At 31.8% G+C, this 58,047-nt stretch overlaps 5 protein-coding genes and 1 non-coding gene across 11 annotated transcripts in view; 4 read left to right on the top strand and 2 right to left on the bottom strand.

Moving 5' to 3' along the window:
* The window catches only part of LOC11422118 (uncharacterized), a 3,646-nt gene extending 1,370 nt beyond the window's left edge, over positions 1–2,276 (top strand). Inside the window, exons 2-7 of one of the 6 annotated variants that reach the window (XR_005644199.1) lie at positions 177–411; positions 499–1,111; positions 1,238–1,446; positions 1,523–1,630; positions 1,728–1,816; positions 1,904–2,276. This is a non-coding gene — a transcript (uncharacterized protein). Of the gene's footprint in view, positions 1–176; positions 412–498; positions 1,112–1,237; positions 1,631–1,727; positions 1,817–1,903 lie in introns of all 6 variants that reach the window. The other 5 variants (XR_005644201.1, XR_005644198.1, XR_005644200.1 and 2 more) reach the window with 5 other exon arrangements.
* Positions 2,277–9,278: 7,002 nt separating this feature from the next.
* On the top strand, positions 9,279–18,558 carry LOC11416041 (aconitate hydratase, cytoplasmic). The gene is made up of 20 exons (XM_003596940.4): positions 9,279–9,699; positions 10,801–10,905; positions 11,084–11,244; positions 11,346–11,438; positions 12,037–12,222; positions 12,325–12,486; positions 12,681–12,825; positions 12,908–13,050; positions 13,132–13,188; positions 13,283–13,362; positions 13,456–13,531; positions 14,147–14,332; positions 14,496–14,563; positions 14,704–14,822; positions 14,973–15,094; positions 16,430–16,528; positions 16,626–17,105; positions 17,542–17,640; positions 17,755–17,997; positions 18,175–18,558. The coding sequence occupies exons 1-20, from the start codon at positions 9,453–9,455 to the stop codon at positions 18,241–18,243; spliced, it is 2,940 nt and encodes a 979-aa protein (XP_003596988.1). The 5' UTR covers positions 9,279–9,452; the 3' UTR covers positions 18,244–18,558.
* Positions 18,559–22,747: 4,189 nt separating this feature from the next.
* On the bottom strand, positions 22,748–23,526 carry LOC11413961 (uncharacterized). The gene has a single exon (XM_003596941.4). The coding sequence runs from the start codon at positions 23,433–23,435 to the stop codon at positions 23,028–23,030; it is 408 nt and encodes a 135-aa protein (XP_003596989.1). The 5' UTR covers positions 23,436–23,526; the 3' UTR covers positions 22,748–23,027.
* A 3,936-nt stretch (positions 23,527–27,462) lies between these two features.
* On the bottom strand, positions 27,463–32,686 carry LOC11408865 (APO protein 2, chloroplastic). Its single transcript, XM_003596943.4, has 3 exons — positions 31,870–32,686; positions 28,936–29,228; positions 27,463–28,647 (listed from the first exon to the last, which is right to left on the bottom strand). The coding sequence occupies exons 1-3, from the start codon at positions 32,086–32,088 to the stop codon at positions 27,816–27,818; spliced, it is 1,344 nt and encodes a 447-aa protein (XP_003596991.1). The 5' UTR covers positions 32,089–32,686; the 3' UTR covers positions 27,463–27,815.
* Positions 32,687–41,293: 8,607 nt separating this feature from the next.
* Positions 41,294–45,884, top strand: LOC11411417 (protein DETOXIFICATION 40). Its single transcript, XM_003596944.4, has 7 exons — positions 41,294–41,744; positions 42,609–43,240; positions 44,345–44,401; positions 44,620–44,858; positions 44,946–45,064; positions 45,405–45,491; positions 45,600–45,884. Exons 1-7 carry the CDS (start codon positions 41,421–41,423, stop codon positions 45,663–45,665), a joined length of 1,524 nt encoding a protein of 507 aa, XP_003596992.1. The 5' UTR covers positions 41,294–41,420; the 3' UTR covers positions 45,666–45,884.
* A 5,968-nt stretch (positions 45,885–51,852) lies between these two features.
* Positions 51,853–57,211, top strand: LOC11413223 (glutamate receptor 3.7). The gene is made up of 6 exons (XM_003596947.4): positions 51,853–52,343; positions 52,951–54,299; positions 54,424–54,701; positions 54,801–54,832; positions 55,352–55,755; positions 56,630–57,211. The coding sequence occupies exons 1-6, from the start codon at positions 52,082–52,084 to the stop codon at positions 57,047–57,049; spliced, it is 2,745 nt and encodes a 914-aa protein (XP_003596995.1). The 5' UTR covers positions 51,853–52,081; the 3' UTR covers positions 57,050–57,211.
* The last annotated feature ends 836 nt before the right edge of the window (positions 57,212–58,047 follow it).

Genomic DNA, 58,047 nt, shown 5'->3' on the forward strand with positions numbered 1-58,047 from the left:
TTCAAGTCATGACTTCATTATAAGATGTGGAATATCTTGAAATTTGAATATAAATCTACTTATAGATTATCCATTTTTTTGCAATGTGTATATGAATTTCTCTGTTGTTTCAATTAAATGATCTCAAAGTCAGTTAGAAGAGTTTATTTGAGTACACATTTTTGGGTTATAACCAGATTGTGCAATTTAATGAGCTCAAAGTCAGTTGGTTAGAAGGAAGGCTTCCAAAACAAACTTATTTTCAGATCATTTATAATCCAAAGGGTTGATTTCACAATGGTTCCATCTTCTGTGTAAAAATCTTCTTCTGCCATTTTTCATTTTATTTTGTTCTTTTTCCATTGAAAGATCAAGATTTTTCACTATAATGGGTCATTGTACTTCAAGCAGATGTTTGACAAGTTATACCAGGTCAGTAGTATCTCGAACTCTTGCTGATAATTGTTTTTGTATATCCTTTTCGCAGATGTCATTGAATTGTGTGTAAACTATTTGCAGGCTGATTGGAAACCAGAGTCACCAAGTAAGTTTGGTGACATGACTGAACTAATCAAGTCTCTAGACTCGATAAAACTTGAAGATAAAAAACCATCAGGTTCTTTACCATGCTTATTCTAATATTTCTTTTATGCCAGATTTCCAGTAGCAAAATTGATTCTTTGTTAGATTAAAAAATGTCCTGCTGAAGTTAATTTAGGAAAAAAAAAAGGAAGATATGCTTTTCCTACAAATATCAAACAACCCCTTTCATAAAACTACCCATCTCTTAATTCTGTTACTTCCCTATATCAGTTTGGTTCTGTAATTTTTATAATGCGTTCTCTCATCTGATCCTTTTTGTGAAAGGATGAATTTCATGAAGGATTGGTTTTCAGGCCGCAAATATAGCAGTATGCTGCTAACTCTGTTATCCTTTTTGGTCGGGAAGAGCATTGCAGAATAAGGAGATATTTTCTCTGATATTTGTATTGTCATCTTGAATTTTACAATGAAAGTGTTGGATTGGGGTGAGGATGGTGCTGCCACCGCTGCGGAAACTGCCGCTTTACGTGCATCCTTTAGGCAGGAGGTTGCCGTCTGGTACAAACTCGACCATCCAAATGCCACGAAAGTAATTACTCACTCTTTCAAATCTCATTTATTGAAATTAATGACTGCTACTGGATACAATTTTGTATTGATGAATCAGGAATAACTTTGTATATTTGTGATTGTTTTGTATTTATTTTTGCAACAGTTTGTTGGAGCTTCAATGGGAACTTCAAATCTTAAGATTCCTACAAAAAACTCTTCAACCAACAATCAAGGGAGCCTTCCTTCTAGGGCATGTTGCGTCATTGTCAAATTTCTTCCTGGTGGAACACTAAAGCAATACTTTATAAGAAATAGGTGGAAGAAACTTGCGTATAGGATTGTGGTTCAGTTCGCTTTGGACCTTTCCAGAGGGTAAGTCTCCGTTTTTACTATCCCTACAATTTAGAAACTGCAAATCTTATACTGATATGATGAATACTAATAACAGTCATTTTTTGCTACCATCTTGATTCATAAATATAAGAGACTGCTACCCAATTATATCCCTACAAGATGATATAATGAGAGAACGTAAAGTGACTGCTATTTATTTTTCGTAAGTGGCTTGGAACGATATTTAACCTACAATATAGATATATTGTCCTAATAATTCATCGTTTTCATTTCTCTTCCTTTATGTGAAACATTTACAGATCTTTTTACTAGAGGAATAAACATCCAAGCAGTTAATGTTGTTATTAACTTTGATTTTCCAAAGAACTCAGAAACTTATTTGCACAGGGTATGTTTGATTTCTGCTCATTTTGAATCCATTTTGCTTTGTACCAATTCCGTGTACATATTCTGATGGATGTTCTGCTTTTCGTAGGTTGGTTGGTCAGGGAGGTTTGATGATGTGTCTTAATTTCATTATTATAATTAACTTCCTGGTGTTTACAGATAACACCAATTCCATTCTATCATTTGAACTATGTCACCATTTGATATTTGAGAATCAAAATCCACAATTGGTTACCTTTAAAATCTTTATTGTTGTTGCTTCATAAATAAGCAACTTATGTATTTGATTTGGAGTATTATTGTGCAGTCTTGCTCTTCATTGACATTGTTTTGTTATGGCCAATAAAGAAAAAGTAACAAAGGATCAGCAGTATATTTAGTCTTGACACTGTATTCATATCATAGTCTCTTATTGTTTGAGATAACTTAATATAAACCAAAGGCATACATCAGTTAAATTATATTTACTTACAGTTTCATTAATTCAATGGAATGTAATATTGTGGTGTGTATTATATTGTTATATCATCGAGCGAATTTTTTATCAAACGCATTACTGAACCCGTGCGAAGCACGGGTTTGTAACTAGTTTACAATAGAGTTTTCCACTTTTATTGTTTAAATTAATCACGTATGTATGCATAACCTATTTTGCAATTTATTTAGGGTTATTATTTGAATAAACATTTGATTACTCAAACTAACACTTAAAAGAATTACGAAATTGGTCCTATGAATAATTTTATATCATTATATTTTAAGAAATTTAATTTATTTTAATAGATTTAAGGGTTCAAATTGAACATGTAATATACGCGAAGTCTGACAAAATTACCTTGTATAAAAAACACAAATTCTAACTTTGTAATTTGATATTCATCGTATTAAGTGACATAAAAATTGAATTTTATGTTTTACATGCATGTTTAGAACATAGTTTTTCACATTAAATTAGAATTTTCCGACAAGAGAATGAATAATTGTGAATTGAGTAAATAGTCAATTTTTCCTCTGAAATTGTAAGTTTTATCAATTACCCCCTTGAAATTAACAAAACTTCAATTACCCCTCTGGAATTTCACAACGTTAGTCAATTTATCTCTCCGTCAAATTTTTCTGTTAGTGAACATGACGTTTTGCAAATACCCCCCTGAAGTTTTGCACTTATGTGCAAAATGCCCCCCAAACTTAAAAATTTATATTATTTTTTTCTTAAAAACAAACAATTAATAGTTAAATATTAAAACTAACTATTAATTTTGGAATTTGGTAAAACTACATGCATATATACATCAAAATAGGCTCCAAAATGGGGAAAAATATGTATTTTTTAAAGTGACAATAATGGGATGATTTGTGGATTAATATTGGGGGTTGTGTAGTTTAAATAGTTTGAGCAAATTGTTGAAGGAGTTAAAAGACTAAGATGGTGAAGGAGAAAATATAAATTTAAATCTGATTATTAATTTGTTTATAAACCTCTAAAAATAATAATTTGTCTATTAGAAATAACCATTATTGTCACTTTAAAAATACACATTTTTCCCTATTTTGATGTATATATGTATGTAGTATTTCCAAACTCCAAAATTAATAGTTAGCTTTAATATTTAACTATTAATTGTTTGTTTTTAAGAAAAAAGTAATATAAGTTTTTAAGTTTGGGGGGCATTTTGCACATAAGTGCAAAACTTCATGGGGAAAGTATTTGCAAAACGTCATGTTCTCTAACAGAAAAATTTGACGGAGGGGGTAAATTGACTAACGTTGTGAAATTTCAGGGGGGTAATTGAAGTTTTGTTAATTTCAGGGGAGTAATTGATGAAACTTACAATTTCAGGGGAAATTGACTATTTACTCATTGTGAATTTTTAAAACATAAAAACTCAAAAAATAAAGCAACGAAACATCTCAACCTAATTTTTTTTTTTGAGCTGGTTCTTTTTGCAGAGATATCTATAAAAAATACATATGAAAATGATTAGAAAATTTTCTTAGCATGCCTACATTTTTTTTTATTTTTTTTTATCTAAATGTGAAAAATCGCAATTTTGTTCTTAGCGGGGGGCTTTAGAGGTCATGGTCCCCCATATTTTTAATAATTTTTTTTATATGCCAAAAATACCTTTATTAAAATGTTTAGTAAAATATATATTAGGACATGACCCCTACTTAAAAAATGTAAAGTTTTTTTTAGTGTTATTAGATCAATTGACAACTAATATCATTAGTTTTATACTTAATACAATTTTAAATTATCTTGTATTTCATAAAATATATTGATATGGTTATCTCTATAACACATTTTAAATGGAATGAACCACAATGATATAACTTTGTGGAATAAAAGACTATTTTAAAACCAAAACAGAAGAGCAAATTAAAGCCTAAAATAAAAATAATAGATAAAAATACAATTTAGTGCTTAATGTATTATCTCTAACATTCTCTTGTGACTAAAATCTCATGTGATTCACACTCGTAAACAATATTTTCTATTTAGTCAATTGCCATTTTTTTTTTTGTAAAACCTTCAGTTCTTAGAGTAATGGGATCTTTGTGATCCGAAGTTCGGCCGAGAGGTAAGTAACGTCAAAGCTGCGTAAATAATATAGGGTTAAATATGATTTTAGTCTCTACAAAACCACGAATCCTAGCCCATTTGGCAAAAATGGTTGAAATTGTTTGGTTGGATGTTTGAACCCCGACACCTCCACTTGTGTGTCTGAGAGTTTATAATGAATTTGGCATTTCGTCTATCTAAAAAAAAAATAAAGTTAAAAATTTCCTTAACAAACAAAAAAAATATTACACCTTTTGTATTTGAACATTATTTTTAGTTAAATTATATTCCTTATACTCGGTCCCACTAACTTTAAGTTTCTGACTCCGCCCCTGATTCTTAGTAAGCACATACTAACAGGTCAAATTTAGTTACCTAATTTAATAGCTTATTTATAACATGATAAGAACTTCCACCACAAAATTTTGAATTTTAAAATGAGAGACGAATTAATTATAAGTTTTCGTTCCTCATAATTATGAATTTATTAAACAATTCATATTTATTCGTCCCTTGTTTAAAATCTTCTAAATTTCATGGTAAAGTTTCTTATTATGTTATAAGTAAGCTAGTAAAATTAGGGAAAGAAATTTGACCCATGAGTATTTGCTTACTCCGAACAAAACAACAATTTTACAGATTTAGGTCAAAAAATAAAAATAAATCAAAGCTTATTTAGAATGCTATGAAACTTCGCATATACTTTCTATATATTTTCATAGATATCTCTACAAACAAAAAAAAAAACAGCTTAAAATTCGATTTCTAGGTCAAGATTTTGTTTCTTTTGTTTTTTGAGTTTTTGCACTTTAAAACTCTATAATTAATTTATCTTTTGTTGGAAAATTTTAATTTCATGTGGAAAGTTGTATTATAACTTCTTAAATATGCATATAAAAAATATGAAAAAATTTAACCTCTAATTCACTCTTATGGAGTTTACAAATGGAAAAATATGAGGTCAAAAAGAGGAAGAATGTCAAATATAAGGCTATAATGTGTTTTTTTTTTTATTAGTGTTATTTTTCATGCTTCTCGTATATTATAGGTTCAATATGAACAATTTTTAATATAATTACTAGTTAAAAATGTGTATTAGTACGAGTCAAAAAATTTAAATAATAAAGGGCATGATATTAATTTAATTTTGATATTTATATGTGGGTGTAGTGATGTGATATATTTCTACAACTTTTACATTATGTTGTTAAAAAGAAACCAAACAACAAATATTTGCAAATAGATCTGTATGACATGGTTCGTAAACAAAATTCAATATAAGTATTTTTTTTGTTAGTGGCCGGGGTTTGAACCCCTGACCTTACATAATTTTTTTAAAGTATAAGTTGTCAACAAACGATCATATATTTCTCTAAGTATTTCCAACCACAATTCAATAATGCTTACAACAAGTTTTTTTATCACATATATGCCACATCCCGATTGGGTTGGAGAAACCATCACCACTGGACTCGTATGATAGGATCACATATCCAAATGAGCATGTTGATAATATCAAAACTATCCTTGACTACGAAGGTGCAGAGGGGTTGTAAAATGCAAAATCTTAGCCATGACACTAAGGAAATGCATTATGACTTGGCACAAGAGTCTTTACTGAGAATCCAATAACTTGTGGGAGGTGTTATGTCACCAATTTATTGCATACTTCACGACATCCCGACGCCAACCAAAGATAGTAGCAACCCTGGAGGCCATTGTCCAACGAAAGAATGAACCACTAAGGAATATATTGAATGCTTTAACAAAGAAGTTGTCAAAGTTTGAGGAATCAGTGAAAGAATGAAGATGTACCACTCGAAAGAGGTCTCTGAAAAGGAAGCGACTTCGACAGGGCAATCAAAGTCGAATAGCCACGAAATCTCTATGATTTCTTGAATAATGCTAAAACCTACATAAGGTACGCAAAAAAACTTGGAGCCGCGGAAGTTACAAAATCTTGACAATTGGAGAAGAAGCAAGATGAGTTATGTTATGTTATCGTTCGGGGTATAAAATCTAGTTACAAAAATGTAAATATCATTCATATGACATGACATAACATTCAAAACACGTGAAACTGTCAGGTGAACAATCAAAGATCACATCATACCTTCAAACGACGAAAACTATCAGAGAGAAACTAAAATGTCACATGCTTAACATATTTTGGAGATTTTTTGCTATTTCACAAATATGAGAGATATTTTAGCGAAGTTATAGAACTCCAGAGGGGTGATTGTTATTCACTCGATTTGAAGAGTTCAAATTAATTTTTTGAAGTTAAATTAGCTCACTCAAATTGAGAATCAAAATTAAAACAAAAAACACTCTTTACTCTCAAACTAATACCACTAAACCAACCTAAGTTGGTTGAGCTCAAATTAGTTAATTGCTTCTCGTCGTTACTATTGGAATTTCTACTTCTGGTTTAATTTTCTCTAATGGCTCTTAGTTTAGACTATGAGAAATGCTAGCAACACTCTCTTTTGAGCACTCTCTCTAGCACTCACTCTTTTATTGGGTGAAAATTAATGTATGTCCCACCACTTTATGTGGGTTCCGTTTTCAAAGTGCAGGTCCTACATTGATTTCACCCAATAAAAAAGTGAGTGCTAGAAAGAGTGCTCAAAAGAGAGTGTTGGTAGCCTTCCTCTTAGACTATTTTAACCAAAAATAATGTAATCTTTTGAAGAAAAAAAAGGCTAAAATATGGTTTTGGTCCCTGCAAATATGTATCGTTTTGGTTTTAGTCTCTGTAATTTTTTTGGTCCCTGCAAATGTGTCTCGTTTTGGTTTTGGTCCCTGACCCCACTTTTGTGATGATTTGCACATGACAAAATTTTTTGATTTTTAAAAAGGTCCCTGCAAAATATTTTACTTTTGAAAATAGTCCCTGGATGGACTATTTTAAAAAACAAAATATTTTGCAGGGACAAAAAACAAACAAAAAATTACAAAAACTAAAACCAAAACGAAATATATTTGCAGGGACCAAAACCATATTTTACAAAAAAATAAATATATATATATATATATCCAAAATGCAAGGAATCATCCATGTGTAAGGTGGGCCTCCTATGGAATATTTTTATCGGTCTAACTTCGGTGGCAGAATATTATTTGGCTTTTCAAAAACCCTTTCACATGAAGAAAGGGAAACCAAAATATTATACAATGCAGCGCAGGTACTTGACTCCCACACAACCCTAGTCCCATGCCATTATGAATATTCCACTTTCAATGGTTAGCTTTGGATGCATAGTTTGCGGGCCAAGTGAGGTGGGTGACACTGCCACACGACATGAACCACATCTAGCTGCGATCCTTAACTCTCATTATCATTAACTGAATATGGACACGAATAATGAGCTAGTACTTTTTAAACGGAAACAATAAGTACTAGTTACTACTCCTTCCGTCCCTAATTATAAGACCATTTTGAGAATTTCTTTTGTCCCTTTTTATAAGACCCCTTTGTTATTTCCAACTACATTAATTATTTCTTTACATACATGCCCCTATTTATTATATATTTTTTTCTTCAATCAACAATAAATAACATGTTGAAAACATAAACTAACCTTCTTTCTTAAAGGATAAAATTGTAAAAACAATAGTGATTACAAACAACTTTAATACAAATATCCACTATCTTAATTCCCGTAATTTTGACAAAAGAGTCTTATATATAGGGACGGAGAGAGTACTATAAAGAGAATGATTCGTTACGTTGATTTATGATAGGCGTAAAATCAATGTGGTTGAAGACACATGGATTGGAATGGAGCCATGAGAAGTTTCTTCGTGAAGAGATGGAAAATAAAATAATTGAACTATGTATACAACTTGAACACACACACCAGTTGCAGATAACATTCTTTTTTGTTAGTTGTCAAAAGACTTAAAGTCAAAACTATATTCTCTTTTAAGTTAATAATAAATTCATTGTTCTATTATTTTGTAAAGAATATTATCATAATTTTTATTTACTTTTTAGTTGTCTATTCTTTATAATTCATATTTGTCTACAACTTTATATAATTTAAAAAGGTTTTTTACAAAAATTACCCAACGACAACCCTCACTCAAAGATTCTCTTCACTTATTTTTTACACCTCAAAAATAGTTTTCATGAAAGAAAAAAAACTATTTTTCAAAAATAATTGGCATCCCATTCATGTATGGTAAATCATTAATGGGTTATGCTAACAAGTTTTAACTTTAAAAAGTTAAGTTTATCACTTTTCACCATTTTTCAATACAATATTTCTATTCTTATGCTATTAACCAATGCCTTAATGACACTCTTTAACATTTTTCATCATTAATTTAAATCAATATAATACCGAGAGAGTTGACAACATAACTCTTCTTTAGGAATTTTTTTTTTGTCTCCTAGCCGACTCATGAATCGGTTCAATAGCAAACCAAGACCGAGTTCATGAAGATACATTTTTTAAAGGACTAAACTCGTGGAGATACATTTTTCTAAAGGATCGAACTCGTGGAGGTACATTTTCTAAGGCAAATGCTAACTTGTGCCTTCAAGGACACATGTAAAGGAAATCATTATATAAATATATGTATCAAAAGTCATGCATTCAATTTCTTAAAAGTTGACCTATTTTTCCACTGTAAAGTTGCTCTTTTTAGATTGCTTAATATGTGTCATATTGACACAAGTTAAGAAGACCCTTGAATTAAATAAAATGATCATTTAAATATGACTGATACAATTATTTTTCATACAATTATACTAATCAATTTTTTTACCCACTAATCATTGTTTGAAATTGTAATGATATGATTTTTTATTTATTTTTTACTTGGTTAGTGTCGTAATGATTGGGTCATATTTTTGTTAATTAAGTGGTCAGAAAAATAGAAACATCCATTCCACGGTAGAGCGTTCCGCTCTCAATTGTCCTAACGCAGCCACTCAAACACAAACACAATTCTCCCTTTCTTCTAGAACAAGAAGAAAATATAAAGCACGCTACCCTAGTTCACTTTCGTTCGTAAACCACACGCCACTTCCATTTTCATTTTCACATGCGCGATTTTCATAACCATGGCTTCTCTCAGAGCAACACGTTCCAAACTCTTCCCTCTCTCTAGAACCTTCTCTTCACCTCTCTCTCGTCCTTCTCCGGTTCGATCTCCTGCTTTCACCTCATCCGCCGTCGCTAACGCCGCCCGTTCCACCGTTAACCGATGGAGTCACGGCGTCCTTTGGAGATCTCCTTTCTCTCTCCGTCCTCAGATCAGAGCTGTCGCTCCTTTCATCGAACAGTATCACCGCAAGATCGCCACTTCTGGTATAATCTCCGATCAATTTTCTACTTCTTTTTTCTGATTTTATTGATCTTATTGAATTGATTCATCTCATAATCGTTCATTTCAGCTTTTTTTTTTTCCGGTCAAATGTTATTTTGATTTTTTGATTTTTTTTTAATTTCATTTTGTAATCTTACATTTCAGTATCGGTGAGTTAAATAAGAGTAGATAATTTTGGAATCTTAAATTCGGCTTTGCTTATTTAATATTTGGAATTAAGAAGAATGATTAGGAAGTTAATGTTATGATTATGTATAAAATTTTGTTTTCTATTTGTTATTGAAAATTGTGTTTCGTTGATACTAAGGATCGTGAAGTTTGATTTGTATTGTATCCTAGTTGTATTTATGTAATTTGTAGTTTGATTTATAATTACTAATATTTGGTCCTGAATTCCGTGTTTTGAGCTCTGTAGCACCTACATCGCTTTTCAAAGGCGTGTCCAATCCCACACGACACCACACATGTGATTAGGTTCAAATAATTCATTTGCTCATCAAATTGTTAACATGTCAGCATATTAGTGTAACAGTGCTTTGTAGGTTTTGAGTGGTTAGTTGATACATTTGACTTCTCTCAATGGCATGTCTGGTGTTGTGTCCGACACAGACACAGACACATGTGTTTACGTTCAAATAATTCGTTTCCTCAAATTATTAACGAGTCAGCTTATTAGTGTCAGTGTGCGGCTGGTGTCACTGTCTATGTCAATGCTATGAGCTCTGTAGCACCAACATCTCTGATCAAAGGTGTGTCCGGCGATGGACACGCGCCGTGTCTGAAACAACACCGACACATGTGATTATGTTCAAATAATTCATTTTATCAAGTTATTAACGTGTCAGCATATTAGTGTCACTGTCTATGTCAGTGCTTCATAGGTTTCGAGTGGTTATTTGATACAGTTGCCACTGCAGCTGGTGAAAATCCAAAAGTATCTTGAGTGGTTATTTGATATGAAAGGATCGCGAAGTTTGATTTATATTGTATTTGTATTTATATAATTTTGTAATTTGTAGTTTGATTTCTAATTCCTATGACATTTGGTGCTGAGTAGCTAATTGATATATTTGTTATTGTAGCTGGTGAAAATCCTTTCAAGGGAAACTTGACAAGTCTTCCCAAGCCTGGTGGTGGTGAATTTGGAAAGTTCTACAGCCTTCCTTCTCTCAATGATCCAAGAATTGGTAATTTTTAGTTTAATTTGGCTTTTGTTTCGTTTTTGAATTGTGTTGTTGTTTTTTGGTTACTAGAGTTTTGGTTGAAATGTGTGGTATTGGTCATTTTGTTCAATTATCATCTTTCTTGATGAAGGACCAGTCTATTCTTGTTGCTGACGTTGTCAACTTTTTGGGTATATGACAGATAGGTTACCATATTCTATCAGAATTCTCCTGGAATCTGCCATTCGTAATTGTGACAATTTCCAAGTTACTAAAGCAGATGTTGAAAAGATTATTGACTGGGAAAGCACTTCTGCAAAGCAAGTTGAGATCCCTTTCAAGCCTGCTCGTGTTCTTCTCCAGGTACCTTGTTCAATTCTGGATGCAGTGTATTGTGATCCATGAATGGGTCTTATTAAATGATATGCATTGTTCCTTAAACCATTTCTTATTTCTTTTCCCAGGATTTTACTGGAGTCCCAGCTGTTGTTGATTTGGCTTGCATGCGTGATGCTATGAATAGGCTTGGCAGTGATTCTAATAAGATCAATCCTCTGGTATAAATCATTTTATTTCCTTTTTGTGATTTCCTTATATTGGATTTCATTTTATGGTAATCACCGTGTGTTTGTTTCAAGTTTACCAAATTTATTCCTAGGAATAACATTCCTTGGAATATAAAGATGGGAATTTTATTCCAAGGTATTTAGGAAAAATATGTTTGGTTAACTTTATAATATTCCTAGGAACCATGAAAATAAGGATTATAATAGGTAACTATTTATGAATTTATTCCCATCTCCATGGGAACTTTATTCCCACCCTTTTCCTTGGGAACGATTTTCTATTCCCAGGAACATTTTATACCCGGGAATAAAATTTAGTAAACTTGTAACAAACATAGGCATATATGTTCCTATCATTTTATTCCCGGGAATCAACAAATATAACTTGAAACAAACACTGGTGATTTCAAAACTTTAGTTCTGTACCTGTAGAGCGACTCGTTCCTTTAACTGATAGGAATGCTCTTATGAATCAGATTGAAAATATCTGTATAGTCTTTCTTTCTTTTTGATGAAGTTGTGTAGTATATTTTCTAAGTTTGCTTCTTTAGTATAAGTGGCTATGAGACTGACCAATACTTATTGCCAGGTTCCTGTTGATCTAGTTGTTGATCATTCAGTTCAAGTTGATGTAGCAAGGTCAGAGAATGCAGTGCAGGCTAATATGGAGCTTGAGTTCCAGAGAAACAAGGAGAGGTTTTCTTTTCTTAAATGGGGGTCCACTGCTTTCCGTAATATGCTCGTTGTTCCTCCTGGTTCTGGTATAGTACACCAGGTATGTTCAGAGTCGAGCATATAGACATGTCATGGAGTATATTTTTCATCACCATAATTATTCGTTTATCGATACTGGGACTTATAATGTCTTGGATGCCAGGTCAATCTTGAATATCTTGGACGAGTTGTTTTCAACAACGAGGGATTACTCTATCCTGACAGTGTGGTTGGGACTGATTCCCATACAACTATGATTGATGGGCTTGGAGTCGCTGGATGGGGTGTTGGGGGTATTGAAGCAGAGGCAGCAATGCTTGGCCAGGTACATTTACTTCTGAATTTTGATTTATCTGTAATAATTAACGAATGACTGTTGATTATGTCCAAAGTAATGTAATGAATGCTGACAGTTCATTAATTAGAATTACATGTTTGTATCCTATGTGTAAAACAGGCATGTGCCGTAGTTTAGTTACAGCGATGATACTAACGTTGCGTGTTATGTGATAATGACAGCCTATGAGCATGGTGTTACCCGGTGTTGTTGGATTCAAGTTGTCTGGAAAATTGCGCAATGGTGTTACTGCAACTGACTTGGTTCTAACTGTCACACAAATTCTTAGGAAACATGGTGTTGTAGGGAAATTCGTTGAATTTTATGGTAATCAAGATCTATTGCATTTCCTCCTTATTATCAGATTGTGTCGGTCTATTTACCTGGTTTCATGGTTTCTTTGCTCCAGGCAATGGTATGGGTGAATTATCGCTGGCTGACAGGGCCACTATTGCCAATATGTCTCCTGAATATGGAGCAACCATGGGTTTCTTCCCTGTAGATCATGTAACATTACAATACCTCAAGCTAACTGGAAGAAGTGACGAGACTGTGAGTACCCGATCATTATTGTTTCCGAATGGTGTGAAATGCTTGAATGACTACTTGACCTTTATTTTTGGCCAAATGTAGGTGGCAATGATAGAGGCCTATCTCAGGGCAAACAAATTGTTTGTCGACTATAATGAGGTAATACCAGATGAATACACACTCCATTTGAACAAAACAAATGTGTGCATATGTTAAGGTTATAGAATGCTGATTTGTTTTTGTATTAATTCAGCCTCAACAAGACAGAGCTTATTCATCATATCTTGAATTGAATCTTGACGAAGTCGAACCATGTATCTCAGGACCAAAGAGGTAAGATACTGCCCTTTTAAACACTTCCTAATAGTTTAATGTGACTATTGTATCATCTATATAATAATTCATGCTAAATGTTACTAATGCCAGACCTCATGATCGGGTGCCTTTGAAAGAAATGAAGTCCGATTGGCATTCTTGTCTTGATAACAAAGTGGGATTCAAGGTCAGTAATGATGTGTTAATCAAACATTTTTTCTCATGTCTCTCAAGAAATGATGTTTTGATAGTTGGTTATTATATCTTGTATTAGTTCTCAGTAAGAAAAAACACTATTGTCTGCTCATTTGGTTGTTTTTGCTTTGCGAGAATATGCTAAACAGGATAACTTTGGTGTCACTTTCTAATTGTGTTTGTCTGCATTGACTAGCATACTAGTATGTCCAAGTTGATATAATCACAAAGCCAAGTTAAAGTTGTTGTATCTTATGCAAATTGGTTCACTGTTTAGAAAAGTAAATAACTTTTGGCTAACTTGAATAATTCAAAAGGAAAACATTATGTTAAGGGAAAAGAAATCACCTATTTTTTAAAACAGAATATAAAGCGTTTGATATTTACTGGAAGTCAGTCCAATTTCCTGACCATTCTTCTGTCTCGTCATCTTTCTCACTTCCTATGATTGTTGTAATAATTAGAATGCAATGAACAAATTCTTTTTCTAATACTAGTACTTCTGATTGTTTCAACTCGTTGACCTTCAACATGAAGACACATCACTCATTTGGAAACGCAAAACATGCATTAATGTAGTCATCCTTAATGTTTGCTTTGAATACAGGGGTTTGCTATACCAAAAGAAGCACAAGGCAAAGTTGCAAAATTCGATTTCCATGGGCAGCCAGCTGAGCTAAAACATGGCAGTGTTGTGATTGCTGCAATCACAAGTTGTACAAATACATCAAACCCAAGTGTTATGCTTGGAGCTGGTCTTGTTGCAAAGAAGGCGCATGACTTAGGTTTGAAGGTTAGCCACTGATTATATTACGTAATAAAGCTATTGCTGTTTTTCAACACAACATCCTTACTCTGATGTGCTCCACTTTCCTGCCACTAATAAAAAGACATTGTCCTCCGTGTATGCTGTCCTCATCTTGATTTTAACTGTAGATGTTTTCATTGTTTGTCAGGTTAAGCCTTGGGTAAAAACAAGTCTTGCTCCTGGTTCTGGAGTTGTTACCAAGTATCTACTTCAGAGGTATTTCACGCTTATTAATATTAGATCATTAATTCTGTCATTTGTAGCATAGATTTATAATGTACTTTTCCCTCTGTAGTCTTCACAAGTTTGCAAAGATGTATACTGAATTTTAATTTGTTTGTTTAATTTTTGCACAGTGGTCTACAAAAATATCTGAATGAGCAAGGTTTCAATATTGTTGGATTCGGCTGTACTACATGTATTGGCAATTCAGGGGATCTTGACGAATCAGTTGCTTCTGCTATCTCAGAAAATGGTATCTGATAGATCATATGAAATACAATGTCTATATCTAAAGCTGATTTTTATGCATTCTTTACTCTTTTTTTCTTTCTTGTTTATATTTTGTAGATCATATTCTGCTTTAAAATGTTGTGTTGATTTAGTCTTGTATGGTTTGGTGCAGACATAGTAGCATCTGCTGTGCTGTCCGGGAACCGTAATTTTGAGGGCCGAGTGCATCCCTTGACACGCGCTAACTATCTTGCCTCGCCTCCATTGGTTGTTGCTTATGCTCTTGCTGGCACGGTATGTATGCCTAATTCATTTACAATGTCTATTATGTAATATATGAATGGTTTCCAGTTTTTGTTTTTTCCATATTCTCTTGTTGTCTTATTTTTGTTATTGCATCAAAGATTATTAATGCCAAGGAGTAAAGGACTTGGTCAGACAAAACAAAACTGACAAGTGTTAAAATTATTGGAGGCTAATCACAAGAATTGATAGTCTTTTTTTTTCTTTTTCGAATGGCAAATGTTAAGCATGTTAGTTGTTCATGTTAGTTTTTTGTTGTGGCTAGGGGTTGAACCCACAACAACCTTATTCCTCCACTCCTTAACACCCCCACCTCAACCACCTTATATCTCCGGAACTAAAGTAACAACTAAACAGGGCCACCCAGTCATGACCATGTATTGATACTGTCTGCTAGTTGTTTCATGTCCAACCTTTTCTTTTATATGTGTTCAGCTCCATGCTGTCTGTAATGTACCGGACTCGAGCTCAATCCAATGCTTTCTACCACATCTACTTTTATTTTTGTATTAAATAAATTTTAGTCCCTATAAAATTTCCAAATTTTGCTCCCTCTAAAAAATTTCTTAAATTTTAGCTCTAAATATTTCCTATCACCACTTTTGCTCCCTGCTTTTAAGCCATGTCATGTGTATCCTTCATATTTCTGAATGATTTTTTTTTCTTCTAGGAATGTTTAGAATACTATAAGAATCTCTTCCAGAAAGTTTTAGACTTTTTAAGAAAACATGAATTAAATATGAATTTTTAACCGCAAGAAACATCAAAATTCATATTTAAATTCATCCTTGTTAAAAATTTCTACTTTTGAAAGAGAGAATTCTATAATGTACTACTAAACATGACCGTAAAAAAAAAAAAAATCATAATTTAGAATGATACACATGATTTGACTTAAAGCAGGGACCAAAAGTGGCGACGTAAAATATTTGGAGGACCAAAAATAGATTAAATATTTTAGAGGCACTAGAAGCGAAATTTGAAAATTCATAGAGACCAAAAACTTCTTTAACCCCTTTCTTTTTTAATTTTTAAGGTTCTCTCCTTTCAAATATTGCCTTAATCCCAGTTGCTTTGACATTCACCTTTTTTTTCCTAAAAAAATTGCTTGCTTTAATATTCTCCTTTTTTTAAAAAATAAAAATAAAAATATTGCTTGAATATTCTCCTGACTTGAAGCTTTATTATATTGAACCTTGTCGACGTTGGTCGGATGAATATTCTCCATTTAATGTTGATGAGATAGAGTTGAGAATATATGAAGATAATTTTTTCTTCAAGTGTTTTTAATTTTAACCTTCATTGGCCTTCTGGTCAAATTTCCAGGTTGACATTGACTTTGAGAAGGAACCGTTAGGGACAGGAAAGGATGGCAAGAATGTTTACTTGAGGGATATTTGGCCATCCACTGAAGAAATTGCACAGGTGAATGATGCCTGGTATTTATCATTATGTTAAATTACTTATTGAGATATGATGACGTGTACAGAAAAATTAACTTTGGTTTTTGCTTGATTCCTAGACCGTCCAATCCAGCGTGTTACCTGACATGTTCAGAAGTACATATGAAGCTATTACTAAGGGTAACCCTATGTGGAACGAACTACAAGTTCCTGCTGAGAAGCTGTATTCATGGGACCCCAACTCAACATACATTCACGAGCCTCCATACTTCAAGGACATGACCATGGATCCTCCTGGACCTCATGGTGTGAAGGATGCCTATTGTCTGTTGAATTTTGGCGACAGTATAACAACTGATCACATTTCTCCAGCTGGAAACATTAACAAGGACAGTCCTGCTGCACAATACCTTATGCAGCGTGGGGTGGAAAAGAAGGACTTCAACTCTTATGGAAGCCGTCGTGGCAATGATGAAGTTATGTCTAGGGGAACTTTTGCCAACATAAGAATTGTAAACAAGCTATTGAACGGCGAAGTTGGCCCCAAGACGGTGCACATTCCAACAGGGGAGAAGCTTTATGTTTTTGATGCAGCAGAGGTGAGTTATCCACTAACCAAGAGGGACATGCTTTTTATTACTGATTTTTAGTTCTCCAAGTGTCGTACATAGTTTTTTCCATATGATGCTTTGCAATGGCCTTACATAATCTGCTTTCCTAAATTTAATCTGATAATGCAACTATTAGGTCTTGCTTACTCAAGTAGTTGACCATCAATTCATAAAATATAGCAATTGTAGCAAGGCTTGATATTTTGCTATGGGGTTTGTGAACTTTATTTTTTGGTTTAGTGCGACCTCCTCCTTTGAGGACGTTAGGGTATGATCATCATATATTCCAATCCACCAGGTTCTCCAATGCATACACCGCAATTTCTGTTCCTTTTTCTCATATAAAAAAGAATTGGTGGGATAGATGCCTTTGATTTTAGCGCTGTTAAGTTTCTGATCCCTTGGATTTGTTCTCATCTGACAGAGATACAAGGCTTCAGGGCATGCCACCATTGTGCTGGCTGGAGCTGAATACGGCAGTGGAAGTTCCAGGGATTGGGCCGCCAAGGGTCCCATGCTATTGGTAAGTCCCTCCATTTGTTATAGCATGTTATTTGATTTTCCATGACTATATGGTTTTCTTAATACATCCAGGATACTAATATTCCTGACATATCTGATGTCATTTTTTTGACAGGGAGTCAAAGCTGTGATATCCAAAAGTTTTGAGAGAATTCATCGCAGTAATTTGGTAGGAATGGGTATTATTCCCCTTTGCTTCAAATCCGGTGAGGATGCTGACACCTTGGGATTGACTGGTCACGAACGATATACCATTGACCTTCCAAACAAAATCAGCGAGATAAAGCCTGGCCAAGATGTCACCGTCACAACTGATACCGGAAAATCTTTCACATGCACAGCTCGCTTTGACACTGAGGTAATTGAAGCATGTCATTGATTAATGTGTATGTGTTTTGCTGATGCAACTTATATCCTAATGTGATCCATCATTGGGATTTCTCAGGATAGAGCATTTATTCAGCATTTTGAAAAACTTGTCTCAGAAATTTATATCTTTCCTTGCACCCGTTTGTTAACCTGCCCATATTTTCAGGTGGAATTGGAGTACTTTAACCATGGAGGCATTCTTCCCTATGTGATCAGGAACCTCATTAAGAAGTGAAGTCATCGTTGATTAGAAATATTAAATGCAATTGCCACTGACGTGTTCACCTTTCAAGTGGTAATAAAATGTGAGAAATGCGAATAATTTCCTATAAGTAGGAAATAATCCCTTCTTAAGGAGGGCAATTTTTTTGACGCTTCCAGGTGTTTATATTAGGCCTGTAAACTTCGAGTGCATTGATTTAGTTTTCTTATTCATTATGATAACAGCATGCCCATTGAACAATGGGATCAAATGTATTTTACACAAGCTGATTTGATCCCTGCTTGAGGCAGTGAATATTCTTTTTATATGCATCACCAATCCTCCCTACTCCCCGACTCAAAGCACATGCACACTTCTGGAGCTTGTTTTTTAATAAACAATTCCACTTAATTTTCTTGCTACCATGGATGAGTGGACCCAATAGGATATGATTAGTTGCTAAACAGTATGATTAGAACAGAACAAGTAGACCTATTTTGTTTGCAACTTAAATCATCTTCAATACACATTCAGAATCAAATTTGTGTGGATACGTAGCACTTGAGATTTGATCGTTAGCAACTTAAATCATCTTCAATACACATTCATAATCAAATTTGTGTGGATATACGGACATGAGATTTGATCGCACTTACTCATTACTTTCAAATGTACGAATCGTGCTTTTATTCTTTCTTAATTTACTTTATGGTGCTCTACGATTGTGTTGAGAATTGTCGTACTGTAGGAATTGTTCTTACGGAGCTGTGATAAAATTAATATTATTCTTGGTAGTTTTAAAAGAGAGAGATATTTGTACAACCATTTTGTAATAACTTCATTCATACCTACATTATGTTTTTACTTTATCTTCTTATTACTTTGGTTTTTGTGTCAATATTTACTTTTTTCTTTGTAAAACTATGGTTGTTAAATTAGTTAACTAAATGGTTGTTGAAATAACACATCTCAATTTTAATTCATTATGCTGCCATGGCTCAGACAATATTCATGTTAATAACTATGATTTATCATTAAGCATTATAACTTTCTGCAATTCCGAATTAGTTGAAAGATTATTATGGCTGTGTTCGGTAATACAAATAAGCTAGCTTATAACTTGTTAGACTAGCTTATAAGTTTGTTTTGATAGAATAAGATGTGTTTGCTAAAAAGCTTTTTCCACTAGCTTATAGCGTTTTTTGAAAAGCTATTTCAAGTAGCTTTTGAGCTTTTAACTTGTAGCTTTTTATATTTTCTTCTAATTTTGACCTTGTTTGTTTGGCTCCTTTCAAGTCAGAAAAACACGACTCCATTATAAACCCTAATTCGATCGATTTTCAATCACAATCAAACAGTACTTCGATGCTTTTAACTTGGGATTAACGTTTACCCATATTGCCATGCATCCTCATGCCCTGGACAAAGGATCAGAATAATAGCGCCTAATAGTTTTAAAACATGTTCCTTAAAAATCAACTATAGATATATGGTCTCTTATTTTAATTTTTTTTTTAAAGAACATGATCTCTAATTTTATAAAACAGACATTTTTTTTTTGACAAAAAAGACATTTTTTTTAAAGAACATAAAACAAAGACATGTTACTAATAGTTCATATAATAATCCCTAAAAAAAAATAGTTCATATAATAAATAAACAATTTTATATAAAATTTACAATAAATAGTAAAGCAAATTTAGTTAAATAAAATTCATAAAAAAAAGTTTTGTTACATAAAAAATATCGATTGAATTCATATATACATTTATCATTTTAGAGATAAAAATAATTTGAAATAGATTTAAATCTTTAAAAAGAAATACATTAAGTAATAAAAATTATATATATGATTTATATTAAAAATTAAACAAGTATGCTCTTTTACGTCATTTTATATTTATCAGTCACTTCAACAGCTAATTTTACCAAACACTTTTAATTTTAATAAGCTAGCTTTTCAACTATAAGCCACTAGCTATCAGTCATCAGCTATAAGCTAACTTTTCAGCTATCAGTTAGCTTATAGCTTATTTTTATCAAACACACCCTATATATACCATTGTTTATATTGTGGTAATGTGTAAAATTACTAACAATATTTTTTATGAAATTTTCATTAAAATTATTTGATTTTAATTATAAGTATAAACGATAAATATTTTGCATTTTTAATTGCTATAAACTATATATATTTTTCAATAACATCAACAATATAAAAAATATAACATAAATTCTTATCTTTTTGAATAACACAAAAATAAAAACATTTTTTATAGTCAAACTATTGTAAAAGTATAATTGAATGTGAAAAAGGCAACCAAAACCGTGTAGGGAGTATATATTTTCTCGTCAAAATGAGTTTAGTTGAAATTTTTAAATGAACAAAGATACTTTTATATCTATTTAATGATAATTTTGGTGACATTTATGTTTTTGTCTCTTCTTATTAGTCAAAAACAATGAAGAAAGAAAAATGAAAAGATAGGATAAAAACATGCGAGTATGAGAGAAAAATTTATCAAAAAGTTATCATAAAATAATTGTATAAATATTGTTTGTCGTTTTAAATCAACAGATCAGGAAGCTTAGACCTTTTTAGCTATTTTTTAATGACTTTTACTGCAACTTAGGCTACTTGCAGTGCTGAGATGTCATCATCTTTGAGATAAATTCCACCTTAGTCGCATTTTTATGTCCTTCATGTTCATGTTTGTAATACGAAGAATCTCTTTGAGATAGATTCCACCTTAGTCGCATCTTGGATATGCTATTGCTAGCTAAGAAGAGCCATTTGGCACCCTTTTATTTGGTTATTTATTTCCCCGTCCTTTTATTTGGTGTCCCTTTCCCAATTTATTTCGTTGATAAAATGCCTGTCTTATAGAATACATCAAAATAATACAAGTCAAACATGAGACATACGTCAGTATAATAGTATATATTTTGGTTTCAAATATCACATGCAAGTAGTATATTGTTATACGACCTGTATTTTTTTATGCATAGGTCATATTCTCATATATATTTTGCAAATTCTGTTTTTCTAAACACAGTAAAATTTGCTCAAAAAAAAAAAAAACACAATAAATTAATACATGGTTTACATATAATTTAGTAGATGTGCAACTGTTTTATTTGTACCAATGCGGTAATAAAAAAAAACCGTAAAGATCATACATATATATATATATATATATATATTATGTTGGAAGATTCAATGACTATTAAGTTTTTGCGAAAAGATCATAAGTATATATTATGTTGGATGATTCAATGGCTATTAAGTTTTTGTGAATAAATATTGTGTATTTTAAAAAATACCTCAAGACACTTATTAAAGAATTAAAAATAAAAAAAAGTTAAATACTGCATTGAAAAGAACGCTTTTCTAATTTTTATAAAGTAAAATATATAATTTTTAAGGTAATGTTTTCGTTTTTAATTCGTTAACAAGTGTTATGGACAATCGTTAAGATTTTCCTTAGATATTTAATAAGAAACATCTAATGATTCATTTCCTCTAAAAAAAATTATAATGACACATTTATGAGTTGATAGGTCTTTATCCCCTTGTAATATAGATCATTTCTGGTTTTTTTTCCTCTGTAAATTTTTTATTTTGATTCATCCACTGTAAAATATTTTTGTTTTGATTTATCCACCTAATAGGTCAAACAAAAACCAATCTAATGGCCTTGTGGCTGATTTATATGGCAGACAAATGTTTGGATTTCAATCTTACTCCTTGGTCTCTAACCGTAAGACCATTTACAAAAAATTGTTTATCTTTAAATATAAGAACCTCTACAAATTTCTAACTATATGTGTTACTCTTATTTTAAATCTATCTTTTATTAATACTATTAATTTGTATTTGAATATGAAAAGCAACACAAGATTTATTTATATATAAAGATAATTTAATAATAGTCACGTACATTTCAAACAAATACTATTCTTCTAACAATTTTCCTAAATCCGTTAGATATTCTTTATAAAAAGGGGAAGGGATGGAGTGTTTGAAGGAATTTGATTTTGAAGACAAAATTCTGATTTTTTTAATTAAAAATAGTTTAAATATACCGAACTAAAAGTGTATATTCTTTTCCTACCCAACTAAATCCAATCCAAGCAATGATGTTCTGTAGCCTGAATCTCAAAGTTAAGGTTGGACGAACAGTAGCACTTGTGGAACCATTCAATAAAACATCACCCATGCTTAAAATAAATAAAAATAAATAGAGCATACATTACCTATGGAAAAGAAAATATAATTGAATCTGAGATAAGAAGTGTTGCTTCACAAATTCATAAGGTTGAAGAAGGAGCTTTGAACGTTGTTCTTTTAATTTATCAACCTTTTTAACCTTTAGTTTAAACTTTAAAGTAGTTGAGTTGCGCAACTTTAAAATTAAAAGAATAAAAAACTTACTTGATTGATTCTTTACTGTAAAATACCTAAATGTACCACAAGAACAATTTGCCTAAAATTAATAATATGAACTAGTTAACGTTACAAAAGCTAAATGATCTATTTAGAGAAAAAAGACTAATTCATATCAATAAAATAACAAAGAGTCTTAAGTTCATATCTTGGAGATCATAGAAGCATTTCATAAGATCTCACTACCAATAATAACAAGCTTTTTTGACTCAACGAATCATCAGAAGCTCAAGCTTCATTTTTACATTTCCATTACACTAGTCAAATAGAATCTACTTAATTCATATAGAATTCAATGCACTATCAAATAAATAAAAACATATATTGTCTTTATTTACATAATATAGGATTGTTCATGACAATTTACTACCTATAGCTTCATGGAGTGATCCTCAGGAATACTATCTAAAGCTGGCTTCCAAGAATCTAATCCCCCATCATCAATTTCTTCAACCCTAGACACACTTTTTTCTTTCAACTTCATATCTTTTAGCAATTCCTCCAAAGAAGTATTCTTAACACCATTTTCAATATTCTTATTACTCAACACCCTTTTCAACTCTTCCTTGCTCACAACTAGCTTAATCCTCATAATCCCACTTGTAGAAGAATTACCATCATTTCCTTTATTACCATCTTGAATTTTGAACCTTACCTTCTTCTTCAAGCTATCTTCTCTCCTTGATGATTTAGGTGCCTTCATCTTCTCAACTTTCTTTATTTCTTCATTCTCATATTGTGCTGATGATATTTGGTTTTTTCTAATGCAGTTTCCCATGTTACTAATCAAGAATTTAATTCAATAGGATCAATAATGAGAGTGTAATGTATGCAAAGTGAAGTATAAATACAAAGGAAAGTAGAAAAAGCACATGGATATCCGGTTGTTACGCCGGTTACCTCAAATAAAAAATAGAAGAGAATTATGATTTGATTCTATTGCTTGAAACCGACACCATAATGAATTATGCTTTTGGATACTTATTTGTTTTATGCTATGTAAATATTTTATTTGCAAAGCCGTCCGTTAATTAGTAGCACCATTCAAAGTTTGTTTTGAGTCCCATGATCATAGCTCAATTGGTAGGACAGTGCATTATTATATGTAGGGGCTGGAGTTCGAACCCGGTACACTCCACCTATTCACCTTAGACCATCCCCAATGGTTCAACATATTTAACACCATTCAACACCCACTTTTTCAATTCCCAACACTCCACATCATTTTCTCTCTCTTATTCAACACTCATTCAACTTTTACCCTCTCCAATGGTTTTTCATTCAACACTCTACCCCACCACTTTTTATTTCTTATTCTTATTTAATTTTTGTTTTTATAATTACATAAAATTATCGATTATAATTAAATTAAAATAATACAATTAACTATTTATTTTTTAGTATTTTTGGAAAGAAAAAAAATTGTAAAATAATTTATTTTTATTTTCTTAATTTAAAATGCAAGTACAACAAACTAAGCACACGGCACACAAATAACTTAAAATGCAATACAAATAATTTGAGGACGTTGGTTGAAAAATTCATTTGGATTTGGATAATTGTTGGGATTTTCGTAGTTAAATGGGTAATTAGAATAATTTTGGGTGTTGAAATGGTTATTATTGGGATCCATTTCACTAAAAATAAGATTAAAACTTCACTTAGTTTGCTAATAGAAAGATAATAATAAGAAGAAGATAGTGAAAAACTTGGTTTTTTTTTCTGTGTCCAAATTAAATGAACCAAGTCTCTATTTATAGAGAAAAAAAAATCATGAATTTTGGTATTTTTTTTTATTTTTTTAAAATTAATTTACAACGAAATAATTGAGGTCCAATTGTTAAAATTATAAGAATCCGGACAACCAATTAAAACGCGCCACGTGTCCCTATCTATCCAAAACTCGTTTCTCTCTCCGCGTCTCTGAACACTCACGCGCCCTGTCGGCGCGTGTGCTGCACGCGCCATCTTTCAGCCAATTGCAGCGCGCCGCGTGGCATTCCGGACTGCTTTCAACATAGTTGAATCCATTCATCCTCTCTCTCCTCTTTCTTCCAATTCAACACTCATTAAACATGCCATTGGAGAAAAAAATGGTGTTGAATGGCACATTAAACACACCATTGGACATGGTCTTATAAGGTGAATTCTAGCCACTAGACTACCGACAAAAAAAAAATTGTTTTGATTTTTGCATATGAATTGGGCATCATTTGTGCACAATTATATAGACTAATTTTTTGAAATGAGTAGTACCTCTCGTCAAGTTAGAAGAGATCTCTTACCATTTCATTAATTCAAGTGTTTTTTTAGGTAGTGTTTGTTTTAAATTGTTATAAGCTTTGGAATATTTAATTAGGTTTAATTATCATGTAAGTATCAAAACTATCTTGGAATTCTCAAATAAGTCCTTAAATAAATAAAAATGTAATCAAGGGCCCGAAATTTGTAAAAAAAATTAATTAGTTCCTAAAACAATTCTTTTGATCAAAGTCCTTTTTTTCCCGTCAAGCAGCATAATTATTAGAAATACACACAAATTACTGTGAATAAGTGAAAATCAAGAGTTTGAACCCCAACTCCCGAATACTACAATGTCCTTAACTTTTAAATTATTCATATTTGTTTCCTAAATTTAGAGATTTAACTGGAATTATTTAAACTTTAGGAACTCCAATCAAAACTTTTTAATTTGAAAACATAATTACAAATTACCAACAATATTTCAAAGACCTATTTAAAAGTAACTAAATAAATCAAGTATTTTCTTTGTCCCACAAAATATCTATCATTTTATTAAATAAAAAATTGTCTCAATTTATATGTTGTTTTACAATATTAATTAGTGAAACATGAATATTTCTTTTCATCAAGGATCATGGGTCATATTTCACCTGCATGCGATAGTAAAATGGTCTAATTTAGCACCACTGGTTTTATCATACTTTAAATGAATTAATGATAGTTTTGTAAATCGATCAGAAATTCTTTTTTTTTCTTCTATAGAATATTAAATATTTTTGTAATTTGTGTGTACGTTGTGTAGTCATGCACCTGGTCACGATATACTAGATGGAGTAATATGTTTCAAGTAAAGGAATTTTTAGTTTTATTATTTTGAAAACACAAAGTAAAGGTTTAAAACTTGAATTTTCCGTCTTTAATCTCGAAGTTGATGCCCCTTAATCACTGCTAAGAAAGTGGTACATCTCCTTCAACAGGAAAATTGGTAGCCACGACAACATTAAATAAAGTAAATCTGGTGACACTTTATAACTGGTCAATCCCGTTAATTGGGTCAATATTTGACAACAATGGTGTGGCACAACAATCAAGTTACTATTTCAATTTCATCATAAACAGCAAAAAATGGTTGTCTTAAGGAATTAACAACCTATCAAATAAGTCGTCAAAAAACAATCTAATAGTAATAAGAATAAGAATGTAAAAAAAACAAAAAAGAAAAAATGAGAACAAGAATAAACTAATACTTGCTCCGTCTCAGATTAACCGAGTCATTTACTCAAATCACATATATTAAGACAAATGTATAAAAGAAGGAAAGAAAAAAATAGTTTTAAGTGCTCTTGTTAAGTATTGGTCTATTCTCCACTATCATAAATGCAAAGTGAAATATATTGAATTGAGTGTGATGAAAGTAATATTAATTAGAGTTATAAAGGGAAAAAATTAATTAAATATGTATTGAAAAGTGAAACGACTCACTTATTTTGGGATACTTTTTTTATTGAAAATGACTCAATTATTATTGGACGGAGGGAGTAGCACAATATGAATATATTTTCCTTCTCGATCCATGATCATGCAAATATAATATTGTCTGCACGAAAAATATATCGACATTTTGATCACCGAATTTATAAAGACCCATCATTTTGATTCCTGAAATTTACAAATAGGCAAAATGTGTGTTTGGTATGGCGTCACATAAAATGAAATTACGGCAGAATACCACATTATCACATTATCGTGAAAGCCTAGAATGCTCTCTTAAAACAATCGTTGGCAAGACAATAATGAATGTTATTGTGTAATTTTGTGGATGGATGAATTATTTATGTGGAAGACAAGACAATCACGAAAACATTTATGTTTTGATCCCAAACAACCAACCAACCTAAGTGGTGGGTGTAGAACGAATCCAGACGTTGGTCCAACATGTCTTTACTTTAAGCTCTAGTTCACTCTACTCAATCGTCTACATAATTTAGTAATCTCACTTCTATCACTTTTTTTTATAGATAAATGTTACTTAATTGAGCTAATATTGCAATAAACACCACAAGCAGCTCTATAGTCATCCAAAACAAAACCCTCTACATTACACTTCAGTTTTAAAACTCACGAGCCATAAGAATCACCTTATGCATGGAAAACTGCATGATTTCTTTCAAATCAAATTAACATGACGGTGAAATGGTAGCGAATCGACCAATGCATATCCGCAGACATGTCAATTTTACTCCTTAAATTTGAATAAATTCAATCTTTTTTTTTTTTTTTTTAAAGAAGTCAAACTAAATCAAGCCCTTAATAGAACTAGTGATGAAAGTCATTGAACAATCGACGTCCTCATCACTCGGCTCTTTAAACTCCCACTCGAGCCATCAAACCAACCTTATATCCCATTTTTTTCCTTCTCTATACTCCGTAGACACTATTTGTCTTTTCACCAATACGGTTTTTATTTTAGAAAAGCCCCAAAGAATGTTACAAGATTTACCTTTACCTAGAAATTAGATTAAAGCCATGTCATACTTTTACAACAAGTGTATCTTGAAGCATTACAATAACAAAGTACTAGCCTTTTCATAATTGAGATTAATCATGGCATAACAATTATTTTTTTAATGTCCAGCAAGCAAAAAATTTCCAAACAGGTACCCTCCTAGCCTTCTTTAAAAGTTGACAGGAAAAGATTGCAAGGAAGCTTGGATCAAGTTATTTTTGCTCCGTCAATCTGACACCAATTTTGTTGGTCTTTTACAATGTGGTGAGGACAGTAGATGACACAAAGTGTATTTTAACCGAAAGAAAAAAAAATCCCAACCAGAACTACCCACATAATGTTATTTTAGTATTTTCCAAGTACATTCATTTTGACTTTCTACATCAAACATGCATTTACACTTAAATCTCAAACTACCATTTCAGCTTCTCTAAGAGTTGAAGGGATCCCGACATCAAGGCGCATGGTTGATTTATATTGTTCGGGTAAAGCAGCACCAGCCTGAATGCACATTTCCACCACAGCCGGAGCCTGCCCGTAGAAATTCTTAAGCTCTCGTTCCAGTGGTGGTCCATTTACATCAGGAACATGCCACACAAATCTCGGCGGTATCAAGTCATCAAGCACTGCAGATTGCCAACCATGCTGCCCATTGCGTTGTTGGTGTTTGTGTGCCCCACAATTTTGAGCTTTGTGCCCGCTAGGGCCAACATGAATTTCAGGGCAATATCCACAGACCCTCACGTGGTACATCCTCATTAGTCTCTTGGTGCCTTTCCTCATTTGTTCCCATGCTTGGAGTGTTTCCTCGGCAAGGTGGACTACTTCCTCCTTGTTCACTGGAGCAACTATATCTGAATCCGGTATTTCAGCTATCAACGGTTGCGTAGGGTTATCTGGGACTTCATCTGGTAGTTCACTTTCATCAGCATCCACAAATTCCTTCTTCCCAATACGAATTATTGGCTTTCTTCTCCTTTTTGTGGGAAACTCTCGAATTTTAACGCCAGCTTGAATGCAGAGCTCAACCACTGCTGGAATCCGAGGGATGGAAAATCTCTGTTCATGAGTAATCCGCTTTCCAAGACGATCATAGAGGTGAAATGCGTCAATCGGTATTAATATGTCTTCCACATGTGCATTTGTCCATTCATGAATGCCCTTGCGGATGTTCGATTGTGTACCTTTACATGACTTGAATGGATGTCCAACAGGGCCTACATGGATTTCACTGCACCACCTGCATAATTTTTCCAACATGAGTAAGGATATCAAAGCACATTTTTTGAGTAGGAGGCATTAAACTACGTTTATTCAGTGAAAATAATATACAAGACTTAAATGAAATACAGAAAATTATTGGCAGGTCTAACATTTTTGTTGATTGCATCAAGTATCTGGAATATCTTATGAAGCCAGAAACAACAGCGGTCTGTATTACCACAGCTACTCAATCAAAACCAAAACATGAAATTTTGTGTAGTTTGTCAATAGTATGCTAGAGGATAGGAAGGAATAATATAATTACCCACAAGCATGCACGGGTACTACTTTGAGCAGTTTTTTCAAATTATTAATCAAAGTGATCCTGGCATTATACACGTCATATGCTTCTGGTATAAGGTTCTTCACTAGCAATCCATTCTTTGGTGCCGGCATTGGTTTTCTCCTTGGCTCATCTTTCATCTTCTTTATCCTCTCCCTAGCTGCCCGTCGCAGTTCAACAATGGGAACTGGAAAAGGCTTCTTCTCCTTTCTCGAATAATGACGATGAAAATCAGCATTTTGAGGCACTTCATTTCTATTCTTACTGCCACTGTCCTGCTTGTAAAAATGAGATGAAGGAAGAGTAAAACAAAACAGTTATATAGAGAGGAATCAAGAGTTGAACCTAATTCTAGCCAAATTGTATCCATTCTAGAAGGCTAATTCTAGTAAGGGCAACACCAAAACTCTGAAGGCACAATGAATTGAAAGCCAACTCAGAGCACGATAAAATAATGACAAGAAACACAACAAAGCTCTTGCTGAAATGAGTTTGCTTTGTTTTTATATTGGTTGTGTTTATAAGCAGTTCAGTTGCAAAAGAATTGATCTCTAATAGCAATAAAACACAAGGACTTTGTTTTCTATCTATTCTAAAATATGTCTTCCTCTAATGACATGTGATGGAATTTCACATTTCTATTTTTCATCCTTTTTTTCCTACATCTGCAATATTGCACTGGACTTTTTACTAGTGCATAAAAATTCTAATAGCCAGTTTATTATGGCTTGTCATGTTATGAAAGACAACTAATTTAGCAGAGCACTTTTGTTAGTGTGTATTAAATGAAGCAATTTTCATTTTAGGCCAAATGACAAAAACTCAATGAAAACTTGACCCGATTTATAATGGTCAAAATGCTAGGTTAAGAAAATTGTTTCTTCCCCACCTCAATCAAGCAATATAAATATGCCAAAAATTTGTATCTGGTATCTCTGAATAGGTGAATATTTGTTTATTATTTTAAACATTCAATCCCTTTCAACCAAATAGTTTTTGCTATCCTTATATATTATCAGTATCATAGGATCAGTTTAATTGTTTACTTTATTCTGGCCTCAATTCCATAGCTGCCTCAGTTATTTCTGTTCTTATGGGTTGCTGGTTTCCGAATCGAGTTACCTAAGAATCATATTTATTAAAATTTAATAACAAACAAAACCACAACTACCAATTAATATACTGATATCGATAATGTAATTCACCAAATCCGGATAATGAATAGATATAGAAATACCAAGGAGTTGAAGAACATTTTCACATTAAGTACAACTAACCAGTGACATGATTCTGCTAAAAACCCCATCAAATATACAAAATATTCATATAATTATACAAATGAAGTTCCCCCTTTAACTTTTAAAAGGAAAACAGGTATGTTTGGTATTAACAAAACAAAAAGGGGGATGTTTGGATGAAGGGTTTTGGAAGCCTAGGTCTAGATTTTGGTATATATTTGAGATTTTACAAGAATTAAAGAGTTACATGTCAGATGATCATATAACATTTCAATCGCACATAATTCATGTTTTAGAAACATTTTATATCTTTGTTAATTTAGAAAAGAAAAATAAGTCCTCCGTTCCTCTCCAAAATCCTCCATCTACACACTGACTTAAGAAAAAAACAAAGGCTAACCAACTCAACTGGGAAAAACATAAAAAGGGCACAAACATATACATCACAAAAATCACTCTAGGGATCACACCACATCTACACTCTTGTAGCTAAAGTATTTGCTTTGAAAGATTCAGTTATTTGTCATCCCCGTGGGATTGGTGTGTGATAACTAGACGACTATGTACCTATGTCATTACAATCAAATAAAAAATCCTCTCTTAGATCATCAAATTTCCCTTCTTTTGCTCTACGGATCAGCTTGTTGATTGATATTGTTAGAAACCAGAAAACTAACAGTAACAGATAATAGATAGAAATGAATCAATATGCCAACCAAAGAAAGTTCCCTCCCCATACTACCTCATATAACAAAGTTCCCTCGCGCTAAAGCTCGCTCCTCTTCTCCTCTATACCACCTGATCATTCTTGGCTACCTTCCCCTTTTTTCTTCCTAACATAGACCCTCCACACCGTGGGCTTGCGCTGCTAAAGCACAAACTCTGAATTGAAAAACATGCGTCAAATGGAAGGAGTACTGGAAGTTTAGATGTCATGTGCTTGAGAGACTCGTACTATTAGTATTAGAGAATGCAAAATAGATTCTGTAAGTGTGGTTTTCTAAGAAACTTAACTCACACTGTATGACAAGTTCTCACAGAAGAAGAAATGAGTTAGCAGCATCGAAACCCTGTGCTCTTTAGAAGAGTATTTCTATTCTTGAGATATCATTGTGTTATTAAAGGTCTCAATATTTCATTTGACATTTTTCAAAAGTCTCCAAAATACAATTGTCACAGTGTCTCCAAAATAAAATTATATAAAGTGTGTACGATGCAGGAAGCCCAACAACAGACTAAGGTATGCTCTGATACCGTCTTAGAATTTTGGGTCGGGCTAATGAAACTCATGTTCAGACCTTATCTCATCCAATGCGGTACTCCTAACACGCATCCTGCGCCCAGGACTAAGACAACTAGAGCGTGAAACGAGTGCGGAAACCTAATAGCAGGTTGGATAGCCTATGATACAATCTTATAGTTTGGGTTGGACCTAACTGAACCTTACAAAACCGGCTTGTGAGGTGAGTGTTGCCCAAGCTTTACAAACACTACACATGTAGTATTTCTAGATAATGTTGGACTAAATCTACCCTTACACCCAACATAACGAAGGTATTGGAGGCTGCAATGAAGGCAACCCAAATGTCACAGTTAAGCAGAATTTCCAACAAATAGACAAATAAAGATTTTAACGAGCTGAATAACATTGAGTGAAGAGAAAACAAAGTTAACTAACCTTGGAAGTTGCATCATAATCACTTTTCTGATTGTTTTCCTTTCTAGGTCCAGAAAGACAATATAACCGAAAGCATATATGATCATCATATCCAATTTTACGACGCGAAAATGTGTTGATTTGAAGTATATTTGAAGTGTAGTTTAGTTTAACTATATTGTGGTGGTGTTTGGTGTGACAGAATCCGATTGTGTTTGAGAGAGAGACCGTTGATGCCATTTGGTTCCACACGCATGAAGCATATGGAACTACACCAGAGGGAGGGAACGAACGAACGACAGAACAGAAGTGGTTTGGTTTGGTTTGGGAGGATAGAGTTTTGGGTTTGCGACAATCAATTGCATAAAAATCTAATTTTTTGGAAGGATAAGTGATTTAATGAACCGTGAACCGGTGACATGACCGGTTCGGTCTGCTTATTGGATCGGGCATGCAATTGAACCGGTCAAAACCGGCATGACTCGCTAAAAACCGGTAAAAATCGGCCACTCGGCCGGTTTAATGAACCGAACCGGGTCATTAAAAAAATCAGAAAAATTGGAAAAAAAATCACAGATCAGAACGATTGGCAATACAAAATCAGAAAAGCTGGAAGAGAAGAAAATAATAGAGAGATCGACGACGGAAGGAAAGAAGATAAAGATGGCATGAACAGATTGAAACTAATCAACTTGTTTTAGATCTAATATGTGCTTTCTAATTTGATATCTACTTGTTTGGATGAGTGTAGATTTTGATTTAGAGAGAATAGAAGATGAGTGTAAGGGAGGAGCGGCTGCAAGCCTCCAACATAGAAAAGTAGGGTTATGTTTTTAACTTCACCTTTATTTGATATCTAAGGGTACCATTTAAGACCTAGCAAATTTTTATCTCCCTTTCTTTTTTTAATTTAATCGTAAAAGTAAATATATGGGAACTATGTTTGTACAATTACTGTTACTTGACCTTTTCAATTTTGCTTCAAGAGTCAAGACTTTACTTTTTTAAATATTACTTATATTGTACACCTTTCTTCAAAATAATTTTATACACCTATATCTTTTATAATTATTACGTTATTGATTAATCATAAAATATATTAAACAAAACTAACAAAAATATAGGGAATATTTTACATACTTATGTTATTTTATAATGAGATTGTAAAATTATGTTAATTTGTCAAAAAAAAATTTAAATTTGTATAGATGTCATGAGTTTTATTTATTTATTTTTTAAATAAATTTTTACATGTCAAGTCACTCAATTTGATGCAGTTTAATATACATATAATTTTTTTTAATGACCGAGTTATAAGACCGAGTCATCCGGTTCTATCATGCGGTTCAACCAGTGACCCAATGGTTCAACCAATGACTCAGTGACCCAGTAACCTCACCGAGTCAATGACCGGTCCGAGTTTTAAAACTATGCGGATTTAACTCTTTAAGTTATTTATTATAAAACCTTTAAATCGGACCGGTCTAACCGGGACTTGGTGGTATGTCCGGTTCGAGCAAGTAGTTGGATCGGGCATGTAATTTGCCCGTAGGAACCGGTGTGAACCGGATGGTTTCCGGTCAAACCGGTCACTCGGTAGGTATACGAACCGGACCGGTTTTCTGAGAGAGAGAGAGAGAGAGAGGGAGAGAGCGCTACAGCCTACAGCTACATCTTATAGAGAAAGAGCTTCACAACATTCAACTATGAAGAGAGAGGATAAAAAACTCAAAGAGGAAGAAGCATGAAAGGATAAAACATTGAAACATTTGGTCAAAAGAAAAGAAATGAATTGAAACCGGCGGCTGCTACTGTAAGTACTATAGATATTAGGTGACAACTAGGGTACCCATAGAAGAATGGTGGGTAATTTATCCCAACCAATACACATTAACCACATAAGCACATTTTTAAGTGGTATCCATGAACTATCTTGATCCCACCAACAAATTGCTCATTTTCATTGATTGGTGGGTAAATTCCATTCTTCAAAGGTAATCTAGAAAAAACCTAGATATTAGGGTTTCAAGTTTGTAGTGAGTAGCTGGTGGTATAATGGGCCTCTCATTGAGCCCATATTTTATGTTTCATTTTTTTACGTTGTTTGGTCATAGGCAGGGGTGCATGTATACACATATCAAACATGTCATCTCAATCCATCACATAGTATATTTTTTAATTAGTGTGTTTTTTTTTGGTTACCTTTATGAATTACTTGACAATAATTTTGGAGACAAGACAAAGTTTATTGTCAACTAATTTAAATTATTTTTTTGCAAATATTCAACTAATTTAATTGAAAAAATATATTTGCGAAATTATGTTTTTTGAACAAATTTGTGAAATTATGTTAATTTATGTGTCATGATTTTTTTAATTTTTTTTAATAACATACTCATTTGGCTCAAGTAGGATAATATATATACAATTATATATTTTTATATAGACCGAGTTGTACATTCGAGTCATCCGATTCAAACCGATTCAATCATGCGGTTCAACCAACGACTCAATGGTTCGACCATTGAACCATTGATCCAGTGCCTCTACCGAGTCGATGACCGAACCGGTTTTTAAAACTATGGTTATGGTTAAATAATACAAAGGACTTAATTGGTATGATTTTTTTTTTAAAGGACCAACCTATTATAATTAATTAATTTAAAAGACATAAGTTGTAGAAAGAAAAAAAAAAACTTCAAGGATTAATTTGTTAAAATTAAATAACTTAAAAGATTTTTGGTATAATTTAGCCTTTTTAGAACATTTTCGTTTGAAATTTAAAAATAGTGCTTGATTGTTTGTGGTCAGTCAAAATAGTTGCTAATTTAAAATGGTTTTTTAATGTCGATAATAACTTCTTTTTTTTTATAGAGACAGATATGATAATAAATAAGTATTTATAAAATTAGTATGATACTAAATAAAGTATATTGAGAGACCGATATAACAATATTAACAAAGCATTTTAACGTCATGAACTATTTTGACTAACATAATACATAATGAAGGATTATTTTTTAATTTTGATACATTGAAGAACTATGATTACTACTAGTTACACATTGAGGAACAAAAATAACTATTTATCCCTTTCTAATTATAGGTTAAATTGCATTTTTTACCCTTCAACTTTCATAAATTGGTGACTTTAGTACTCAAAGCTCAAACTTTCGAAATAATACTTTTAGCATCAAACTTTTGTAAAAGTGATGTGCTTCTTAATTTTGATCAGATCAACGCATACGTGGACACCAAATTTAATTACTTAGATGTCACATCTATATTTTATTATTTGGCTAAATTGCGCTTTTGACCTTCATGAAATATTATTTGCTATAGTGATTTTCTCCAAGTTTTTCGGTTAGCGGCAAAGAAAACATCGAGATTTCATTATTATTCTAACATCTTAGAGATGATTTGAAGTTATCTCATTAAAGATTAAAATATCTATATTTACCAACATTTTAAAAGAAGAAAACTCTTACGCATATATTATTATTGACTTAGAAACTAATCATAATGGATCTCTTGTGATGATACACGAGTCGTTGCCTTTTCTTTCTCTATGACGTTGTTAACATATGATATAGTGGTGTCATTTATTAGGACGTAGTTTTTTTTTTTTTTTTTTTTTTCTTTCATGAAACTATTTTTTTAGAAATCATATTTTTACAACATTTAGTGACAACGGTTGGACAACTCTCTCATATTCACATTGTGTTCATACTCTCTCTCTCTCTATTTTTTTTATTCAATAAGAGTAGAGAAAAAAAAATTATCTCAAAAGTTATCACATAATTGTTGTACATATATCTATTTTTTCAAGGGATGAAACAAACAAATACATCTATAACAAAAACACTTTTTTATAATTTAATTTTTTATAAATAAAGCGTTCATCATGGGTTAAGTATATTTTATTTAATGTTTATATATCTATTTGAGAAATGATATTTGAACATCCATTTAGTGACAACTTTTGCAACAACTTTCTCTCTCATTACTCACATTATTTTTTACTTTATCTCTCTATTGCTATGGTTTCCATGACAATACCACTTTTTTCTTTGTAAAGTTATCACCAAATTGATTGTTCAAATAACACTCCACTATCTATTTAGCTCTCGTTTAGTGAAAATATAAGCATTATAAATTTAGACTTTTAGTATAAAAATGTTATTCAATGAAGCAATTAATAAAATATTAGCCATAAGTTCCTCAATAAAAAAAATATATAAGCCACAATTAAGCAAGGCTTAAAAATCAAAGAAGGTTTTAAGACATACATATTGGTAACCGGGTTCGTTTCGGTCTGCTGCTTGGCTACCTTATCGTACTATTCTTTCTTCAGAAGGTTGTAATGTAACGCAGCCACTTGAATCGAACCTGCTTTTGAAGTCGATTTTTCAATTTCTGACTGTCCTTATTGGCCTTATTTGTCAAATGGTGTTTTTTCAGCAAAGCCTGCATATGATTACTTATGTGCTCGGACCATAGTTGATAGCTCTACCTGGAATAATGTTTGAAAATGAGAGGAGCCTCAAAAAATAAAATGCTTTCTTTGGCTGCTTTACAATTATGGATTGAAGAATAACGTTAAAAGATGGAGTATGGATTCTAAGAGCATCCACATCCATGTCACTCATATGGATGGTATAAATGGGTCTCATATAATATATTATATTATTTCACACTCTACCATTAGTATTTTGCTCTTCTCCTAATAAGTTTCGCTCCCACCCAACCAAACTTACTAAAATACTCATGCACTAGTTAACTAACGCATGTGTAAATCAAACGTGTTAAACCACTCAACCACATTTTCTTAAATATTCATACCACTCTTCTAAAATTTTAAAATGGGGTTCATCAAACATTACAATATCTCTTACATTTATATTTTATATTATTTTTTATCAAAGAAAATTGAAAAACTACCGTTGCAATGCATTACCACGGTGCCAATTAAAAAGCTGACACAATACTATTGAGAAATGTGTGGACACGGCAATTTGCTGGCGATATTTATGCTCTAATGAGTTATGCGCTAAATTTCATCGGCATATTAACATTTCTCGTATGTATCGACAACAAACCAAATAGCACGGATTGAACTGTTTCAATACATACGAAAACTCTATTTTGATCATCAACCGTTAAGTTATGTTAACCTTTTACAATAGACTATAATCAATATTTATTTTAATCGCCGTGTTAGTCATAGTTTTGCATAACAGCCTTTAATTGTACCAAAAAATAATAATACAAAAGAAATATAATATGCGGATAAGATCCAAATTATTTTAGTTTTCCAACTCAAAAGGTAATTCCTGCCACCAACCACCACCCACAGTCAAATGCATTATTTAGTCGATTTTTGTTGATTTTTTCCTTTTGAACGGACTCTCTTTTTGTTTATAAAATTGCATTATTTGTTGCTTGGGATGATAATAAGCCAAACAGGTCTACAGGGCTTACGTTTAGTCTATAATAAGTCTGACCATGATTTTTTTTCTTTTTTCTAACAGAGAAGGTTTAGATTTTTTTTAAAAGTCTATTTATTTAGTTAAAAAGATCGGACCATAAACTATAAGAAAAACTTCTTAGCTTACTAGTCGGCATACATAAGTAAATATGAATGATGTTGATTATTATTAATATTATTATATTATGTTTATACTACGAATTAAATTATATGGTTGTAACCTTTTCGATAATTTTAGTTTATTAGTATAGATTGATTTTTCGTATATTTAAATATTTTATTGTAAACTAGAATTAAAACATGATATAATATATAATTAAATTTTTTAAAAATTCGTGTTAAATATAAAAAAAGGAGTTTAATCTCATTAGTTCGTTTGTCTATTTAAACTTAGATCACATTACTGATTTAAAGATGTTCACATGAATATGGTTTTAACAAACTAGCATACCATATTAATAGGCTAGGCTTAGGCCTAAAAAATAAGTTTATATTGCAGGCCAAACTTAGACCTTTAAAATTTACATAGGCGAAACTTAGGTCTTGCAAAGCCTAACCCGATCTGACATATTCTCACCCGTATTTTCGCCTCCTTTTGTCCTACTATTTTAAATGTCACATTAATTTTTTTTGACATAAACTAAAGAATAAACAGAAAGAAAAAAACAATTCTAATTATGGGAAATTCTATGGTGAAGTCATTAAATTGACTTTTTCAGAGAAGTTATCCTACATCCAATAATAATGCGCCACATTGTTGAATGATGTCATGTGTGTTGACTGTTGTATGGTATATACCGTGTATCTGCTCAATATGTACCACCGTAGACTAGCTTTTTTGAACTATCAGATTAAGCAATTCACTAGTGTTATTGTGTTCATAATCTCCTTTTTGATTTTTTCTTCCTTCTATTTCAAAAAATATTTAAATAAACCTTTTTATGATAATCCTTTTTATAAAAAAATATTTCATTATTAAAAATAAATAAACCAAAGAAGATTATGAACATCATCACCATCTTCATACGTTCATCATCTTCTTTATTGAACAAAAAACAAAATAACTACTCAAATACATCTCCAAATAACATGAATCTCAATATTTTCTTCATCTCCATTTTCTAATCAACACAAAAGTCAATTACCCTAATTTAAATCCAACTCTTGATGGACAAGTAGAGTGTTAATTGCGGCTGTTATGCGACAATATATACTCTCAGTGGATTAGTTGCAGAATTATACATATTGAATCAAGAGCAGCTATGCTTTTAGTTAATTTCCAGCAATTAAAAAGTAATTTTTTTATCAAATTGAGACGACAAATCTCTATGATAGATGCACAAAAGAAGTGATGTGGTCAGGCTGAAAATTAGTATGTCCATCATGTTATTGGTTCAACGAGTACTCGTTTATGGGGCAACAATATTGGTTAAAGTATCAACGACGTGAATTGAGAGGAAAAATATAATTATCGTAAACATGGTGACTTTAACCCAATCCATTTTTTCAATTTTAATTTAAAACAATTTATATAATCATCATTTTCGTCTTAATAGTTTTTAGGCTTAATTGAACCTTAGGTACTCTAACTTATTTTTTTGGCTTAATAGGAAAATGTTAACATTAAAAACGTACTAATAAGTAATAATTACCATTAAAACGCCCTTAAAAAAACTAGCATTTCCGTTTCTTCTTAAAAAAAAAGCATTAAAAACGTATTAAGTGTGATTCAATTTATACAGCTAGCATTAAATACGTATTAAGTGTGATTGCAGAATAAAAATTATTATATTTTTTTAAAGAAGAAATATTGGCATCGAAAATTTATTTAAAAACAGTATCAAAAATGGCTAATTAGCTCAGAAATTTGCATTAATAACGATATCAAAAACATCTTACGTTCCAGAAAAAGAAAAAAAAATCAAAAACATCACACAAAAATTTACTTTAATGCATAAGTTTTTTTTATATATTATACACTTTTAAATTTTTAAAAGGAAGTCTTTTTCTTGAAAAAAAGATTTTATATTAAATAATGACAAGTTAATTTGGAGAGTAAGAGATTGACATTTTTTTAGGCATTAATTGTATGTGGTTGAATCATGGAAAAAAAAGATAAATATTATTCATATCTTTAATATAAGATAATTATTATCATATGTTTTATTTAAATATAATTTTTTAGACAATGATTAAATATATTTTCTTAATTATAAACATTTTTTAAAATTGTATAAGATAAATAAGTTTCCATAATATTGTGTGCAACCTATAATATTCTAAAAAAAATTATGCAAAATTTAAAACAATTTAAGATATTGAGTATAAAGTATTTTATTTTTAATTTAATTCAAAAAGAAGTGTTGAATGGGAGGGAGGTCTGAGCTTTGAGAGGGAAGTAGGTGTGCAAAATCAAAATTGTAACCACCATATCATCTATCTTTTAATGTCTAAAATTGAAATATATTATATATAATATATATAAGCATGTTATATCTACATTTTTTTTATTATGTAATTTCATTTTTATTTTATTTTTTTTGGGTTTTTTTTTTCTCTCATGAAGATGATGAATAAGTTGATGAAGATATGATATGAAGAAGATGAAGGAAAGATGAAGATGTTGATTTAATAAAAATATGGAAGAGAGAGAATATAAATAAATAAAGAAAGAAAAATAAAGAGGAGAGAAAATTGGTACTAGAAGAAAAATCATGTGTAGATGGTGTACCACAATAACATAGAGATCAAGTAAATCTAACCATTAAAATCATGAAATAAAGTTTTCCTTCACTTACGCTACCGTAGACCGCACTACACTGGAACATGATTAGGGTTTTTGACGTGTCATCATTTAAAATCTGATTGGCCTATTCAAACGACTTAAGTCATTTTCATGACTTCATCATAGAAGCTCCCTTCTATTAAATCATGTTTACAAATTATTATAACAAGAGAATTTTTTGTGTGGATCATAGAAAGTTACGGGGCCAGTAACAAACTCCCTAGGAAGCGTGGAAAGCGTGGGTACTTTCACAATGAAGGACAAATTGCCAAAGGTGTCGAAACTAACATCTAGATTTGATACTATAAGGATAATGGATATCAACAACGGCCTTTTCTTGGGTCAAATTTGATCTTGAGGCTGACATAATGAGTTATAGGATAATGAATTTGCTTTTTATCGGTTTGTGATTCTATTTTCAGTTAAGTATTGGAGGGAATTAGAATAATGAGTAATTATATAAGTAACTATATATCATATATTTTTTCTATGTAATGGAGAGAATTAGAGTAAATAAACTAATTATTAAAATGATATAATACTTTGCTTTTTACGGTTTAAAACTTTTTCTTTGTAATCCACAATTGTTTTGAATCACTTCCATAACTAACAACTTGCCCTTTTTTTTTATTATGAGAAAAATTGATATTTTCATTTGATTAAAAAAGCTAATTATTAAAATGACATAATAGTTTGCTTTTTACGGGTTAAAACTTTTCAATAAAAGAAGATTATGGTAGAAAATGAAAAAGATGGAATTGAGGTGAATATGGGAAGAAGAGAACGGGGAGAACACCGTAACAATGAAACACCGGAACATGCAAAAATTTTAAGGAGCAAGGATGTTAAGGGGTCGATATGTATCTTAGAGGGGATCGAGGGGAGTACATTGACGAGAAGACAACTTAGTTTAAAGACCTCCTACAAATCCAACGAGATGGAAGCAATAGGTGTAAAAGATGGAATAAATTGGCTTGGTAATTTGAGGATATCAATTTCATAACCGTACAAATATCAATAGTAAAAAAAGTTAGAGATGTCTATCCTATGTTTTTTTTTTTTTTTTACAATCTCATTACATCAGCACCAAACATTGTTGTACAAATATAAAAAATTTGTCATCATTGATTACATCACCACAAATAAAAAGTACTACTACTATATATTTATTACACACTGATGAATTAGAAGATGTATGTGGTGAAGAAGCAGCCGCATACACTATAAACAATTCATTTATAACATTCCACCAATCCAACAAGCCTTAACTACTATCGTTGATAACAATAATTCACCACCATGGCTTCATTGAAGCAAAACAGTGCTGAAGAACCACTATTGTTCAACCACAGTGGTACATCTCAGAAGCACCATGAATCTGATGGTGAGCTTGAAAGGATACTATCAGACACCACCGTGCCATTCTTCAGCCGTATCGGCTCCGCCACATGGATTGAGCTCAGACTCCTTTTCTTGTTGGCTGCACCAGCTGTTTTTGTTTATCTTATTAATTATGTTATGTCTATGTCCACACAAATCTTTTCCGGCCACCTTGGTAATCTTGAACTTGCCGCGGCGTCTCTGGGGAACACCGGGATTCAAATCTTTGCTTATGGTCTCATGGTAAGTATTCATCTCTCTCAGCAAATATTTAGTTTCAAATAAGTTTGCCATAACAATTGTTGTTGCATGGACCATGGTGATTCTTGATATTTCAGAGATAGAGCAAACTCAATTGTGATTTTGTTGAAATTTTGATAGTATACAAAATCATTATGTCTCAATTAAAATTGGGATTGCAAACCACTGTTTTAAATCCTGATTTTAAATCACTATCATGATTCTTAATATATATGAAGAATCACAGCCAAATGCGATTTTTAAACTACAAGCATGGTACAATTATCTGCGTGTCTAGGTATCTCGGCACTTGATACAAAAGTCAAAATTTATTTGGTCCGGGGTAATAGTCAAAATGTATTTAATCTAAATTTAAATCAAGTACATTCTTGACTTTTGTTTATATTTAAGATTGGAGTATCGGAATCATGGTAAGAGTTGTTTCACAAAAGTAACACCGTATCTTTAGTAAAATTACCATAATGTTAACAAATTTAATGAGATATCAAACATGTATTTTAATGTCACGCTTCAAATTATGAACATTATTTTTTTATCTGTTTCGTTTTTTTTTTTTTCTAGTAAAAGAAATCATTTACTATTTTTTGTTTTATTGATAAATCATTTATTATTATTAAAAGTTATTTGGTATATTAAGACGATGTAATTTTTATTACATATACGTTGAATCAAATCAAAACTTATACATACATATTTTTTTGGAAATATTTTAAGAATTAACTTTAATTATTTTTACACTATTAGTGCATAAAAACTAATATGTTATTATCATTATTAATTTATTAGAGGATGTTATTATTATTAATATTATTAACATTTATATTAACTAATTTACTGTTGTTACAGTTGGGTATGGGAAGTGCAGTTGAGACACTATGTGGACAAGCATATGGAGCAGAAAAATATGGCATGCTAGGAACATATTTACAAAGATCAACAATTCTTCTAACAATAACCGGTTTTTTCCTCACAATTATTTACGTATTAAGTGAACCAATCCTAGTATTCATTGGACAATCACCAAGAATAGCTTCTGCAGCAGCACTTTTTGTGTATGGACTTATCCCACAAATATTTGCTTATGCAGTAAATTTCCCAATCCAAAAATTTCTTCAAGCACAAAGTATAGTTCTACCAAGTGCATACATTTCAGCAGGAACTTTAGTTTTTCATCTAATATTAAGTTGGGTTGTTGTGTTTAAGATAGGGTTAGGACTATTGGGAGCTTCATTGGTTTTGAGTTTTTCTTGGTGGGTTATTGTTGTGGCACAATTTATTTATATTTTGAAGAGTGAGAAGTGTAAGAGGACTTGGAATGGGTTTACTTGGGAGGCATTTTCGGGGTTGCCGGAGTTTTTTAAATTGTCGGCCGCGTCGGCGGTTATGCTTTGTTTGGAGTCTTGGTATTTTCAGATTTTGGTTTTGCTTGCTGGACTTCTTCCTCAACCTGAGTTGGCTCTTGATTCTCTTTCTATTTGGTAAAGTATCTCAACTTTGTAGTATTTTACAATATTTATTCCATTAATTTTTTTAAAAAAAATATCCATTATTTCCAATGGAAATTAATTGGAAACACCCAATTAATGCACACACATGATTTTCCTCTGTAAAATTTGTGTCTTTATTTAAGGTGATAAAAAATGTTATGATGAAAACGCAAGATGCATGTGAAGGGAAGGTTGAGAAACAATATGACTTTACTAACTGTGGTTTGATATATATGGGATAGACACATTTTTTGGTGGTGGCCGGAGTTCGAACGTCAGACCTTACATATTTTATGTATTGTCCTTATCAACTGAATTAAGTTCACGGCACATTTATTAGTATAACTAATTAAAGTGATTATAGTATGTCTTTTCTTAAGTATGCCCCATATTTTTGGCTTCTTGTTCTTTATTCAGCCAGCACAAGAAAAGCTACATAATTTGTTGTTACTTTGTATATAAATTCAAATGTATGTTATACAGTATAGAGTATACTCTTCCTGTTCTGCAATACCATGTGCATAAACCTTATCCTTATCACTACCAAAGAGATGCACACAAAATGGTTAAGCTAAGATAAAGTAGGAAAAAAACAAAGAAAATATGGAGAGAAAAAAAGAATACAGCTCAAAAGTCAAAATTGCACACTCTATGTTGTGATATTTTTTGTTATATAATCTCCCCCATCATGACTCTATGCATTTTAGAACATCAACTGGTACACAAATTAATAAACTTGTCCTGTTATTCAGATATGGGGCCATTGGAATTATTAGGTACCTGTTTTGTTTTAACCATACTATCACATGCCACCTTTTAATGTCACGTGAGGAGATTCTATCATTCTAAGGTTTTAGGTTCAATGTTTGGTGTTGATTTGTGATAGTCGTACAAAAAGAATAGCATTGTGGTCCAATTTGCTCTGGCCACTGTTTACTGTCAATTATTGATAATATGTTTGTAATCTTTGTTTTTTTTTTGGTGAATTCATGTGAAGTCTAGAATATATATATAATATTGGATTCTTATAATATATTAGATACACACGTACACAAACAAGTTTTCATTTTTGTTTATTACTATTTGTGATTGCAGTACCACAGTTTCTGGATGGGTGTTCATGATCTCAGTTGGATTCAATGCAGCTGCAAGGTTAGACTCTAGTCAAATTAGTTTACATATATTATTTGAGTTATAGGCCTACCATCGGCACTTTAGATCGAAGATATGTTTGAGTATCCTACACATAACGTGTTAGCTAGCACTCATGTGTCAATGTAGCTAGTGTATATACTATATATATGGTGATATATATTATTGAAATTGTTTGTACTAAATAACTTGATATTAGACATAATCAACATGTGCAGTGTGAGAGTGAGCAATGAACTAGGAGCAAGAAATCCAAAATCAGCATCATTTTCAGTGAAAGTGGTGACAGTGATATCCTTTATAATATCAGTAATAGCAGCACTAATTGTGCTTGCATTGAGAGATGTTATTAGCTATGTTTTCACTGAGGGTGAAGTGGTGGCTGCTGCTGTCTCAGATCTTTGTCCACTTCTCTCTCTTTCTCTTGTCCTCAATGGCATTCAGCCTGTCCTATCTGGTAAATTCATTACTACTTGTTTATTAGTATTACCCTGTTAATTAGTAGCTAATTAAATATATACATGTTAATTTTACATGAATGAAGGGGTGGCTGTTGGGTGTGGATGGCAAGCTTTCGTTGCTTATGTGAATGTGGGTTGCTATTATATAGTTGGTATACCATTGGGGGCGGTTCTTGGCTTTTATTTCAATTTTGGTGCTAAGGTATGTTATATATGATTTTTTAATGGTGCTAAGGTATGTTATATAGTTGGTATTACCCTGTTAATTAGTATTTCAATTTTGCTTATATGATTTTTGTGCTAAGTTTGTATATTCAATTTAAGCAATTTCTTCTAATGGTGTTTTACTTAAAATGTTGAAGGTTACAATGTCAAACTCTTACAACTAAATCAATAACACGCGAACTTCAACATATGTTTAATTTTTTTGTATATGTATGGTATTTGCTAAATATATATATATATATATATATATAGTTTAACTGAAAACAAACATATAAATAATATTTTCTTTATGGCTATATTTGATCTTTTTGTAACAGGGAATATGGCTAGGAATGCTTGGTGGAACCACTATGCAGACAATTATTCTAATGTGGGTCACATTTAGAACGGATTGGAACAAGGAGGTAAAAGACAACTTTGCAATAATTTCATTTCTATGATAATGATAACATTGTGCAGGAAATGGGAGAGTCATTAGTAGTGTGTCTAATGAAAAAATGTCTTCTTTGTAGGTGAAAGAAGCAGCCAAGAGGTTGAACAAATGGGAGGAAAAGAAAAAGGAGCCCCTTCTAAACTAAAAAAATTGATAATGGTTTTGTGTTGGGGTTTGAAAGTTGAAACCTAATAAACCATTTTTTAAATGGAATTCGATTAGGATTAATCCTATAAACTATAGTGTCATGAGAGTTTAGTATTTTTTTTGCTGCTTATAGAGTAAGCTACCATTCATGTGAAATTATATAGATCAATCTTTTAAGGTAATTGAAATTTATTTATGAAATCAATCTCTTTGATCATATGTTTTTCATACACTTCATACATAGATTGAATTTATGATGAAGGGGTTAAGAATATCAAATACCAACACTTTGTTACATTTAATTTGCGAAAATGTATTTCAAATTAAATGTCTTGTAAGAACAAAAAAATAGGTCAACCTAAATATATATATATAAAAAAAAAACCATTACTTTTTCCACCTTATGAGCTTCTCGTGTGCCCTATTTGGATTCTAAAATCCGAAATATTTTAACGTGTTTTGGGAGGTTTTATGAGATTTTTATACAGTTCAGATTCTATAATCTGAAATGCATAGGACGTGTAAGAAGCTCATAGGGTGTTCTCTTTGCTTGGCGTCTATTCAGTGATCGATTGTCAACGAAGGATAATTTGTATCGTCGTGGAGTTATGATAGGTTATGCGTTGGTGGATCGCTCGAATCTTCCACTCATCTATTTTCACACCGTAATATTTTTGGTGATGTCTGGCATTTGATACACCGTTGGTTGGGTGTCTGCTCGGTCCTTCCATATGATCCGGCGGATTACCTCATTCAATTTGGTTCTGTTGGTGGTAATTGTTCTACGGTGCGACAATCAATCTTGCATCTGATTTGGTATGCCACTACGTGGGAAATATGGAAAGTAAGAAATAGCAGGTTATTCAATAATAAAGTATGTCCATCTCATCAAATTGTCGATAAGATTAAGTCTCTTTCCTTCATGTGGCTGAAAGCGAAACTTCCTAACCTCGTTGTCAACTACCATGGTTGGTGGCATAATCCGGTCACTATGTTTGTCAAAAAAATATATTTTTTAATTATATTTATAAAGCAGCCCTAGCTTTTTCTTTTTGAACCTGAATTACAACATCATCAATCGTTAATATAATCTTCCCCAAAATAATTGCGGCTTCCTGCCTTTTTTTCTTTTTTTAAATATCCAGAACCATGAGATATTGTTTGTTTTCCTCATAAGTGTTCTATTTAGTAAGAGATTTTTATCTTCTATGAACACTTCTCCCTCATACCCAAGTTCTTCAGTAAAGTGCACACTACTTGTGAGAGTGATAAGTTTGGTTTCTCCATCCAGATTGGACTGGACATAGATATTGAGTCTTGAGATCTTTGAGATAACTCAAAAAGATATTTTGGTTCAAGTTTGTAAGTGTCTCATTGATATTTAGCCCCTCTGCTTGCTTTAATGTATGATTGGTAGGTATGTCAGAATCATGATGATCGGTCGTGATTTTTCATAAGTTATAATAGATCATATGATTATGACACGTCCAACGTAATATCAAACATAGACTTAGTCACTAATGTCACAAACTAAGACCTTATATAAATAATGTTCTAATTGAAAAGTGAGGATTGATCACTACTAGGGAGGATCACAAACATAGGCATAACCACAAAATTGACAAGAGAACGAAAAAATGTCTATTACTGCTATCTCTTAGTTTTCCGTAAAGGATATCGATTGATTGACTATATGGATCAGATTTATATTCGTAAAGGATTAAAATGAGATGCTATTTGTTATGATTTAAAATGACATGTAGGAAATTACATTTGACGAAATAATAATTGGTTGAGGTAAATGAATATGTGGCTAATAACCGTCAAATAAAAAAAGTTTGAATTGTGTATAAATAGGATTTAAAGATATCTCCACACATAGATTTAGCATTTAACAATATCTCAAGGGAAATTCTTTGTTACCCATCTCACTATGGTGGGTATTTGTACCCATGACATTTTAAGTCGGTTAAAATGTTAACTGACGTCATAAGATTTTATTTTTTTTTAATTTTTTTAATTTTTTTTTAGAAACCAGATTTTCTTTGATACCAGAGTTTTAGCAGAGTGCGGAAGACTTTTTCTATAGAAAAATTTAAATTCTTTTGTCTAGTTTTTCGAGTTGTAGAGACAACTTGAGCTTTGTAATTTATTTATCTCTTTTTGTTCTGAGATTTCAAAATCTCTTTTGGGTGGTGTTACTCTAAGGCTTTAATCCCTAATCGATGGTTTTTCTGTTTCTTCAAATATATATTTCTCAGCTTCTATCAAGGAAAAACTATTTCTTGCTAAATTTCTAAATATAGGTGACCTTAGGGTAACTAAAGGTGTAAATAATTCATCAATATGAATTGTATTTTTTCCTATAAATTCTATGCTATGGTGTGAATTACTCAAAGAATAATTAATTCTATAACATATTGTAAAAGGATGATTACCCTTTTTCATAAAATTCGAGTTTTCCAACTTATAATGAAAAACTATAGATCTATCTAGATCTTTATCTTTTAGGGATAATCCCATTTGTAAATTTATATCAAATTTTATTTTTTCATATTTTAAATTACACTTTACTTGTGCAATTGTTGCTTGTCTTTTGTCTAAAATCCTAGAGTCTTCTAGGGCTATTTCTAGAGGTGAATCAATACCTTTCATAAAGGTACTTTTGATTAAAATTTGAATAGTTGATATATGAATATAACCACTTTTGCTTTTTTCTTTTTCAGAAAATGTTTCAATTCTTTTTTCAATTTGAGTTTTTTGTATGGTAGATATGAATATATTTCCTTGAGTATTTTCAATTGAAATTGCTTCTTCTTCTATCATTATTCCAAATTTCAAAATATTTTTTCTTGAGAAAAATTCTTTGAATTTATTAAACTTTCTTTTGAAATTTTCTTCAGCAGTTAAAGATAAATCTGATTCTTCTATCTTATTATCTATTATGTCATCAGCATAATAACTAGATGTTCCTTCAAAGTATGAAACCTCGGTCATATTCTATGTTGTTTATTATGTCAATACTATGATACTGAAAAGTAAATTTTGAATTTAATAAAGATATATTCATACCTGATTTGATCTTCTTTGAGATTTTGTTGATATTTTTGGTTTCGTTGTAGTTAGATATAATAATACCCCGTTTTTCCAATTTTAACTTCCCTATGCCCAAATTTGATCCAAAAACTTTTCTAACCATTTCTATACATGTTAATGCACACAAAACCATATAAAACATTGCACTAAAAATAACTCATGATCTGAACATCACTTCTACCAAATTCAACGGATTTTCTACTCTATTAACAACCCATTACAACTTCAAAACTTAATTCTCAAATTCTCATAACTACAACCTACAACATGCTAAACTCAATTTCAGAATTATACAACGTAGAATTAGAGAAAGTTAGTCCCACCCTTACAAAATATAAACATTCGAAGATGATATCTAGCTACAACAAAACCAAAAATATCAACAAAATCTCAAAGAAGATCAAATCAGGTATGAATATATCTTTATTAAATTCAAAATTTACTTTTCAGTATCATAGTATTGACATAATAAACATTATAGAATATGACTGCGGTTTCATACTTTGAAGGAACATCTAGTTATTATGTTGATGACATAATAGATAATAAGATAGAAGAAGCAGATTTATCTTTAACTGCTGAAGAAAATTTCAAAAGAAAGTTTAATAAATTCAAAGAATTTTTCTCAAGAAAAAATATTTTAAAATTTGGAATAATGATAGGAGAAGAAGCAATTTCAATTGAAAACACTCAAGGAAATATAGTCATATCTACCATACATAAAACTCAAATTGAAAAAAGAATTGAAACATTTTCTGAAAAAGAAAAAAGCAAAATTGGTTATATTCATATATCAACTATTCAAATTTTAATCAAAAGTACCTTTATGAAAGGTATTGATTCACCTCTAGAAATAGCGCTAGAAGACTCTATGATTTTAGACAAAAGACAAGCAAAAATTGCACAAGTAAAATGTAATTTAAAATATGGAAAAATAAAATTTGATATAAATTTACAAATGGGATATCCCTAAAAGATAAACATCTAGATAAATCTATAGTTTTTCATTATAAGTTGGAAAACTCGAATTTTATAAAAAAGGGTAATCATCCTTTTACAATCTGTTATAGAATTAATTATGCTTTGAGTAATTCACACCATAGCATAGAATTTACACCATAGAATTTATAGGAAAAAATACAATTCATATTGATGAATTATTTAAACCTTTAGTTACCCTAAAGTCACGTATATATAGAAATTTAGCAAGAAATAGTTTTTCCTTGATAGAAGCTGAGAAATATCTATTCGAAGAAACATAAAAACCATTGATCAGGAATTAGAGCCTTAGAGTAACACCACCCAAAAGAGATAAATAAAGGCTAAAATATGGTTTTAGTCCCTGCAAATATGCCTCGTTTTGGTTTTAGTCCCTGGTAAAAAAAAAATTTGTTTTTGGTCCTTGCAAAATTTTTTGTTTTTGAAAATAGTCCCTCCAGGGACTATTTTCAAAAACAAATAATTTTGCAGGGACCTTTTTTAAAAACAAAAATTTTTGCAGGGACCAAAAACTACAAAATTGGTTCAGTTATAATGTGCCACGTATGCAAATCATCACAAAAGTGGGGTCATGGACTATTTTCAAAAACAAAAAATTTTGCAGGGACCAAAAACAATTTTTTTTTTACCAGGGACTAAAACCAAAACGAGGCATATTTGCAGGGACTAAAACCATATTTTAGCCTTATTACAAAGCTCAAGTTATCTCTACAACTCGAAAAACTAAACAAAAAAATTTAAATTTGTCTATAGAAAAAGTCTTCCGCACTCTGCTAAAACTCTGGTATCAGAGAAAACCTCGTTCCTAAATAAATAAAAAAATAAATTAAAAAAAATTAAAATTAAAAAATCTTATGACGTCAGTTAACATTTTAACCGACTTAAAAGGTCATGGGTACAAATACCCACCATAGCGAGATGGGTACACAAGTTGTCACCATATCTCAAATATATTTCAATTTATTTTTAAATCATAGAATCCATATCGATCCTACTAGTGTATTTAAGATAATTTTCTACCACCTTGTATAATACTACTCATTTCCAAGATAATAGAATTTACATTATTTTACAGAGAAATTTTAATACGGATTATCATTAAAAGTGGCCTATTGTGAACTAATACTTAAGAAATGTTTAAAATTTCAACCCCTCCTTTGATATAAAGTTCGGATATGGATACGAATGTGGGTACAATACGATACAGGTTAAGATACGTTAACAAAAAATTTATATAAAAATTTATATGTATGTAAAATACTTGAAAAAAATGAACATTGATTACTCTTCATTATTATAATATTATAAAACTAACAATTTTGTAAAAATAATACATATGATCAAAATAAAAAAAATGTAAAGTTTTCTTATAAATCTTATTATATTTCATATGTAGGGATATCGAGAAAAATATCATTAAAAGAACTCAACATAAATTTTGTCTAAGATTGATAACTAAATCACCTCCCTCTCGTTACCTTCATCCACGAGAAGTATAATTTTAAGTGGTTCATCGAAAAACAATTTTATTGATGCATGTCTAAAATTGAATCATATACATCTCTACTGAATTTTTACAACATTGTCTTACTTTTTTACCTTTCATCTTTGTTTAGATTACATATATGTGAAATATCTTACAAGTATCATTGTGTATCTGTAGAACATCATATAAGTAACCAATAAAATATATTTTTAAAATTAAAATAAATTTTGATACTTCGTAGATACATATCTGCAAGTATCCGTATTGAATATCGGTATCCGTATTAGTGACTTGATTGATTTGAATTTGATTTAAACAACGAAAAATAAATATATAACTCTTATTAAACCAATATTGATCAAATCACCATTTTAATCATGATGATGATAAATATTAAATATGATAAGAGTCATGAGTTTTTAGTTTCAAAGAACATCGTTTATCGTATTTAAAATTTCTGATATTTTAAATAATGGTTTACGGTTGACCACTTATAAAAGTGGTCTACCTAATAAGCAACTTTTATTTTTCCATAATAAAGTTGAAAAAAGTATTAAAATGAGTAATTTTTTTGACTCAACTAATGTAATCTATGCAACCACTTGATGAGACTAGTTTATTTATTATGTTGGAACATGTATGTTCTTCTTCTTCACTCAAAGTACCTTTTTGCACTTGTTGGGTTTTGTCCTACTGCTTTTACCAACTTTTCTCACCTGGGTACCCATCAAAATGTAATCTTTATTCCATTTCAATAACTTTTCATTGTGTATGAACAAGTTTTAATCTTTATGCTAAAAAAATTATTGGGTTGCTTGAAAATTGAGTAAAAAATGAAGCTTTTTATGGTTTTGTACCTTATGATTTGGATTTGGGTAATTCTCTTTTGTGGTATTACTGTTCATAGTGAAAGGCCTGAAAGTGTAAACATTGGAGCAGTTTTCACCTTTGATTCAGTCATAGGTAGAGTTGCAAAGGTGGCTATGGAAATGGCTGTTTCTGATATCAATTCTGACCCTACAATTCTTAGTGAGACTAATCTCAACTTGATAATGAAGGATGGTATGTGTAATGCTTTTCTTGGATCAACTGGAGGTAACAAGCTTCAACCTTAACACTACTTTTCTTGTTCTTTCTCTCTTTTTTGGTTTTTAAGTTTAAATGATGCATTGAGATGATAAAACTTTTGAGTATATGCTATAAAAATGTGAAGTTTGATATTTACTAGTATATAGTATGTTATGTTAGAGACAATGTTTTTGATGATTAGATTATGTCACTTTAATTTGTTGATTTTTATTTGCTTTTAGGATTTAGTCTAGTTATGTTTTTTTATTTATTTATTAGAGTTTTAAGATGCAGTGGAACAAGAAATTCATGACCTTTTTGCCATTTCTAAGTTTAAGCTTCAAATTTGTTAGTTTCCTATATTGTTGACTTGTTTCCTTTTAAATTCTCAGCCAATATTTAAATTTTTCTAGTCTGTTGGATCAAGCTTTATTACCTATGAAACACCGACAAATAGATGACACATTGACACCAGTAATAATTTGAGAAAGCAAAATATTTGGATGTTACCACGCGTGCCTTTAATGTGAAGTGTTGGTGCAACATAGTTATTGCTCTTTGGATGAGATTTTTCCAAATTTAAATCTGCAATTGTATAATTTCTACGTCTGATTTGAACATTATCTGTTGACAGCTTTTCAAGTACTTGAGCAAGGGGTTGCAGCCATAATTGGTCCACAATCATCCGCCATAGCTCATTCGATTTCTCAAATAGCCGATGCAGTCCATGTTCCCCTTATTTCATATGCTGCAACTGATCCAACCCTATCATCCCTTCAATTTCCTCTCTTTTTCCGTACTATACAAAGTGACTCAGAGCAAATGGCCGCAATGGCCAATCTGATCGACTTTAACGGATGGAAAGAGGTCATTGTTATATTCTTGGATGACGATTATGGAAGAAACGGAATATCTGCTTTGAGCGATGAACTTGAAAAAAGGAGATTGAAACTAGCTCACAAACTACCTTTAAGCATTCACTACGATCTAGATGAAATCACTAAGTTGCTCAATCAATCCAGAGTATATAGTCCTCGTGTTTTTGTCGTTCATGTTAACCCAGATCCGAGATTGAGAATTTTTTCCATTGCTCGTAAACTTCAAATGATGACTAGTGACTATGTATGGCTTGCCACAGATTGGCTCTCTGCTACCTCACATTCATTTTCGTCAGCAAATCAGAACTCTCTTAGCATTGTCGAAGGAGTTGTTGCTCTTCGTCAACACGTTCCGGATTCTAGAAAGAAAAGAGATTTTATTTCTCGATGGAAAAAAATGCAAAAAGGTGTAGCAAATACTAGTTTGAACTCCTATGGATTTTTCGCTTATGATACAGTTTGGACAGTTGCACATTCAATTGATAAATATTTGAAAGTATATAATAACATTACTTTCTCTCTTCATGAAAACAATATGGTACCGCATACGGAAGGAATTGGTATTCAGTTTGAGAAGCTCAAAGTCTTCGCTGGTGGATCTGATCTTGTTAACATATTATTACAGTCAAATTTTAGGGGCCTGAGTGGTCAAATCCGGTTTAGCTCGGACAGAAATATCATTAGTAGTGGCTATGATGTTATCAATATCAATCAGATGAAAATTAATAAGGTTGGTTATTGGTCTAATCACTCAGGATTTTCTGTTCTACCTCCCGAAGTTCTTGCGAAAAAGAAACATCGCAGGGTTTCCGTAGATCAGAAGCTTGGCAATATAACTTGGCCAGGTGGGAAAACAGAACGACCGCGCGGCTGGGTGATTGCTGATAATGCGAAGCCGCTGAGAATAGGAGTGCCAAAGAGAGCAAGTTTTGTTGAATTTGTAACTGAAGTACAAGAGATTCATCAGATGCAAGGGTATTGTATCGATATCTTCATGAAAGCCTTGGAATTTATTCCGTATGAAATTCCGTTTGTATTCAAGCCTGTTGGAAACGGTAAAGCAAATCCAAATTATGATGCACTTGTCAAAAAGCTTGATGAAAATGTAAGTGAAGACTTGCCATTTGTCTCAAAATTCGCCAATCAATGATTTATTAGATACTAGTTATTCGTGAAATCGTGCTTTTATGTGTTCAACAACAATGCTTTTATATGGAAGTTTGTTACAGGTATATGATGCAGTTGTTGGAGACATTGCGATTGTAACAAACCGCACAAAAATTGCGGACTTTTCTCAGCCTTTTGCATCGTCAAGCCTTGTTGTAGTGGCTCCTATCAACAGTTCAAAATCAAATGCTTGGGTATTCCTCAAACCATTCTCCCCAGATATGTGGTGTATTATTGTTGCATCATTTATGATGATCGGAGTGGTTATATGGATTCTTGAACACCGAGTCAACGATGACTTTCGTGGTCCTCCTAAGAGACAACTTGTAACAATGTTTATGTAAGCCATTTTTAGTAACTTCATGCAATTTTCCTATATAATTATTTTGATTATCTTGTGTTTAAGATTATAACTCCATGCATTTTATTTCTTTTTCAGGTTCAGCCTCTCAACCCTGTTTAAGACAAATAGTAAGAAAAATTCCAAACTCTAATAGTTCCTTTATTGCCTTTTTTACTTTCTAGAGGTCATCGTATATTTGTACTTGAATTAGTGCATTTTTAATATCTACATAGAAGCTTCATTTACCATAGTCAATGCAACAACGCTAGGTCTTGTTTGGATAACAATTTAGTTAAACACTTACAGAAAAAATAATTTAGATAAGTGTTTCTTGAACAAAAATCTACTAAGCGCGTGGAATTAAGTCAAACTGTTTTCATATAAGTTATAAGTTGTTTTCATAAGTTATCCTGGAGAGCGTGTGGAGTTAAGTCAAAAACAATTTATGAACATGTCATAAGCTATTTCTATACCCTCCCAAACAGTCTCACAAGTGCTTATATTAGTAGATAAACTTAAATAAGTCGATCCAAACAGGCCTCTAGACAACTGGTTTCTTTTACGTACATTATGCACAGATAATATTATTCAACTGGTGTCTTTTACTTACATCAATCTAACAAACTCTCGCATTGTCTTCAAATCAGATAATACCATAAGCTCACTTTCTAAAATGGTGTTGATAGTATGGCTTTTCCTACTGATGGTGATCACTGCTAGCTATACAGCAAGCTTGACTTCAATTCTCACAGTGGAGCAGCTTTCGTCGCCGATCACAGGAATCGATAGTTTGATTGCAAGTAACTGGCCTATTGGATACCAAGTAGGGTCATTTGCTTACAGTTATCTGACAGATAATCTTTATGTATCAAGTTCAAGGCTTGTTTCCTTAGGCTCCCCTGAGGAATATGCTGTAGCACTTCGGAATGGACCGTCCGGTGGTGGTGTAGCAGCTATCGTAGATGAGCTTCCGTATGTTGAGTTATTTCTGTCAAAAGAAACTGATTTCGGTATTATTGGTCAGCCGTTTACTAGAAGCAGTTGGGGATTTGTAAGTGCTATCTAACTAGATCTTCAAAGTAATTATGTACATGATTAAAATGAAGTGCTTCAGATTTCCCTACATCATTGGTAGAATAGATTGTTAGGGATGTATGTTTTTTAATAGGAAAAATTCTAACAACAAATTTATTTCCCAATGTTATGTATACCTCAGAGCTATTTTGATACAAAGGCTAATCTTTGTGCTACAAATCTTTCATTAAAATATTCCAAGAGAGAATTGCGGGATATTTCATGCAGTTCTGCTAACATAACATTATATTTTCATCATCTTGTAGTTCTGTTGTGTATGACTCATATTCGCTGATATGTGGACATATATTTGATAAGTGGTTTGTTGATAACCTTTTTTCTTGTCATTCATTGGTTAGTTATAAGGTAGTTTAGTTCGGTTTGTTTCTGTTATTGTTTGTTAAGGGATATTGGGAGTTATTCATCTTATTTATAATCCTTTGTAATATTTAGTTCAATCAATTGATTAATAATGGGTTAATTCAGAAAGTTTATTTTTCATTCATCAAGTAATAGCATACGCTCAAGCGTAGCGAATATTTCATCATAGAAAACTATTATGCCACTCTAATTTGGTCCGTATTATTTAAACACAACTTTGTAGCCCTAACCATTGCATAATAGAAAAACTACAACGATCACTCTTGTCAGAGACAGACACAATTGGCCGAACTCCATGATCAATTGTTGTGTTCTCGTTCGTTTAATTATCTGTTTACTTAGAGTCAGGTGTGCTATTCTAACAGGTTCGGAACAATGAACACTGTGAATCTTCTGGGTGATCTTAATTATTTTTGTTATGAAATGATTATTTGAGGCACTTCCTAACTTATTGTGCAACAACATTTCAGGCTTTTCAAAGAGAATCTCCTCTTGCACTTGACATGTCAACAGCAATTCTAAAACTAGCCGAGAGCGGAGAGCTTCAAAATATACATGAGAAATGGTTTTGTAAGATGGGTTGTCCTGGTGAAAGGAAACGCAACTCTAAACCTGACCAACTTCACCTGAGCAGCTTTTGGGGTCTATATCTCTCGTGTGGTATCATCTCTGTCGTCGCGCTTGTTCTGTTTTTGCTGCGAATGATTAGCCAATATGTTGGCTTCAAACAAAGTCAAAACGAAGTGGTTGCTTCATCGTCAAAACCACCAGAAAGTCATTGTTCGCGGGTTGTTGTTAACTTCTTTAACTTCATTGATAAAAAGGAAGATGCCATCAAGAAAATGTTCACTCAATGTGACAATCCTCATAACCCCAACTCAGAATTATGATAGTGACAATAATGATAATCATGTATATAGTATTTGTAAAATTTCAAATATTTCGTAAGTATTTTTTTTCTTCTCTTTTTCTATAAGTTCCTCCTCTTAAGGATGGTTTGCTAAATAACCCGAATCAACAAATATAACATGTTGTGATTATCAACAAAAAAAGATGTAACATGTTGTGAAATTATATACCTGAGTTACTACTTCACCCCCCACCCCCACACAAAAAAAATGTCCAAAGAATTCCAAGCATTTTCAAGCTGTGGATGCTGCCATTCCATGACTTTGCAGTAGTTTGATGAATAAACATGTTTGATTCTTAGCGAAAATCACCAATTTAGTCCATCAAACCGTATGGATTAGACAATTTAACAACATTCTAAAATAATTTATGACATTGAATTTTTTTAATTATATATATATTAGGGGGAATTTTTTTTTTAATTATATGTATGTTAGTGTTCACTTTATGAAATAGAAGGTTTGTTATTAGAAAAAGAGAGGAGCATCATATCACTTATAATACGTGACAAAATAGCGTATGAGATTTAAAAAATAGCAAAAGAGACGTTGGGATAATTAAGAGGTTTTGGACCTAGGGTAAAAAAATCTTGGTGGTGGAATGACAAGGTTCAGAGTAAAGTTCAAATCAAAAGGGAGTGCTTTAAAGATTCGTCTAGGTGTAAAAATGATGAAACTTGAGATAAATATAGGATAGCCAAAAAAGAGACCAAGAAGGCGGTTGATAGATTTTTGGCAAGTGTACCAATAACTATCGAAGTAGTAAAAATATCGTTCCCACGAGGACTGTGTTAATCTCAATTCAGCAATAAAGTTAATATTTAGGATGTGTAAATTATTTTAGTGCCTGAGGCAGTAATTTTGGTTTGCATAAAATTAAATAAACAGAATATAAAGATAGTTTTGGAAAGAATAAGAGAGAGATGAGATCAGGTCTTTCGAATCATCTATGTTCCCCTAATTGGTATACTGCACCTATT

Source organism: Medicago truncatula, chromosome 2 (assembly GCF_003473485.1).
Source record: "Medicago truncatula cultivar Jemalong A17 chromosome 2, MtrunA17r5.0-ANR, whole genome shotgun sequence".
Taxonomy (NCBI): Eukaryota; Viridiplantae; Streptophyta; class Magnoliopsida; order Fabales; family Fabaceae; genus Medicago; species Medicago truncatula.

Excerpts from the sequence above, each read along its gene's own strand:
- LOC11416041 (XM_003596940.4), top strand. The coding sequence starts at position 9,453 with ATGGCTTCTCTCAGAGCAACACGTTCCAAACTCTTCCCTCTCTCTAGA. Across the intron at positions 11,439-12,036 it reads CTAATAAGATCAATCCTCTG|GTTCCTGTTGATCTAGTTGT; the intron begins GTATAAATCATT and ends ACTTATTGCCAG. Across the intron at positions 12,223-12,324 it reads GTTCTGGTATAGTACACCAG|GTCAATCTTGAATATCTTGG; the intron begins GTATGTTCAGAG and ends CTTGGATGCCAG.
- LOC11413961 (XM_003596941.4), bottom strand. The coding sequence starts at position 23,435 with ATGGGAAACTGCATTAGAAAAAACCAAATATCATCAGCACAATATGAG.
- LOC11408865 (XM_003596943.4), bottom strand. The coding sequence starts at position 32,088 with ATGGCATCAACGGTCTCTCTCTCAAACACAATCGGATTCTGTCACACC. Across the intron at positions 29,229-31,869 it reads ATTATGATGCAACTTCCAAG|GACAGTGGCAGTAAGAATAG; the intron begins GTTAGTTAACTT and ends TTTTACAAGCAG. Across the intron at positions 28,648-28,935 it reads GTACCCGTGCATGCTTGTGG|GTGGTGCAGTGAAATCCATG; the intron begins GTAATTATATTA and ends AAAATTATGCAG.
- LOC11411417 (XM_003596944.4), top strand. The coding sequence starts at position 41,421 with ATGGCTTCATTGAAGCAAAACAGTGCTGAAGAACCACTATTGTTCAAC. Across the intron at positions 44,859-44,945 it reads CATTCAGCCTGTCCTATCTG|GGGTGGCTGTTGGGTGTGGA; the intron begins GTAAATTCATTA and ends ACATGAATGAAG. Across the intron at positions 45,065-45,404 it reads ATTTCAATTTTGGTGCTAAG|GGAATATGGCTAGGAATGCT; the intron begins GTATGTTATATA and ends TTTTTGTAACAG.
- LOC11413223 (XM_003596947.4), top strand. The coding sequence starts at position 52,082 with ATGAAGCTTTTTATGGTTTTGTACCTTATGATTTGGATTTGGGTAATT. Across the intron at positions 54,300-54,423 it reads TCAAAAAGCTTGATGAAAAT|GTATATGATGCAGTTGTTGG; the intron begins GTAAGTGAAGAC and ends AGTTTGTTACAG. Across the intron at positions 54,833-55,351 it reads AACCCTGTTTAAGACAAATA|ATAATACCATAAGCTCACTT; the intron begins GTAAGAAAAATT and ends TCTTCAAATCAG.